The 70658-nt window shown below is 48.8% G+C and overlaps 3 protein-coding genes across 4 annotated transcripts; all 3 read left to right on the top strand.

Moving 5' to 3' along the window:
- The first annotated feature begins 11834 nt into the window (after positions 1-11834).
- Positions 11835-22493, top strand: GDF10 (growth differentiation factor 10). 2 transcript variants are annotated; one of them, XM_012812653.1, is made up of 3 exons: positions 11835-12431; positions 19607-20532; positions 22302-22493. In XM_012812653.1, the coding sequence occupies exons 1-3, from the start codon at positions 12122-12124 to the stop codon at positions 22491-22493; spliced, it is 1428 nt and encodes a 475-aa protein (XP_012668107.1). In that variant the 5' UTR covers positions 11835-12121. The 2 variants fall into 2 exon arrangements, with proteins under 2 accessions (XP_012668107.1, XP_012668108.1); XM_012812654.1 differs by having other exon boundaries at positions 12122-12431; positions 19604-20532.
- An 8781-nt stretch (positions 22494-31274) lies between these two features.
- GDF2 (growth differentiation factor 2) lies at positions 31275-37229 on the top strand. Its single transcript, XM_003801644.3, has 2 exons — positions 31275-31779; positions 34604-37229. Exons 1-2 carry the CDS (start codon positions 31434-31436, stop codon positions 35539-35541), a joined length of 1284 nt encoding a protein of 427 aa, XP_003801692.1. The 5' UTR covers positions 31275-31433; the 3' UTR covers positions 35542-37229.
- Positions 37230-50236: 13007 nt separating this feature from the next.
- On the top strand, positions 50237-59699 carry RBP3 (retinol binding protein 3). The gene is made up of 4 exons (XM_003801643.3): positions 50237-53386; positions 55265-55455; positions 57199-57341; positions 59207-59699. The coding sequence occupies exons 1-4, from the start codon at positions 50342-50344 to the stop codon at positions 59641-59643; spliced, it is 3816 nt and encodes a 1271-aa protein (XP_003801691.1). The 5' UTR covers positions 50237-50341; the 3' UTR covers positions 59644-59699.
- The last annotated feature ends 10959 nt before the right edge of the window (positions 59700-70658 follow it).

Genomic DNA, 70658 nt, shown 5'->3' with positions numbered 1-70658 from the left:
GCCCCTGAGCAGGACAATGAACCCCTAGTAGGCCCCTGAGTGTAACAGTTAGCAATACCACTGTGGCTTCTGCACCTTGGTCCCTGGACACATAGTTTCTACAACTTGGGACACAGCATGACACAGTGGTCACTGGTTTAGGGGGCAGGTGTTGTACAGGAGGACTCCCTATGTTCTCAGAGTATCTTCTCAAGAGAGTGCTTCGGTTGTGCTTTCCAATGCCTTCTCACTGGGATGTGACAGGACAAGTGGATCCCAGCAGTCCATGTCTACTGCAGCACCTTTGGTGTTGTATAGCGAGTACCCTCAAACAGTGGATTGTAACAAACACTCTGTAAGATAGTGGCACTGGCATCTGAAGGCTAGAACAGCACACCATACCAATGATACATGTAGACTCCAGTCAAGGCGAGTCTCTGCCCTTCTGTGGTAGAAAAACTCCAATTAATTCATCCTTTCACAAAGTAACTTGTGTCCAGCCAAGGAAGGGGCCATCCCAGAGACTCAGCATTGTTCTCCCCTGCTGGGAGCCTGGCTCTGTAGAAGTGGTAGGGTTGGATGTACCCTCGGCAGTTGGTGCTCGTGCCATTGGGCCAGGCTTGGCTTCCATCCCTGCTCTGGGTGCTCCCTCCATGCACCCAATCTAGCTCCTGATGGCAACTGACCAGGCTACTCTGTCTCCCACGTGGCTTAGTGACTCTTTCATGGTGGGTGAGCTCTGGCGATGGTGACATGCAATATGCAAATCTTCTCGCTTCTCACCCACTCCTGGACATCCACCCACATGCCTTGTCCCTCGCCTCTTTATCCCTGACATTTCAGTCTTTTTTCTCCCAGGCACTCTATCAACCAACCAAGCCATTTGCCACTGCACACAAATCTAACTCTATTCTTACCCCAGATCACATTTCTTTCCTCTCAAGATGGATACCCAGATGTATCCCCAAAAGCTCATCCAAGTGATGGTGCAGTGCAGCAGAAGTTCATACTCAGTCTGCAACCCCAAACCGAGCCTACCTGTCATGAGCCAAGCTCATCCAGTGTCCTTCTCTACAGCTGATTTTAAGAAACCCTCATGTGGCCACAGATGTGAACTAAATAAGAGCCATAGATATACAGTAGTGGATGGCACAAAGATCTGAGTCACCTGTTCATGCAGCTTCATTGCAAACCCTGGCACTGCTCATGCCTCTCCAGATGGATCACTTCCATCTGTGATGAATTGCTGCTGGGCCTGCCCAAGCCCATGCCATCGTGGGTCTATGAGAACACAGCTCATGACAGGCAGTTCCTCCTGCATGATCACCTGGTGACTCATGGGTGTGCTCTCTATCTCTAACAGTACCCAGTATCAGGAGCTGGTTTGCAAAGCACATGCAGTTCTCTGTTGCAAATGGCTGGGACTTGTTCCAGTTGGGCCTTGCTATAAATTTCAAATGGTGTCTTCCTTCCACAGATAGCTGATACCATGGAGTCTTGGTATCTGGCCAAAGCAGCAAGTATGCTTGCTCACAGTCTGGATAAGTCCCTTCCTGCTCTGGGTCCCTTCAAAGCTGGTGGTCTTCCATGTTCCTCTGAGTCAGAGTAGCATTCCCAGGGATGGATTCCCAGTGCCCCAAACATAAAACATTCTACCAGAAGTTATGTTTTCTTCTTAGAGATGGGAAGTACAAGACAATATGTCTCCTACTTGGACAGGATGTTCCAACATTTTCAGATCACTCTTCACCCAGTTGCCTTGTTGATATGGCAGAGCTGAAATCTGCACAGGGATCATCTCCCAGTTTCTGGAAAGCATGCATCAAACCAAGGTCCCCAAAGTGCTTGTCAACTTCTTATGGATTCAGTCTGGTTAACATGGTGTCACCAACAGAGAGAACCAATGTATCATCAACAGAGAGAACCAATGTGATGCTCAGTAGAATATCTAGATGGTCCAGGTCCATTTGGTCTATAATGACAGAGGTGGTAGAGTTAAGATGGCCGTAGGGAAAGAAATATATACACCAGTAGATGTATACTGTTACCTTACTCATGTGAATGAAAACTGATTCTAAAACCTTCTAGAATGGGATGAAAAAGAATACATGCACTTTGCTGGTGATACGATCTTATACTTAGAGAATCCCAAAGACTCAACCACAAGACTCCTGGAAGTCATCAAAAAATGCAGTAATGTCTCAGGATATAAAATTGATGTCCACATGTCAGTTGCCTTTGTATACGCCAATAACAGCCAAGATGAGAGGCTAATTAAGGACACAACTCCCTTCACCATAGCTTCAAAGAAATGAAATGCCTAGGAATATACCTAACAAAGGAAGTGAAGGAACTCTATAAAGAAAATTATGAAACCCTAAGAAAGGAAATAGCAGAGGATGTTAACAAATGGAAGAACATACTATGCTCATGGCTGAAAAGAATCAACATTGTTAAAATGTCTATACTTCCCAAAGCAATCTACCTATTCAATGCCATCCCTGTTAAAATAACAACATTGTACTTTCACGATTTGGAAAAAATGATTCTGCATTTTGTATGGAACCAAAAAAAAAAAAAACCGTATAGCTAAGGCAGTTCTTAGTAATAGAAACAAAGCCAGGGACATTAGCATACCAGATTTTAGGCTGTACTACAAAGACATAGTGGTCAAGACAGCATGGCACTGGCACAAAAATAGAGACATAGACATTTACAATCAAATAGAAAACCAGGCAATGAAACTAACATCTTATATTCACCTAATCTTCGATAAACCAAACAAGAACATACTTTGGGGGAAAGACTCCCTATTCAATACATGGTGCTGGGAGAACTGGATATCCACATGTAAAAGACTGAAACTGGACCCACATCTTTCCCCACTCACAAAAATTGATTCAAGATGGATAAAGGACTTAAATTTAAGGCATGAAACAATAAAAATCCCCAAAGAAAGTATAGCAAAAACTCTAGAAGATATTGGCCTGGGGAAAGACTTCATGAAGAAGACTGCCATGGTAATTGCAACAACAAAAATAAGCAAATGGGACTTAATTAAACTGAAAAGATTCTGTACAGCTAAGGAGACAACAACCAAAGCAAATAGACAACCTACACAATGGGAAAGGATATTTGCATATTTTGAATCAGACAAAATCTTGATAACTAGGATCTATAGAGAACTCAAATTAATCCACATGAAAAAAGCCAACAATCCCATATATCAAGAGGCAAGAGGCATGAATAGAATCTTCTCTAAAGAAGATGGACGAATGGCTAACAGACATATGAAAAAATGCTTATCATCCCTAATTATTAGAGAAATGCAAATCAAAACCACCCTGAGATACCATCTAACCCCAGCAAGAATGGCCCACATCACAAAATCTGAAAACTGCAGATGCTGGCGTGGATCTGGAGAAAAGGGAACACTTTAACACTGCTGATGGAACTGCAAACTAATACAACCTTTTTGAAAGGAAGTATGGAGAACCCTCAAAGAATTCAAGCTAGACCTCCCATTTGATCCTGCAATCCCATTACTGGGGATCTACCCAGAAGGAAAAAAATTCCTTTTATCACAAGGACACCTGAACTAGACTGTTTATTGCAGCTCAATTTACAATCGCCAAAATGTGGAAACAGCTTAAATGCCCACCAACCCAGGAATGGATTAACAAGCTGTGGTATATGTTTACCATGGAGTACTATTCAGCCATTAAAAAAATGTAGACTTTACAGCCCTTGTATTAACATGGATGGAAGTGGAACATATTATCCTTAGTAAAGCATCACAAGAATGGAGAAGCATGAATCCTATGTACTCAATTTTGATATGAAGACAATTAATGACACAGTGGGGGTAGGAGAAGGGGAGAGCACAGAGAGGAAGAAGGAGGGAGGGGTGGGGAAGAGAATAGCAGAGAGAGGGAAAGAGGGAGTGCAGTGGGGTCTTGACGTGTGCCACACATTTTGGGGGCAAGACACAATTGTAAGAGGGACTTTACCTAACAAATGCAATCAGTATAACCTGGTTTCTTGTACCCTCAACGAATCACCAACAATAAATTTAAAAAAAAAAAAAAAAGAATACATTCACCAAGTCAAAAGAGGTATACCAGGTACCCAAGGCCATGTCCATCTTCTCTAGCCAAGATCCCACACTGCACTTAGGACTAGTGGCACACCACTTGCTGAGTTTGCAGTCATCCACTGTTGTGTCTGGCATCTGTTCAGTCACTGTAGGGGCCAGACTGGTGAATTAAAAGAGGACAGCCTGGGTACCATCCCAACTGCATCCTTTACATTTTTAAGGGTGGGACTAATCTCTCCCATTCCCCTTGGGAAAAGACTCTTGATTTTGATTTATTAATCTAGACAGGGAAGGGAACGGTTTCAGATGTTTCCATCTGGACATGCTTACTTTGGTAACACTTACTCTGAAAGTTTCAACTTGTCTTCCCTACCACCCTAAATCTTCCCCTACAGGCCAATAAACAAATACAAAGTTCTGGAATCTTCCAAGGATATTTATTCCAATTACACATTTGAATTGTGTGGAAAAGTCTATGGATGAGTCCATGGGCCAGTAAGCTGGGCCTACACCAGGATCCATTTATCACCTTGTCCCCACAAAACTACATTCTAACATTAGAATTATAATGGCAATTTGGGACTTTGGTATCAATGTCAGCTTGGTCCCTGTGTCCATCTATCCTTGAAGCATCTGGATGTTCGCTTCTCCCCCAGGTTCAGTGGATACCTAAGAAAATGGTCATAGGTCCCTTGGGGAAGGATAGGGAATTATCTTTCTACCATCTTTCTGTGCTGTGGTGTTATAGTATCCTTTCTCCTGAGGATCCAGCCTCTCCTTCACTCAATATGTATGTTCAAAATCTAAACACTGGCTTAGGTCCAGAAATTGGGAGAGAGAGCATAATTTTTATTGGGCTGAGAGTGTGACTTTTATTGGGGTGGCTGCCCTCAGCCTTATTTATTCATCTTTGATTTATTTTACATTATACAAATCAAGCAATATTCTGTCGACTGCACATCAACATGTCTCCCAAGGACTTCATGTTTAATTAAGCACTTCCATAGTGCTATGCAAGTTAGGGACCCTGGCTACACACTGACTATGCCTCTCATTTTGATAAACATATCTAGTTTAAATTAGATAGTTAAATACTCCATTATTTGGGGATGCTTTCATCCCCATGTCTGCCAGGGAGCCCATTTCAGTAATAATATCCCATGCCCTGATCCCCAACCTACAGACAATAGCTATCACTAAGCCCTTTATGATCCTGGAGCCCCTCTCACCAGTGAATTCCTTATCACTTTGGTAAAGGCAGGGTCCTCTGAGCCATCCCAAAGAACATATAGGGTTGATGGCACCACTTCTAATCTAGCATGTTCACGTCTCTGAGCCTGAAGTCCATGACTCTATCATTGATGTGGCAATTTTGCCTAGGGTGACCAGACGTCCTGCTTTTGGCAGGACAGTCCTGCTTTTTAACAATTTGTCCCACATCCCGCAGCATTTTAAAAAAGCCTCAATTTTTGGAAAGAATGCATGACAAGCTCGAACAGGCGGGAGAACAGGAAGGGAATATACAGTTTTCGGCTGCCATGTGGCTATTTGGCCAGAATATGAGTTTTATATTATTTTTGTTAATTTTATAATGTTAAACTGTAATAATAACAAATAATTGTTGAGAAGTGATTATCAAGAACTGCTTATCAAAGTTTGCATTGTTGTCAGGCCCTGCACTGCCCTGTCCCCTGCCCGCCCCCCCCTTGCCCCCCCCCCAGCCATGTTGTCCCACTTTACAAATGTTAAAATCTGGTCACCCTAATTTTGGCATGACATTGCACATAGCACCAGCCATTGCTTTCATTGTTTTTTCCAAGCATATCATCTCCAGCGACTGAGGACCTTACCATGGTGTAAATCCTGAATCATGGACAAGTGTTTCCATATTGATAAACTCTCCCTTATTCATCTCTACACTCAGGTCCCCTTGATCCAGCCCATCAGGATCTGTCCCAAACCTATTTTCCCATGTCCTGCTGGCATGTGTTGACTGTAGGGATCTTCCAGTCTACTGTGATTGCCCTGGCTGGGTTAGTGGGTAACAGAGCTCCAGTTTCCACCTGCAGCCATGGTACAGGCATGGGAGATGGTGAAGGGGACTTCCTGCATCATCTTCAAGCAATAGGGTAGAGGCCATGTCCTCAGGCCCAGAGCATTCCGAGAAGTATAGAGTTTTAAGATTCTTGAGTGCATCAACTAAGGTGCCCCTATCCCAACTTTCAGATCCCCACTGCTTCCCAACCAGGCTCCTGACTTTGAAATAACAGACTTGCTGGGGTAAAGAATCCAACCATCTCTTATGTAGCTCTGCTACCTTCACATTTAATCCCCAGGCCTGAGCCTCATTGGACCAGCTAAAGAAATGAGTATTTCATTATATGCTGCCAAGCCCTGATTTTCACAGTTGGCCTTAAACTAGTGATTAATCCCTCTCAACCTTTCATCATCTTTCACCAGCACATCCATGACACTCAGTAAGAGCCCATGAATCTAGTTCAGAATTGTCCCTTTTTCTGCATATCTCTAATACCTGAGAAGCCTATGTCCCCTGCTCACCACCACAGCACACCATGGGCTGCCAGGACTCCAGCTACACTAACCATAACATCCTCATTGCCACTGGGCAACAGGGACTCAAGCCTTAGACCTCTTCTTAGAGCCACTTCCTCAGATCACTCCTGGCATGACTGTCTCAGGGGAAGTGTTGCAGAAAAGAGACTTTGCAACAGAATGTGAATACAGAGGTATCCAGGAGCGTGCTGGTGAGAGCACTCTTGTGCTCATACAAATGAGCAATTTACCAAAGAAATGTAATGGCCACTAAACATATAAAACAAAGTTCAATCTCAGTAATAATTAAAGACACATGATATAAGCTAAAAAGACATCAGGGAGTGAGGAGACAAGACTGCCCACTGGGAGAAGCTGACCATGACACAGCTGCATCAAGGGCTCAGCAGAGTCCCTGCAGAATCCTGCGCCAGACAGACCATCCAGGTTACTGTGCCGTAGTAAGTCATTGGATGTGACTATTCCAAGAACAAGTTAACTTTGCATGAGGCAGCTGCTGTCAGCCAGCCATCTGTGGTTCCTGGGGAAGACTTCTGCAGGCAGAGGCCTGGCAGTTGAGGCATGAGTATCTGGGTCCTGGTAGGGGAATCAGGTGGTATATCCATGATAGCATCTAAAGGCCATGGGGACCAAGGGAAAGTGGGCCATTCTGAATTCTGGGGCAGGAGGGGACTGGAAAGAAGACAGCCTAATGACAGACTCAACCAAGGCAGGTAAGCAGAATGGTTAGGGCTCGAATGCCAGGATAAAGATGTAAGGCTTTGTCCCTCCTGAAAGGAGAGCAAAAGTTCTGGGCAAGATAATCTGGGGCCTGTAAGGAGACTGCAGCCATGAAGGGGCCCTAATTTCCAAAGTGTCCCATTGGCTGCCTATCTCACAAACTCTTCTTAACTGCCTGGCTTTGGCCAACACACACACACACACACACACACACACCCCACTACCTCCCTCCCCCAAATCGGCTCCCTTCAAATTGTCACTCCCCACAGTGCTGCATTCATGCATCAGTTCTAAATAGTCCCACTGTTCAGCTTTAACGAGAAGTAATACCAATTCCCATGTTTGCTCAGAGAGCACCATATTTCATCAAACCAGAGCCCATGCCGGCTCAGATTACTGACCGAGACAATGTTCTGTAATCCTGGTTTATTCACATGTCACGGGTATTTTAGCAAAACAGAAATGAATGGCCTGCGCCACCCTAGGAAGTAACGGGAGAGTTGGGTTCCCGCCCAGGGGAAGTCATGCTTTCGCTTGCCACAGTTCTCAGAGGAGCTGACTTTGATGCTCTGAGTTTTTCCCAACTTTGAGAAAGAGAATATGGGCTGAGGAGGAGTCACAAAGTGGGTAGTTATTTCCCTATAAAATGTTAGCTCCACAGATGGATTTTGCCAGAGCAAAAATAAAATCTGTCATTGATTATAAAGTCCTTTGTGCTTGTTATTTCACAGATTTATTACACTCTGGCCCAGCGGCATGGGGAGGCCCTGAGATTCTTGTCTCTAGCGCCCCACCGTTCATGCCCCAAATGGGAACAGGCACTCACTTGCATTTCTTTTGTCTTTGAGGGCCAAGAGCTTTGAATATCTAGATGTGAATCATCCTCCCAATCTTTGGACAGGGACCCACAGACATGGACAATAGCCACTCCTCATCAAGGAAATGCCTGCCCCATGTCTTCCTTTTCTTTTCAGTTCTTGGCTCTGTGTGCTACGAAATGTATTTTCTGCACAGAGCAAGGGGCAGCCAGGCTTGAACCTCTCGCCAAATCTCCCCGAGTCTGAGTCCAGTTTAAATGTGCTACAAGCTCTTTCAAACACATGGTAAATAAAGAGCAGTTGTAAGGATCAGTGCAATTTAAAATCATCTCACGTTAAAACTTTATGATAACCTCCTAATAGCCTGCTCTTGTATCCATCCTAGAGTTGAAGAAACCAAGATCAGAGAAGGCAATAAGGTCACACTAGATAATAGTGAAAATAGGGAGAAAAACATACCCCATTCGATTCCTCAGAGCCATGTTTGCAAACCCTCTCACTTCCAAGAACTGGTTGACATGAGGCCACTGGCCCTGAAGGAGAGAATAGACGTTTCAACACAGGCTAGAGTCAACCTTCTCATTTAAACAAGAAGTTCCCAGGACTCCAGAGAGGCAATGGGGCTGCCTCAGGCTTACAGAGCTAGTTAGAGTCACAAACTGGCTCTGCCGCAAATTAACTGGATTATATCATGAAACAATTGGTTGGGAACGTTTCGTTTGGTATTTATTTGGGGAGAGGTTCTTGATGAAACCAAATGAGCTTGCTTTTCAGAACAACCCCGGGTTTGCTTCTCTTCCTTACTCTGGTGTAGAGCTTCATAACTTTTAAAGCATCTTCACCCCCTGCTTATTACTTCCTAAGCTAAAGGAAACCCTGGTACAGTGCAGGGCAGAGAGGCCTCAAAGACCAAGGGCCCCCCAAACCACCTCTCACCTCTCTGGAGATGCTCCCCACCCCAACCCGCAAGTTAAAGACTTCATACCCCTGGTAATTACAGTGCACTATTCTCGCAGGACTGTGATAATTGTGTAGGAAGCTGTCAGAAATCATAGATCTAGGGACTTATGGCCACAGTCTGCCATCTCAACTCTTATTTTGAGCTGTGGCCTGAGCTATTAAAAACAAAACATTCTCGTTGGCAGGCTCCACAATTAGCCTCATTTCCACGCTTGAAACACTGTTCTGCATGAGCTGAAATTGCACAGAGATTGTTTCTTGTCTTAGCGATGCTGTTTCGAGGGCTGTGCTGGGAGCCAGCGAGGATGTGACCCAGTGGTAATCTGAATTGCTTCACCAAACACATTTTTATCCCATCATCTCGGCTACATGAAAGGGGGCCACAGTGCTCGTGTTCAAGACTTTACAGTCCCGCTGTTCGGCAATAAAATGAGGCAAGAAATATTAGCCGTCCCTGGCTGATGCCTTAATTCTTTCCCAACAATGTCAGAGAATCTGTACCCTACAGGTTTTAGTGCCGGCTAAAGCCTGACCCTCAGGCTGGCTTGAATGGAGTGGGAATGAGTTAAGGAGAGCCAGAAGGCTTTAATGGACACGGATCCCGAATAGCCCAGCTTGTGTGGGCCTCCTGCGGACTCACCCTCCTTTTCACAGGCCTCGATTGTGTATGGCCCCAGCAGAGACAAAACTACCCATGAGCAGAGGTTACCCCCAGCCGGTGCAGGTCAGAGGCATTCTCGGGGAGAAGGGGAGAGGGGGGCAGAGGGGAAGTGAGGGGCACATGGAGAAGGAGGGAAGTGAAGGTGGGGGTGGGGGAGGGAACAGTAAAAGATGGTCTGGATCACATATAAGGAGAGACTCATCAAGTCCCAAGGCTGTGACTTGATCATCTCACCTTCAGGCAAACCAGTTCTGAAAACCAGTTCACAGAACAAATGGGATCTACACGAATGGGAAATTAAATGCAATGTGAGCTAATTTTCAAAAGAAATAAAATGCTTCTCTCTGGTTTTCCAAAAGCTACAGGCCTGAGGTTCAGAGACTTTTAAAGGATGGCCTCTAATTTGACACTGCAAGATTTTGAAAAATTACAAATGGGTTGTGTTTTACACACCAACAGAAGCTTTTTCCAGCAATTTTTCAATTATTGCATTGTGAGCCCTCCAAGAAAAGTAACTATTTTGGCTCACAGAGCCCCAAACTTACCAAGTAAAGAGAACAGAGTGTTCACAAGTCTGCAAATAGTCTTTTGAAATGTAGCATAGACAGTATTTGGGAGCTTTCTAGAAGAGCACTAGGTTGAATAGGTCCTTTCCTTCCCTTGCAAAAGTTCTTAAACTTTTGGGATTGGACCCCTTTTCAGTGTGGTTATGCCTGTAGATCCCTTGTCAAAAGAATGCTTTTAAATGTATAAAAGAAATGTGCAGGTTTACAAAATAAGCCAATTACATTAAAATATAGTTATTAAAATATTTTTTAAAACAACTTCACAACTCAGTAGCAAAATTTTTATTCATTCATTAACCAACTAGCAGCAGGCCTAACAATTACCATAATTTCAAATTAATGATGAGCAAAAATGATACTTTAAAAAATCTGCAGCAACTCTTGAGTGATACGAAAATATCTGTGGGTGGTGCCTACTGGTGACAAAGTCACTAACCCACTGTGGTTGGTTGCCTGAATGTATAATATCAAGAAATGCTAAGTTTCAGTTAGAATTACTGAAAACAAAGATGCAATTTTCCCCACGGAGTTCATAAAGCCCCTGAATTCTACCCATGAGGAAGAAGCTGTGTGCTAGAGTCAAGACAAAGTTCAGGACCTTCTGCCCCAGGGTTAAGCTGAGAGGCAGTAGCCAGGGACTCACTACACCCTCACGTCGCTGAGAACCCTTGGGAAAGCCACTGCTTTCTCTCCTCTTTCTCTGATGCTTTGGGAATGTTTTTAAAAGCAAATTGAAAGCATGTCATTTTTCTGCAATCCTGAAAGCTACAAGTCCAAAGACTAATAAGGACCTTTGATGTGTTTCTTCGACAACTGGAATCATTGTTGACAAATAAAGGGTCGGTTAATCAGCTAATTCTGAATTTAATCGGAATCTTGTTCCAGTTGCTTTGGGTTGCCTGAGCTTTGGGGTGAGAGCTTTTCTTTTCAGAGCCTGCTCAGGGAGGGTCCATGTTCCCCACACTCTTGTATTTTGGGCACACACTGGCTCAGAGGCAACGGGGCTCACACATATCCCCTCTCCAGTCCTCACCGGGGAGCTGTCATCTGGTAACCACATAGCCATCGCATACCATTGAAGGGGCAACACAGCAGGCAGGCCCCCCTCCAAAGGCCGCCCAGCCACCTCGCAGCCCAGGCCAGGCTACCGCGCCACACAGGAGCCGGCCACGGGGCTGGGGCTCCGACTCTCAGCAGGGGATCAGGGAGCGCGCTCGCCCACGCCCACGCCCCCCACACTCGCGGGCGCACACTCGGGCGCAATCCCCGGCGCGCGCACGCCGCCACACTCCGGCGCACGCACATCGCAGCCGGGCCGGGGACGGCCCTGTCGGCGGCAGCCCGGAGTGGTTGGTGTGCGCCGCGGGTACCTCCGAGGGCGCCGCCGGCCGCCCCGCCCCGCCCCGCCCCTCGAGCCCGCCGGCCCGGGCGCGCAGTGGGCTGCAAAGTTTCGCTGCGCGAGTCCGCCGAGGCAGCGCGCCGGCTCGGGCTCGGCTCGGCTCTGCGCGGCTCCGGACGGTCGTGACCGCTGGTCAGGGGCTCGGGCGGCCCCGACCGCCCGACTGACCGCGCGCCCAGCTGCCCGCCCTGCTCTGCCCCTGGCCCTGCGCGGATCCCGGTACCTAGCGCCCTCGGCTCCCTGAGCTCCCTGCGCGCCCTCCCGCCGCGGGGTCGAACCGCAGCCTCCGGTGCGCCCGCGCTCTCCCTTCTCCTCCTGGCTCCCGCCCTTCGCCGCCCTCTCCCCGCCATGGCTTGTGGCCCCGCTCGGACCAGCCCAGGGCCGGGGCTCCAGCTGCTCTTGCCGCTGCTTTTGCTGCTGCTCCGGGACGCTGACGGCAGCCACACAGCCCCTGCCTGGTCCGCACAGTCCGCAGCTGCCGACGGCCTCCTGAGGGACAAGCACTCCCAGCGGCCCTTGGGAGATGGGGCCGCCACGCTGGGCCCCGGCGCCCAGGACATGGTCGCTGTCCACATGATCAGGCTCTATGAGAAGTACAGCCGGCGGGGCGCGCGGCCGGGAGGGGGCAACACGGTCCGCAGCTTCCGGGCCAAGCTGGGTAAGTAGAGGTGCCCCAGGACCCCTTCTGCTTGTGCTCCCCCCTTCCTCACTTTCCCGACTTCCCCACCTCTGCACCTTTGCTTTCCTTCTTCCTCCTATTCGCCCCATCGTTCATTTTTTTCACTAACAATTCCCTGAGCTCTCTGTGCCAGGCCTTGAACCTCCGGTGAGGACAGCAAAGTAGCCCAGCCTGGCACAGAGTTCCTGTCCCTGGAGTGCTCCCACACTGGCTGAACTCAGACCACCCACATCCCATACAGAAGACTTTAAGCACAGAGACATGGGCTGGGGGAATACCTGTGTCATAGCGTCAGTTGTAATGGCACTTTGCAAATGAGGGCGGTATGGTGAGGGGGGTATAAGGCAGCCCTGATCGAAGTATGAGGCACTGAGCTCAGACAGGAAGCATGAACCTCTAGTGAGGAGCAGTTAGTGGTTTCCATGGCAGGAGAAACAATGGACTGAGAAGGCTCTTGGATGCCTGGGACTGAGGACTTACTTTCAGGTAGGGGCAACAAAGTGTTCAGGCTATAGGGCTTTGAGGCGGTGTCCAGAAGCTGGGCTGTGAGAGCACTCTGCCTCTCTCCTTGTCCTTGCCCCACCTTTCCACTTTCCTGGAAAGTGGCTGGAGCTCAGCAGAGGCCACTTGCAGAGGCCCTCCCTGCCCTTCCCGGAGAAGCTTCCAGGGTCTACCCTCAGTAGCCTGTCTGTCTTTGCAGCCTGTGCAGGTCCTGGGAAGGCAGATAGGAAGTGCAGCCTAGGCTGCAGGGATGATCGAAGACCCTGGTTGTCATAGTGACTACTCTTGGTGGCAGAACGCTGTTCCAGAAAATGTGGGTGGGGATCCCCTACAGCCCTGTGTCAGATGAGGCCATTCATTGGGGAAAAAAACCCTCTGCAGGCTTCCCTCCTGAGGAGGGGAACAAACCCAACTTTGGGTCCAGACAGCCTGGGGTCAGATTTATCACTTGCTGCTCACTATGTGACTTGGGGTAACATCTGTGTTCTCAAAACCAAGTATGAGTAGCTCAGCCTCCCTTAACTGTGGACGGGGGAGCACCTGCTATAAAAAAGCTTGTCCCTTATCCTGCACTGAGCAGACTCACTAGGTCAGTGTCCCTGGGCTCCAGGCCAATTGGGTATAACTCTTTTCTCCCTGGTATGTTTTATTCACCACCTGGGATTCATTTCTGGAACAACGTTATTAAATTAAGCCACTTAAGAATCCTCTGGCATTAGCATATCCCAGCGTAAATCACTAAAGCTATGTGGGCTTGAGCACATTCATCTATGAAATGGACAAGCCATGCCAGTACCTCTCCTGCAGGACAGCAGGAAAGGTGAAATGAGGTGGTATGTATAAGCTTGGAACCCAGCTCTGGCCAAATTAGGTAGGTGCTGGTGCATGTTATTCTCCTGGAAGTGCAGGCCGTTCCCAAGTTATGAATGAGATAGGTTCTGCAGGTTTGTTCTTAAGTTGTATCTGTATGTAAGTTGGAACAGGTACATTTACCTATTACCTGTAGTAGCCTTAGTTTGTAATTTCCAGTTGTACGTAAGTCGGATGTTTATAACTTGTGGCTGCCTATACAAAGCATTGTGCTAAGTACGCTGTGCTCTCATATGGGTTTAAACTTGACCTTGCTTATCCAATAACTCAACCTTGAATCCTTATAGTTAAGGAAGCAAGGCCAGCAAGGTCACTCCTCAAGCAAGGGGTGAGCATGCCCTTTGAGCCTGCCTACTTGCCACAGCTGGGCATAAAGGTGCATTTTCACAGAATGGGCAGTGCAAGTAATAATAGAGCATGGAATATTAACCTTTAAAAGGACCTGAAGACAGGACCTCAATCCAGCACTCCTAATTTTACAGATAAGGAAACTGAGGTAGACGGCAGCTTAAAATTAAGCTCAGTTCATTCAGTGTCGAGGGAATTTACCCTTAGGGCAGACTCAGAGATACTCTGCATTGATGCAGGCTTAATAGGGAACTTAGGGCATTTCAGGGGGCAATGAGGGGAGGGAGGAAAGGGGTGGCTGGTATAATAATAGTAAGAGTGAATAAATTGTTGACACTTATATGTGCCGGGAAAGGTTTAAGCACTTGACATATCTCAGTTCCCATTTTTAAAAATCCATAAGGAAGGGAGCATTAATAACCCCATTTTAGAAATAAAAAAAAAATTGAGTCACGGACGAGTTTAGTCCCTTGCCCAGATCACAGAATTGGGATTTGGAACTCACTGCAACTCAGAGCCATGCTTGGCAGCTGAGCTACACTACTTGGTGGCAGGCGAGTAACATAGTTGCTGTGCCCAGAGTGGCAGCCATGCATGCATGGGTTGCTTGGGATGAGGTGCTACTTCAGCAAGGCGGCGGAGGCCCACCACTGTGGAGCAGGCTGCTGCTGGAATGTTTCAGGACCAGTGCTGAAGCCTCCCACCTTGGTGCTTCAGCATGAGATGAGGGTCCTTGTCCAAACTCACACCTCCTCACAGACAGGCCACTTAATCAGGAAGCAGAGACATCTAAGGGCTAGCAAGGGGCTGGCTATGAAACAGCTTAAGTGAATCAAGCGAGGGGATGAAAAACTAACGTGCCTGGGCCTGTACTCTGTGCCAGGCCCAAACCTACCTTATTGCATTAATCTTCACCTTCTCAATGTACACACAAGGAAACTGATGTTTAGAGAGGTAAAGTATCTATATCACAGCACCCAGCCAGGAGCTAGTGATGCTGGGATTCATGCCCAAGTTTGCCTCAGGGTTCCAAAAGAGAGGGATTTGTCAGACAGCTCCAGACTGTACTAGAATTATGACTTTCTAGATTTGTCTGTTCCACCTTATCCCTCCCAGACCCTGGGCTTAGTTCTGATGGAGAGGTGAAGGGGGAGGATAGCAATGGCCCAGCAGACAGGAGGTGCTCACCACCTGTGGCAGGTGGTGCGTAGCCATGTGTAGAAGTGAAGCAGTTGCACTATGTTGTGCTGAAAGGCAAGAAGTAGAGATGGACAAGTAGCTGGGAGGCAGCCAGGCCATCAGGAGCCGGCCATGAGAATTGTGAGTCTGCCTGTAGATAATGGGGCAATATACAGCATGCATGCATGAGAGAGAGATAGGATAGGATAGGGATAAAAAGAGGAAAGGGAGACTGGGAGATATGTATATTTCCAGTGTTCTTACTCTCATAGGATCAAATTTTTAACGTGTGGGTGTTCCCATTTAAGATTACTGTTTACATTACTTGTCCTGAACTGTTAAGCCTCTTAAGCCATTTGCAGTTTGCCTGTGGAAACTGCTTCCTCATTATTGAGGCCCTTGTCTTTTCCCTCCTGATCTGCAGAGGTTCTTCACATAGTAAAGGTGAAGGTCAAAACCCCTGCTTCTAATAGATGATCTGCACATGTGTGTGGTAAAGGTGGCAGAATTCTGGGACCACTGCTGTGGTTGAGCCTAGGCCCTGAACGCAGAGATAGGGTCAGGTGGGGACATCATGTTCAGGGTGGTTGTGTAGACACAGGACACAGAGCCAATAAGGACTAGAGACTGGTTAGATTTATAAGGAGAGGAAGGTGAGGGAGAGCAAAGGATTCTCAGACTTCTGCTGGAGGGGCAGCAAAGCCTCTGACTGGGTAAGAGTCAGGGGACAGGTGTGGTGCCTTGAGGGTAGCTATGGCTCCTGAGGCCACATGCACATGGCCAGCTGCTCTAAGCTCCTGCTGGCTGCCAGTCACCTTGCTGTGAGTGAGCTCTGCAGAACTGACCTCACAACAACTTTAGAAGTATATACTCTGCCCAATTTATAGATGAGGAAATAGGCACCAGGCAATTTCATGACTTGCCTGTTAACTAGTAAGCAGGGCAAATAGGAGTTAAACCCTGTCCTTGAAGCCTGCATGAAAATGGATGTTCAATGCATGTTAGTTCCCTGGTGTTTTCTGCAGCATCACTGGCTGGCCCACCTCTTCCTTCCTCCAGCTTCTGCTGGTGCTTCCATCTTCAGCCCAGTGCTCTCTCTCCTATCAACTTGATGGCTGTTTCAGGGACAATGGATGAAGGGACATGTCTCCAAATGGCTTGGAATCTCCTTGTATAGGGCCCAGCAACTTTCTTTGGCTGTTTTGGCCTGAGATTTTGCCAGCAGGGAGCCTGGAGGGACCACTCTGCCAGGTGGCCCCTCCCTAGAAAGGAGGCTGAGTGCTCAGCAAAGTGGACCTGCTCTTGGTTGAGAATTTCCAAGATCCATAGAGAGATCAACTTGTCTAAATGAAGTCAGTCTTTTCCTTCTTAAGTGAGTCAGAATAGGGCAGCACCTGTGGCTCAAAAGAGTAGGGCACCGGCCCCATATACTGGAGGTGGTGGATTCAAACCCAGCCCCAGCCAAAAACTGCAAAAAAAAAAAAAAAGAGAGAGAGAGAGTCAGAACATCCAAATAATGAATCCTGTTTGAAATGTATGTTGCAGTGCATAGCACATGATCTTTGTCCTTTTGCTCTTAGGCAAATTGTGTCTATATCCTAGCATGTGGGCTAGAGCCGGACACACCGACTCTGCCCCCTGGCTCCACCCCTTGCCAGCTGTGTGACTTGAGACAAGTTATATACCCTGTCTGGAGCTTCAGCTCTTCATCCACAGAAAAAAATGCTCAAAGAACATCAGCACTGGTCCAGGCACATATGCTACAGAATACTGCAATTAGTTCTGTTCTGAGGAACAATATTATTCCTATTTAAATATGAAAAACCAAGTTTCCAGGGGAAGTCACTGGCTAAAGATCCTGCTGCCCAGTGTCCTCAGTTGGATTTGAGTCACCAGCTGTTTCTTTCTGAAGAATAAGGCTTTCTGGACTTTTGAAGGATGTGGTTATTGCCCTGTAGGGCAGCAGGCCAGGAACATCCCCCACCTCAATGTGGTAACCAAAGCAACAGACCCCATCCTTCCATTATCCCCGCTTGCTCAGGGTTTACAACAAGAACCCCAACATTAAGCATGTATCTTTGAGCACCAGTTGTCACCCAGACCTTCTGCTTCGGTCTAAGAATGCATCAGTGAACAAAACTGGGACACCCCTGTCCTCTTGGAGTTTATGCTCTGGGGGAAGATGAGCAATAAACAAGTAAATCTACGTCAGGATTCAAGAGGTGCCATGAAGGCAAATGAAGCAGGGGGTGAGAGGTGGGGCTGCTCTCCAGCCGCAAGAGCCAAGCAACCATTGATGGACATCCTTGTGCAGAAGCACGGAAGGCCGAGTGGTACCAGAGGGGGAGCCCTGTGAAGGCAGACTGAACAGTGAGACAAAGCCCTGGAACAGAAGCCACATAGCAGGAGGACATGAAGGCTGGTGTGACAAGACAGAGGCACGGAGGCTGGTTTTATTTGGGGACTGTGGAAGACTCTTAAGTTGGGTGAACCATGGTTGAATGCACCCCCCCATGGAGGTCCTCACTTGGACAGTGCTTTGTAAGACTGTGTCATGAGGGGATACCACACCAGTGCCAGGCTGCCTCCCCACTAGGCAAAGCTCCCCCGGCACACCTACTACCCCCTTGCCATGATCCTGGTGAGCCCAACCATTAGCCCAGAGTAGGAGTTTTGCAAATATGTTTTGGGAAAAGGGAGAAAGGGAAGGAAGGAAGAAGGGAAAAGAGGGCAAATTAAAAGAAAAAAAGGGGAAAGAAAGGAAGAAAAGAGAGAAGGAAGGGAGGGAGTAGAGGAGAGAAACCTTCCCCATGAGATAGAAGCCATCTGGCACCAGCACAATGCCACTACATGGGAAACAGGGACTTCTCTCTGAGGCTTCTCTTTTGTTGTGGCCTGGGCTCTTCTAAACCAAGAGACTTCAGGTTGACGCCCTGAAATGTCCAAAGAGGGCTAACACTGTCTCCTCATGCATTGGGGTTGGGGATGACCCATGTGGACCCTACATGGTCTTCCAGGGGGAGGTCCTTCCAGTGCAGGGCACCTAAGAAGGGATTCCCTGGCCAGAGGTGTCCAAGCCAGAGCAAGGTAGACCTCCTTTTGCATGACCTTAGGGTTCAGAATCTGTTAGCAGAACAAATGTGGAGTCAAAACTGGAACCAGATAAAAGAAAAATGAATCTGCCATGTAAGCTGGGTTACAGCTCAGATATTTGGATGGGTGAGTGAGTGGAAGGCACCCAAGTTGGTACAGGAAGAGCTTTCTCTGCCAGCCAAAGTTCTTCAGGTACAAGAGGCAAGGAAGCACACCTGGGGGCACCTCCTTTGTGCCTGGCACTTTATGTATGCAACCCTTCAAGCAGCTGCACCAGCACCTTCAAGCAATCATGTGAGATAGAGTCTGTTGTCCCTGTGAAGCAGATAAGGAAAGCAAGGCTCAGAGCATGGTGCAATCCCACTGGGACCCGGGAGCTTGGTTCCTAAGGTGTCTTCTAGATCTGGGGGTGAGGGCTGCACTGTCAATGAACTTTCATTCTACCCACAGGTCAACCCGGATGCTGCAGATACACAGCCACAGCCACCGGAGTGAGCTGTCAGCTGCCAGGGCTTCCCAAACTTCCCTGATGGCTAGAATCCCTGGGGTTCTGGTTAAAATATGGGGTCCAACAAGCCTGAGTGCCCACCCTGCTGCTGCTTTTCTTTTTTTCTTTTTATTTATTTTTTTATTCTTTGAGACAGAGTGTCACTTTACCGCCCTGGGTAGAGTGCTGTGATGTCACAGCTCACAGCAACCTCCAGCTCTTGAGTTTAGGTGATTCTCTTACCTCAGTCTACCGAGTAGCTGGGACTACAGGCCCCGACCACAACACCCGGCTATGTTGCTGTTTGGCCCAGGCCGGGTTTGAACCGACACCCTCGGCATGTGAGGCCAGTGCCCTACTCACTGAGTCACAGGCACTGTCCCTCCCCGCCCCCTGCTTTTCCTTTACTTCTCCCCATCTCCCTCCTCTTCCTCCTCCATTTTTGCCATTGAGAAATTGGCAGTCCCCAACCTCTCTGACCTCACTCAGTTCCTCATCAGTTCATCCAGGATTGCAAAGGGCGCCCTCGTCAGCTTTATGTGAGGATTGCAGGGGTTGACGAGAAAAAAGGCAGGAGGTGCTCCTGGAAGGCTTTGAGTCAGTGGGAGGCCCCGCACGAGCACGGGCCCCCTGGGCGAGAACCTAACCCATTGTGATCTTCCTTTCTACACAGAAGTGGTCAACCAGAAGGCTGTGTATTTCTTCAACCTGACTTCTATGCAGGACTCGGAAATGATTCTTACAGCAACCTTCCACTTCTACTCGGAGCCACTAAGGTGGCCCAGAGCACGTGAAATGCTGTGCAAGCCACGAGCCAAGAATGCCTCGTGCCGCCTGCTGTCCCCGGGCCCACCCGTGCGCCAGCACCTGCTGTTCCGCAGCTTGTCACAGAACACCGCCACACAAGGGCTGCTCCGCGGGGCCATGGCCGTGGCGCCACCACCGCGCGCCCTGTGGCAGGCCAAGGACATCTCCCACATCGTCAAGGCAGCCCGCAGGGATGGGGAGCTGCTCCTCTCTGCCCAGCTGGATTCTGAGGAGAGGGACCCGGGGGTGCCCAGTTCCAGCCCCCATGCGCCCTACATCCTCATCTACGCCAACGATCTGGCCATCTCAGAGCCCAACAGCGTGGCGGTGACACTGCAGAGATACGACCCCTTCCCGGCTGGAGACCCCGAGCCCCGCGCAGCCCCCAACATCTCGGCAGACCCCCGTGTGCGCCGGGCAGCACAGGCCACTGGCCCCCTCCAGGACAACGAGCTGCCGGGGCTGGACGAGAGGCCAGCGCATGCCCCCCATGTACAGCACTACCACAAACACGAGCTGTGGCCCAGCCCCTTCCGGGCGCTGAAGCCCCGGCCTGGCCGCAAAGACCGCAGAAGGAAGGACCAGGACATGTTCATGGCCTCCTCGCAGGTGCTGGACTTCGACGAGAAGACGATGCAGAAAGCCCGGAGGAAGCAGTGGGATGAGCCCAGGGTGTGCTCCCGGAGGTACCTGAAGGTGGACTTCGCGGACATCGGCTGGAACGAGTGGATCATCTCACCCAAATCCTTTGATGCCTACTACTGCGCTGGTGCCTGCGAGTTCCCCATGCCCAAGGTAGGGTGTGCGTGGGTGTGTATGAGAGGCACCTCTGTGCCCTATCTGTGTTCTAACTCCCAGGTCCTCTGCTATTGGCAGGTCCCTCTGCCGGTGAGACCTGTTTCCTTGTCTGCAAAATGAGAATAACAACACTGCCCTTCCATCCCAGGCAGAGAACAAAAACCAAGTGGCTGCCCGTTGGGTAGATAAAGCCCAAAGATATGTTGGGTTTGGCTGTGCTTTAGGCCTCCACCTTTTTAGGGGAGCTATCCTACATAGCTTAGCAACTCAACAGAGGTTGGATAGAAGCTGCCCCCTGTAGATGAGGCAAGTCCTAGAAGCTCCATCCTGACCGAAACTGTCTTGACTCTTCCTGGTGTGGAGAGCCTCAGTGGCTCTCTGGCTATGGGCTTCCTCCTCCCTGCAGCTCAGGGCAGGAACCCACAGAGCAACCAGCTGTCTCTCACTATGTACAGCTGCCTGCAGGGGGCACAGCAGTGAACTGTTTTTTCCATCACGCTGGTCCCGGCTTTCAGATTCTCACCCTTGGGGGGGTGGGGGCATGCCATATCCATCCATCTCCCTGGGGTGACTTGGCACTGAGGTGAGGTGGCACCCCCAGATGTCAGTCCTCAGTACTCAGTGCACGGTTTGCCTCCTGCTTAGTTAATTCCACTGAACCCAGGTCATGCCTTCCCCTCCAAGAAAGGAAGTCAGTGCATAAACCTTATCTGAACATATATAAATCAGCCATCTGGGAAAGTCCAGGCCTAGACATGGAGCTGCATTAACCTGTTTGGGAATTAAGAGGCTTCTTCTCAAATCTGTGCATGTGCAAGAGAGGAGAAGGGAGGTGCCTGACAGAGATTCAGGGTCTGCTGGAAGGGCCTCCCCCTGGCCTGGGCCGATGCAATACCGGAACTGTAGGCTTGCAGCTGGCTGACCCAGCACTTACCTTATCAGCACGTCTGGCTGCCTCCCCACCTTCTAGGACACCAGCCAGAACAAGTGCAAATGTCCCCTCCCTTCTCTCCTTCCCAACACATGAGGGCTTTCCCATCAAATGTACTACATGGAACACTGTGGCTGGTGATGAGCTGAAGTGTGGTTCACCTTGTCAGAGGTGGGCATGGTTTCCAAGCCAGGCCACTTTCTAACCTGAGGGGTCTTGATCAAGTTGCTTAGTCATTTTAAGCTTCAGTGTCTTCACCAGTAAAACACAGGTAATACCCACCTCATAAAACTGATAAGACGACAGAGTGAGCTGATCCACGTAAAGCAGCACACAGGGTGTGTCAGTTCCCAGCCCAGCACACTGGCGTGCACACACCAGGCTTCCCCTTCAGTGACAGGAGCATGATCACATAGGAAGAATTCCTAGACTCCTCAAACTGTGAGATCTGGGCCACCCTGTGGCCTTAGGCAGCACTGGCTGGGCACCTCCCCCACTTGTCTTCCAGCTCTTTCCCAGTTTCTGCCCAGTTCCTGCTGGTCCTTAGGGATGTGTGACACTCAAGCGCCCCCAAGTGGTCATTGCTATGTAGGGGATGTGACATCCCTCAGGGAGGCCAGACCTGCAGGAGGCCTTTGGTGACTTTTGGTGGGGGGCTGGGTCTTGTAGACCGCAGAGGAAATGTGTGCCCAGCCCTAGAATTTTACCCTTTATTCTAGGTTGGTGCCTTTTCTGTAGTCTCAGCCAAGGAGCAGCGGCAGTGCTGCATGGTCTGCAGCGGTGGGTGGATGAGGGCAAAACACTGAGATGACCCTGTTCCTTTCCTGCCTTGCAGATCGTTCGCCCATCCAACCACGCCACTATCCAGAGTATTGTCAGGGCCGTGGGCATTGTCCCTGGGATCCCAGAGCCCTGCTGTGTCCCTGACAAGATGAACTCCCTTGGGGTCCTTTTCCTGGATGAGAACCGGAATGTGGTTCTGAAGGTATACCCCAACATGTCTGTGGAAACCTGTGCCTGCCGGTAGGACAGCTCCAGGGTAGAAAGAAGCTTCTTCCCCACCCCAGCAGATTTTCATTCTCCGAGCCTTCTGGGGCCAGGACTTGACCAGGGGTGCAGCTGCAGACACAGGGCCCTAGAGATTACAGGCAATGCTGCTGGGGCCCAGGAAGATCTGTCCACCAGAATTTCATTCTGGGATCTTTCAGGAATCTGGGAATTAGCCCTGGCCTGAAGGTTGCCTTTCATTTATACCCACAATACCCACTGTTCTCAAGACCTGAAAGCAGAACGTGTCCACAGGGTTGGCTTGATGTGATATCATCTCATAACCAAGGAAGAAGACTATGCAAATGTTAAGGCATGCATTCCTTCACATGGAAAGGACCTCTGTTTAAATGTTCAGTTTAAAACACTTTGGGCCACATAGTTATCCTTGAAAACTGGATTATAATGGTATTAATGGGTGTTTTCTCTCAAACTCCACTGAAAAAGCTTTTATACATACAGTATGCACATATAACCAGTGTTGGTTTCTTTTTCTTAATATATATTTTATTTTAAAACAACAAAAAAGGAGGGATTTGACAACATTCCTCCCAGAGATAATCATGCTGAGTAAATGTGGGTTGTTGAAACGTACGTATTGAAATAACACTTGCAGTAATATGTTGGAATACTAAAAAATAACCAAGATTTTATATTTTTGTAAATTATACTTTCTATATTGTAGATTGTGTATGTTATGTGTTTTTATGGAAAGCTAATAAATTAAAGGTACAGTGGTATCTTGAAAAACTGACTGTTGCCCATTCCAAAACAATTCTCCCCATCTGTAGGTATAACACCTGGGTGTGGGGCACACCTTAGGACCCCTCCCTGCCACACCATCTCATTATTCTCTCTGTCTGTCCCAAGCTCCAGAAACCTAGTGCCTTCCAGGGTCCTGTCCCACCCACTCGGTCCTGCAAATCCCCAACCTGACCAGGTGTCTAATAAGAGTAGACAGGGCCCCAGGCAGGCACAGTGGCCTCTTATGGTACCCTCACATCCCTGGCAGTGTCTGAGATATTTAATGGACCATCTGTGGCTGTTCAGAGGTCTTTTACTTGGGGTAATTCAAGCAGGAGCAGATTCAGTTTGAGCAGTCAGGGACCTCTCCAGAGGTTCAGGGACTCCTGAGGGCCACATGGTCTCCTGTGTCTGCTTGTCTTGTGCATCTGTATAGAAAGGTTCCCAAATTGCTGCTCCTCAGTGGCTTCATTATTCCATACAGTTAAATGCCTGAAGCTGATTGACATTTCTTAAAGAGAATCAGGGTCCAATGAGAGGCAAGTGTATCACAGTCGCATCAGTGGGACCTAAGGATGACATGACCCAAGTTTTACCCAGAGGAGACTGAAGCCACAAGTGGTTCTCTAACAAGGTGTCCAAGGAGGGGAGCAGCCAAGGTGTCTGTCTGAGGTGTCAGGGGATACTGGAAGACCAGGGATCCTGTGCAAGGGATGTGTGAGGAAGTGTTCCCAGGGGACACTGGCAAAGAGGCCAGTCTCATCGGGATCCTGCAGGGAGAACTGGAGCTTAAAGTACCTTTCAGAGGGAGTATGGGCTCCAGGTAAGTGAGCAGGGTGTTCAGGACTCTTGGCTTCCAGCTGCTTCTGCATGGGGAGATGTAAACTCCCAGAGCCCTGGCCCCTTCGTGAGTAGCCATGGTAGCTCTGAAAACCTGGGAAGCCTCTGAAGAAGGCTGCAGTGGCAGTGGCTGGAGACCAAGGCACTGAAACTGGATAAGCTGCTCTCAGAGCCATAGGTAAGAGGGAGCCCAAGGCACCTGTGTGGAGCCTGTCAGCATCTACTCAGCAACTCGGAGGTGCTCCAAGCGGTTCTGTGATGTATGAACGGCTGCCCTGGGGATCCTGGCCTGCTGGGGACAGGGCCCTGTCTGCTGACAGAGACTGGGTGAGGGGTGGGATGTCCTCAGCACATGCTGCCTTACTCTTACTCCTGCAGGAATCGGACCTGGGACCACATGGTCTTGTTAGCTGCTGTAGATTACTCAGCTGGCCTAGACTGGCCTGCACATTTAGTGCTCAGCTTTCTATGTCTAATTCTTCTTGAAACAGTATATAAATTGGAGGCAAAATTGGTAAGATTATTGGGGCTTGAGAAAATTCCAGATCTCTTTCTTACCAATATTCGACCCCTCATTCCTTCCATCAAACTGCTCCCTTTCCATTTTCAGCCAAGATAGGAAGTTTTATGTAATACTTCCTGGAATTTGCCATTTCTGGGAGACCTTCTGGATCTTCATTCCTCACTTATTGGAGGTTGGGGAGCAGGCTGGAGCCTGTGTGCTGGGGCCAGCCACAAGCAGAGGGTCCCATGCCTGCACTGAGATAAAGGGCACTCAGTGGTTGCCATCTTTCCTGAGTGTGCCCTGATGACTCAAGGTGTGGAATAAGACACATGGATGACACATGTCCCCACTCAGTGGTGAGGCTAGTGTCATCAGTGACCCCTCCAATTAATAGAATGAGTTAAAGTATCTCATTTAGGCTTGCTCCAGCCTTGCAACTTACAGCCCAATTGGTACTGCAGAAAAATGGGCTCAGGAAGGCTAAGTAGCATGCCCACTACTAATGTGTCCATTAATGTCTTTCTAAGACCAGAAGCAACATCAGGTTTTATGCCTGAGGCTTTCTGATTTAAGGCCTATGTGGACCACACTACCCCTGAACTTGCCAGTCAGTGGCCCCACTACCCTTTGGGCTTGTCTCATTGGCACTGATTGCCTACACAGTAAAGTGAAGCTTATAAAGAAATGCATGCATGAAATAAAATCCAAAATATTGACATTACATTGTCACATGAGACAGAAGTTTCTAGCACATAGTTTAGATGTGCATGAGTTGCTGAAGTCAACTCACCTGCATCTGGGTCAGTCTGGAGGGAGCAGGGTGGTGGGTGCAGGGTAGCTGGACTCATCCCTGAAATTACATATCTTCTAGAAGGACAGGGCCTGTAATAGGTTAGTTCATGTGCCAAATGCAAACAGTACAGCTGAGGGCTAAAAACTTCAAGACTAGAATAAAAGTTTAGGAAGCTTCTGATTCAACCTTTCTACTTGAGAAGTGGGGAATCTGATTCCTGGTACTACCAATTGTCCTTCCTGAGGTGTCTCAGTAGATGTGTCTAAGTTGCTGTGTCTAAGTCACTCATAAATTGTGATCAGAGCTGTAGCCTATCATGAATCCTTCTTCTGTGGCTAGGACAGCAACAGAGCTGTGTCAGAGGAACTTATAGATGTCTGTAGTGAGAGTGGGGCTCAGGAAGGGGCTTCAGAAGAGGAGGAATGGACAAGACCAGACAGAGGTTGACTTTAAGGCCAGCCAGGGAGGAAGGGCTTGCTGGTGGAATAAGAATATTGTAAGGAGAGTTTGGTGACATCACATACCAAGGAGGACACTGGGAGGGCAGCCCAGCTTACCAACTCCAGCGATGGTTTGTGCATCAAAGCATTGATGTTAGAGTTCAAGACTATTTCCCTTTACCAAAACATGGGAGTGTAAGATCCTTCACAGATAAACTGATGCCCCTGAGATTTCCTTTCCTCTGCTCCCTTCTACTCCCCATGTTCATGCACGCTTAGGTCCTCTACCGGCCACTAGTCCTAAGTCCTGCTCCTTTATTGTCTCCAGGAGTCTTGTTTGTATGAGTCAGAAGTAGGTGGGTGAGCAGGAGAATGAACATGTTTGTCTATTCAGATAATTGGCATTTCCTATGTGCAAATTCCATGCTAGGCAGTAGATTCATAGTTCATCCCTTGAAAGGCACAGACTTCCATTTTTTGTCAGAACCAGTGTGCAAACTTGAATGTGCATCAGAATCACCCAGAGACTTGGCCCAGGTTGGGCCCCACCCCAGTGTTGTGTCTGAGTCCAGCTGAGATTTTGTATTTCTAACCAGCTCCCAAGTGCCTTTCCTGCTGCTGCCTCAGGGACCAAATTTTGAGAATAAGTGTCCTCATAGTGATATCTTCTATGACAGAAGGGCCGTTAGCCCCCAGGACGCAGCTGTGTCACAGAAACAGGTGGATCCTTTCTCGATTCCAAGAAGGAAAGCTGACGCGAATGTCACTTCTTCAAAGGGATGAGCTCAAGATCCTCGAAATAAATGAATCAGCCAAATCTGCCTTTCTTGTTCATTAAATTGCACTTCTCCCATTGCAAATTGTGTGTGATGACACGATTATAACTCACAAGTCCTGGGAGCAATGACACCATAGAGGCTCTGGTTAAAAATCACCACAGCACAGTAATGTCAAACCATCCAGGCATTGAGAAAAGGCAGGGACAAGGCTAGGCTGGCAGCCACCAGGGCAGTGGCACACCCCACAGAGCATTCCTGAATGTTCAAGAATGTAGGCAGAGCTGAGCATGGAGGACTGCCCTGAAGGAACCTCAGCCTGCTGTGAAGGCAGGACATACTCACTGCATGTGTCAAATTACCAAAGGGAGCAACATGAGCCAACATCAGTGGAGCAGTCCTGAGGCCCTTTGAGCAGTTGTCAGAGGAATCCATCCAAACCCAGAGGCTGAATGGGGAAGGGCAATCAGGACTGGCCCAGGTGGAGGACAGCAGGAAGGAGCATAAAATATTCCTGATGGCAAGCAGAGTCCACGCAGGGGCTCAGCTGCAGGGAAGAACAGAAATGTCCCAGGGAGCCAGGCAAAGGGAATCAGGGCAGAAAGACCAGGCATTGTACTGACAGTTGCAGTAGTAATGATTATATACTGGGGAGCTACCCTGCAGTGTGCTCCTGTGGAACACCCACACACCTGTGGAGCCCTCTGGCCCTCTCCCTAGACTCACAGCTCAGTAACAAATGTGATTCCTGGGCTTGGGCCCAGAGCAGTACAGGTGGGATCAGGCCACTGCTGTATCTCCTCAGAGGCTGAAATCCAGCTCCTGTGGTGTGGCTCATCAAAACATGGAGAGGAACACGATCCAGCTCAACTAGCCATGAAAACTAGCAATTTGTTGTTGTTGTTCATTAGTTTGCCAAAGATTAGAAAGAACTAGTGGTGAGGGGATAATAAGACATGTGTCCTTAGGCTCAGCTAATAGGTGTGAATATTAAAAGAGCATTTCTGGAAAGCGGCTTAGCAATGCTTAGCAAGAGCTTTGTAAACATTTACCTATACTTTGACCTAGATATTCCACTTCTGATGACCTAAGAATACAATATACAACAGACTATAATAACTTGCAAAAATGTGCCTTGCAACATTATCTTAATAGTCTAATTGTCCTACAGTTGGAGAATGCTTGGATAAATGAAGATATGCCAACATGACTGGATAGTGTTCAGTCATTAACAATGAAGTTTATGAAAAGTTTATAGAGATTTGGGAAAATATTGACACAATCCTCTAGGGGCATCTCCTTCTAGTGCCCACACGTGGACCCCTCTGCACACCATCCCAACCTGATTCTCCCTGCTCTGCCAATGACATTATTCCAATGCCAAGGGCCTAAGCCAATCAGGGTACTTGCATTCTCCAAGCCACAGTGATTGGCTGGGGTGTGAGCAGAAGATCCAATCAGGGCCAGTAGGCATCAATAGACTCTCTGAGACTTCCTGGAAAACAGGCTTTTGCTTTTCCCAGACCCACATAAACTGCTGCAGCCACCTTGTCCAGACACAGAGAGGTGGAGCCTCAAGCCAACACAGCAGAGGGCAGGACTGAGCCAGGAGAAGCCATCACTAGACAACATCCTCTAGATCAAACCTTGCTAAAGGCAAACTTGCTGAACTTTTCAGCTGTCATTGTCCAATTTGCTTAAGTCTGTTTGCATTCTGCTTTTCTGCAACTATAGACTAAATGACACAATTTTAAAGAAGAAAAGCAATCCTGTAGGTACAAAAAAGGAAAACAAACCTGTATCTGCCAAAGCTTGTGTTGTACACCAAACCTTGTATGCCAACTGACTTCAAAAGTAAATCTTAGAGAGTACAGATAATTTAATTTAGATTATCGTAAATTTGGGGCCAGCCTTGGCTTTGTCTAGGCATAGACACACAAAACCACCATAAGACCTTCAGTCTTTGATTATGTGAATGAACTTCCCTGGAGAAGATAAGTGAAGAATTAGAAAGTACACAGTTCTTATGAGGAGAAGATAAATAAGATCTTCAGTGGCTCAAATCAAGGAAGCTCCTTCCTGAGGCCCCAGAAATGCAAGGAGGCCATTTTGCATGATGGAACATTGAGAGTCCTTTTCTTCCTGAGAAAGACAGAACAAGACCCAAACCTTGTTCCCTAAGACCTAAGTTAGGGAACTGGTTCATAGGGACTAAAGCTCATTTGTAGGAAAAGGTAACAATGACCCTGAAATCACCACCTGACAAAAGTGGAAGTATCAGCTGGCAACCCAAGCTCCTGTAAGCACCTAAAGATTTGCGAGAAAGGACAGGTTGGAATTGGAGTGTGACAACGGCTGGCCTCTTTTCTCAAACCATCCATCTGCCACAGAGGGATACCGACTCTAACCCCATTGGACACTTGGAAAATTCATGAAAGTAGAACTAGACCTCCTGATAATATGCATCAGCAATCCTCAAGCAATTAATTAAAAATAAGGCAAGAGATGTAAACATATTGATACCCTGAGTTTGTATGGCAGATAATTCCAGAAATATATAGGTAGGTTGCTTAGCTCCAAAGGAGCCACTGGCATCACAGTCTACATGACAGCCACCTCCAGGCAATGTGCATATGGAGACCCCACAGCCACTGTGGCGACCCTGTATATAAACACATCCACACTCCTTTATTTGGGATCCCTAAATCCAAAGCCATCTGAAAACCTAAAGTTTCTCTTAACTTTTTTTATGCCAAAACTTGACCTGAATACATATTTGTATCTTTATTTGTTTTGCTGCAGAAATATTAGTGTGTGTCATTATACAGTGTTGTCTCCAACCCTTTGGAGGATATTATAGTATATGCACCTTACTAAATTTCCCAAATCCTGAATTTTCTGAATCCCAAAACACTGCTGGTCACAGGATTTTTAGATAGAGGATTTTGGAAGCTGTGTGTGTCTCAAAATGTTAACACTGGGCATTGCTGGATGATGAGCTTGTAGGCTATTTTTATTTTTGTCTTCATGTTTTGCATTTCCCATATTTTCTACATTATATACTGTCATAACTGGGAAAAGGTCATGTTATTAAAATAACATCTTATGGTCACTCTCTGTACCTCCCTGGGTACATCCAGACCGCCGTGCCTTCCCTCTGTTCAGCTTCTTGAGTGTGAACGGGTCCTGGACCAGAGCACATTGGATGTGCCTGACTTGTTCTCAGCTCCTCCAGGGCCACACCCCACTCTGCAGTTGCAGCTCCATCTCCTGGGCTTGTCACCCATGTGTTCATCTATTCCCTGCTTGATGGAATTCTTGCACAGGGCTGGATCAAAGCCCAGTATGCTTCCTGCCTCACCCCCAGCCGTTCCCCCCCAACCCCTGCAGCATTTCTGAAGCAGCGCCCTTCCCATCCTCCATCGGCTGTGTCTCCAAAGGATGCAGACAGTAAGTTCTGTCCCTACCACGGCCAGTTTGAGGCTCCTGGATTCACCTTTACCCTTCTGTAGCTCCCTGAACCTGCTCAGACTCTGCCACATCCTCGGATCCCTGCCAGTGTGAAGCAGTGTCACATTCACATTCAGATATCCCCCAGAGTAAACTACCAAGTACACCCCCTACTATCTTTTACTGTGGGGGTTCTTTGCTTTGGTCAAAGCTGCATGTCTAAGAAAGACTGCAGAGTCTAAGTGTGGGCACTTGGCTTCTTAAAATAGCACAGTCCCTGGGGTCTCACACCCTGCTATCTGAGCCACAGCTTTTCAGCCTCCACTGGCCAGGGAGACATCTCCTGGGTTTACACCAGTCCTGGACCTTCCCATCTACTCCTCTGTCTACCCAAATTGCATGGTTCTCCTGGCTGGCCAGTATGGCCTAGGCAGCTGCTTGGCAGATATGAGCCATGACCTCCCCCAGAACAGCAACCAAACTGGGATTCAAGGGCCCCTCAGGGTGGTGCTCCTGCAGAGAAGCCCAGAGGAGCCCAGGGCTTCCTCCCCCAGCCCCAGCCCCCTTAGACCCAGGACAGAGAAGGGGTGGCCCAAATGCAACCTCCCAACTGGTTAGAGCACTTTCATGACATTTCATTCCAGCACATCATTCTCTTAATTCTTTATGCCTAATCTTCTGAATGGGAGGCTCAAAGAGCCACAGTGACTTGCTCCAGATCACATGTACAGGGAGTCAGTGAGGGTGATGATTCTGCACCCTTGCACAGAGCCAGTGAGACACACTAGCATGTTCCCATTCCACAAGGAGCAGGCTTCTTATGAACCCCAACGTGGAATCCACCCCACATCCATCCCACAGCCCCATGGCTTGCCATCGCCTTCTGGGTGTTTTGTATTGTCATTTCTATATTTGGAAGACTTCTGGTCTGATTTCCTGGATTCTTTGTTCCCGTGGCCCAGGAGATGGAGCCTCTGTCAGCCACCCTGGAGATTTTTCTGAACAACACTGGCAAGGAAATGAGAAAGTATCCTAATTAGGGGGCAATAACCCCAGAACGCGGATTCTTTACAGTAGGCCGTGTCCTTCCCATAAGCCCTGCGTGTTTGTCAGATGTTTATAGAGCCTTCATTAACGGAGAGTTTCCTCCGATAAGAGGTCAGAGCGCTGCATTGAAGGCCAGATAAGAACAAGTGGAGAACAGTCCAGTCCGGGACACGAGCGAGAGCACACTGGCCAGAGCGCTTCCTGCAGAGCCGCTGGCGGGGGCAATGTGGGCCCACTCCTCCCAGGCTCCTCCCAGTGCCCGCTAACACATCCAGGCCGCCTGCAGTCTCTTCTCCCCTCTGTGGGGTGAGAGCGACAGCCCAAGATGTGCCCCAGGGTGCTGTGGGCGGCCCTGCCCGTGCTGTCCCTGATGGCCTGCTCCCTGCAGGGGAAGCCGCTGCAGAGTTGGGGGCGGGCGTCTGCAGGGAGCACCAGCCTCAGCCTGCTGGGGGGACCTGGAGGGGAGCCGCCCGAGCACACCTTCGACCTGAAGATGTTTCTGGAGAACATGAAGGTGGATTTCTTGCGCAGTCTCAACCTGAGTGGGGTCCCCTCCCAGGACAAAACCAGAGTGGAGCCGCCACAGTACATGATCGACCTGTACAACAGGTATACCACTGACCAGTCGTCCACCCCAGCGTCCAACATCGTGCGGAGCTTCAGTGTGGAAGGTAGAGTCCATTTGCGCTGGGGGTCTGGGGGTGGGACTCATAGTCTGCAGCCCCACTGTCCGGTTTGGCAGCCACATAGGAGGCTCTTCAAGTTTCCACTTAAGTTAATTACAGGGAAATAGAATTAAAATGTAGTTCTTTAGTTCCACCTACTTAGTTTCGCACAACAATTGTGTGTGGCTAATGGCGGCCCTGTAGAGCAGTGCTGGTTATAGAACATTCCATTATCATTGACAGTTCGTTCCACTCCGCAGCCTGCTCCTGCCCTGGGCCACAGGTAACACAGGAGGCCACAGGGAGACAGCTCCCTTTCTTCCTTCCCTTCCCCTCTCTCCCCTCCTCTCCACTCCTCTGTCCTTGCCTCCTTCCCCCGACCCTTCCAACCCCTTCCTACTTAGACAACTTATTAAGTTCCCAACTGGTATATTTTTAAACTTTGAAAGAATGTCTATTTCTCTCTTATAAAAAGATTTTTTAAAATGAGATAAAATATTTGGATAGAGAAGCATTGCAGGAGAACTTAAATATTTTTTTAAGAAAAATTTCCCTGATTTAGGAGGACTAGAAGAGCACAGGACCGAAATCCATTAACTCATTCCATGTCACTCGATGCAGATGAAATGAGTCTCTGAACGGTGATGTCCAGGCTCACAGCCTTGGAGGGCAGTGGCCCAGCTCCCTTATTCAATATTAAGTGACTGGATTCCAACCCAGGCCCGCCTGCCTGTCTGCATGGCACCAGCTTTTCCTGCTACAGTCTCCCCCTGAACAGTCAGGAGCACAGGGCCTCGCTTCTCCCAGGTCCCAGCTCAGTGTCACAGCCAGGTCAGACCCGCCCAGCCTGCAGAGCTTGTGTCCCCTCCAAAGCAGTGATTTTCATCCAGTGTGCTGAGAAGCACAGCAGTGTGCTGTGAGAGGATCTTAGACTTGCCACACAAATTTTAAAGATCATTAATTAAATTATTTTCAAAAGAAGTTCAAAGTACAGTCAATCTATTCTCTCTCTCTCTCTTTTTTTTTTTTTTGATCAACATAATTCAAGTGTGCTGTGGAAGTTTAACTCTAAGTTCAAGTGTGCCATGAGATCAAGAAAAAAAGGCTGAGAAACACTGTTCTAAAGGATGCTTCCGCCACAATACACGCCCAATAATGCTGAATTTTCTACTAGTCCAAAGAAGAAAAATCTAGATTTATGTAAATTTACCTCATTTTAAAAACTCATTGGCATCATTGTCTTAAAAAAAATGAAATCTGCATGTCACCAGACTCATGGGGCACATCTGTGACCTCCACCTTAGGGGAAGCCTGGGTTTCTTTAGCCAGAGCCTAAATTACCAAATCTCGCAGGCCTGGGAATGCAGAATGTAGAGCCCTTATGAATTACCCGCCACCACCGCCCCCCCACCACCACCACCACACACACACATGCCCAGAGCACTGTGCACATCCTGGGAAACCCTGATCCTACCCTGGCATTCCTGTGGCTGCTGTTCTTTCCAGATGGCCCAAAGGTGGCTCAGGGAGGGAGGAGGCTGGTGCTTGTTTTCTAGATGTCTGAATGTGGCCCCATGGCCATTTTTAAAGCATGCTGCAGTGAGAGCACATCAGGTCATGGATGCATGGTGCATCCTGCTCAGACATGCCACAGCACTTCAAGAAGTGTGTCTGTGCTGGATGAGGGGGACACAGAGGGCCTGAGCAGCCACATGCTGTGTTACACACAGGGGGTGTGCAAGGCTCTGGAGGAGCGAGGGATGGAATATAGAAATATTGAGTATCTCTGAGCCAGAGACTGTACCTGGCTAGTTCCCTGTGCTACCCTGTCCACACCTCCCCCCAGCTCTAAAAATCAGGTAGGGTGCGCCCCATTTTGTAGATGAGGAAACTGAGGTGCAGTGACACTTGGGACTTGTCAAGGTAACAAGCCTAGTGAGGGGCAGAGTCAGGATTGGCACTTCATTCTACCAGCTCTAGAGAATATTACTTTTCAGTCTCTCAAACATCAAAGCCTGTGCCTGTGTTTCAGGTCAGCACAGGGTTCCCATTGTTCCATTCAGGTAGGCACATAGTAGGTGCTCAAAAAGTACAAGTCATGCTATAGTATAAACATGCTAATGAGCAAGTGGCAGGCTGGGATAAATGAAAAACTGAGACAACTGGCGGCTAAAAGGCAAGCCATATTTTTCCTTGACATGACAGAGCAATTGAGGCTAATATATTTTTTTCCTTGAACATCAAAAAAAAGAAAAATCATACTTTCACTTGGCTTGAAGTTACAATTGTAAATGTAACTTGAAGTTACGATTGTAAATGATTTCAGTCCTGTTTAAATGCTGCAATTTTTAACATTGTCTTTATCTCGCCTTTAAATTCAGACACTCAGGATCTTCACTCTAAGGCTGGCAGTGCATTTGTTGCTTTCTGTATGTGAGGGTACGTAGGAGCTCTGTGCACTTTGGCAGTTAAATGCCCTGAATCCCAGTTTCCACATCTGTAAGAGTGACATCATAATTGGACTCTCCTGGGATAAGTGTGAGGACCTCAGTGAAATACGTTCTGCAAAGCTCCTGGTATGATGCCTGGAGTATAGTAAATGCTCAATAAACAGTAGGAACCGTTGACCCCAATTAGAGGCATCTCCTGCCTCTGCTTCTCTTTGGAAAATCCTAGATGTACCATTCAAAGTGCTTAAAGGCTTAAGTGGAACAAAATACAGATAATAGGGATAAAAAGGTCATCCTGGATGCCCTCTCTTGCAAACCATGAGCTTTGGTGTCATAAAACCCGCCCTCCAGCAGATGCCCACTGTGTGTTTACTTTCCAGATGCCGTCTCCACAGCCGCCACAGGAGACTTCCCCTTCCGGAAGTACATCTTGCTCTTCAACATCTCCATTCCCAGGCATGAGCAAATCACCAGGGCCGAGCTCCGACTCTACGTCTCCTGTCAAAATCACGTGGACGCTTCTCATGGGCTGAAAGGAAACATGGTCGTTTATGATGTCCTGGATGGAGCAGATGCCTGGGATAGTGCTGTGGGGACCAAGACCCTTCTGGTGTCCCAGAACATTCGGGACCAGGGCTGGGAGACCTTAGAAGTGTCCAGCGCTGTAAAGAGGTGGGTTCGGGCTGACTCCAGCAAGAGCAAAAACAGACTGGAGGTGACAGTGGAGAGCCACAGGAAGGGCTGTGACAAGCTGGACATCAGTGTCCCCCCAGGTTCCAAAAACCTGCCCTTCTTTGTCGTCTTCTCCAATGACCGCAGCAACGGGACCAAGGAGACTAGACGGGAGCTCAGGGAAATGATCAGCCACGAGCAAGACAGTGTGCTCAAGAAGCTGTCCAAAGATGGCCCCACAGAGGCCAGTGAGAGCAGGGAGGATGTGGACAGCAACACGGCCACAGGGTCATCTTTAGCCAGACGGAAGAGGAGTACCGGGGCTGGCAGCCACTGTCAGAAGACCTCCCTGCGAGTGAACTTTGAGGACATTGGCTGGGACAGCTGGATCATCGCGCCCAAGGAGTATGACGCCTATGAGTGTAAAGGTGGCTGCTTCTTCCCGCTGGCTGATGACGTGACACCAACGAAACATGCCATCGTGCAGACCTTGGTGCATCTCAAGTTCCCCACAAAGGTGGGCAAGGCCTGCTGCGTGCCCACCAAACTGAGCCCCATCTCCATCCTCTACAAAGATGACATGGGGGTGCCCACCCTTAAGTACCACTATGAGGGCATGAGCGTGGCAGAGTGTGGGTGCAGGTAGTACCTGCCCACAGGGCAGGGGAGGCAGGTGGGAAGGGATCCTGAGAGGTCCTTCATCCCCCTGGGCACCACAAGGACTAAGTCAATCTGCTTTCCAGCCCAGGGGAGGAAAGGAGCTTGTTGTCCCTCCCATGCCCAGCCCAAAGCACGCACCACTGGGGCTCGACTGCTGGGGAAGGCACTGACTGGGAGGGAGGGGTGTGGGGGTGTCCAGGAAAGCCTGGAAGCTTTGTGGGGGTAGATAGGGAGGTGAAGGGAAAGGGTCAAGGGGAAAAATAATCCAGAGTCCACAGAAAACTGAGCAGAAATGAAACAGAGGAGTGCGGGTGAGGGGAGATTTAGAGGAGCTAACGAGTCGTGGAAGATGGGCTGATTCCAGGAACCTCAGAGAGTGAGGAGAGAGGAGCAGGCCACACACTCTGTGGCCATCATTTCACACTACTGGCCTGACCCAAAAAGCCTCCAAGTTAGCAGATGCAGAAACTGAAACGCAGACATGCTGAGCAGTACCAGCCAATGGCATGATGGATTCCAACCCATGTCTGCGGGAGGCTAAAGCTCAGGATGTTCCCAAGTGCCCCACTGCAGTTTAGCAGGTACCCCCCAGCCAAAGAGCAATGAGGCATTGGGAGCCCAGGAGCCCTGGGGCCAGGCTGTGCTGAACCCTGGTCAGACCACACCAGTGTGACTGGGCTGCTTGTCACATTCAGAGCATGGTCTGACCACAGGGGACCTGTGCTCGTTCAGTGGCCAAATTCTTTTTCATGTCACCCCTGAGTCACTGAAAAACCACCCCTAAACCAACTGCAGGGTGGAGAGAGGGAGTGGTACAAGACAACTGGCCACATTCTGCACTGTGGCCAGAGCTGCTGTCACCCACTCTGATGGCCAGCAGTCCTCACAGGGCCGCTTGCTGTCTGTGGACACAGTTTGCCCTGCGGGAGGGGCAGCCCATGGCCAGCCCCTCTGCAGTGACTTACTCAGCACAACCAGCTCAGCAGCTCAAGGTTCCCATGGGTGTCCCCCCACAAGAGATATAGAGACAGGGCCTGGATTTGAATTTGTTGGAATTAAATGTGTTCTTGCTTTGGTATTTGAAATGTACCTATCTTTACTCTTGGGTGACACGTGATCAAATGATAAGATGTCAAGCCTTCCTGGGTGAGGCTCCCCAGTCTCTGAAGAACTCCTTATGGCAGCCACCAGCCCTGCCTGCACCTGTGGGTTCATCGGGGCAGCGGGACCAGACTCAGCCCCCACTGACCCCAAGGGAGGAGTTTCCATTTCCTCTGATCTTCATCCTCTCCTCTGACTCCTGGCCACACATGGGGGTAGTGTGAGGAAAAGTCTGAAAGGAGCAAAGAGTCTCCCGTTGGCCTTCCAACTCTGGTCTCTGAGGAAACTGACAGGGACCACGCCATTGCCACTGGCTGGAGCTCCCATATTATTTAAAGAAAAAAAGTTTGTGTTAAATGTTTACATAAAACCAATGAACAACTTTAACACAAAAATACACTGAAACATTGTTGTTTAATTACTGGAATGATAGAAAATATGGATCCCTGGTACTTGCCAGGCAGTATGGTGAAACAGTGCTGTTCATAGTTGGATGACAGACACTTTCAGTCCTGGTGGTGTATTTCTGTGCCTGCATGAAAGTTTTGCTCAGAAATAAAGCCACGTGTCTAATTTGCAGCTTTTCCTAAATATAAGACCCACACCTGAGAGCTCTCCAAGTCCATCCCCTATCCACCCTACCCCAATCCAGGACACACTGGGATGGGCTGTGCCCTTCCCTAAGGAGGTGGGGGAGGACCTGCAGCTGTACCCAGGATAGGTGGACACACGCAGGTGGAGTCTGCACATTGTGACGAGTGGACAGAGTCCTATATGGGCTTCTGTGGAGTGGGGGCAGCTATGTGTGTAAAGGTTTGCAAGTCACAATGCAGATACTGCCCTGCCTCCCTCTACGCTGTCCCGTGATGGGAGGGAGGCCCCCACTCTCCAAGACAAATACCAATAGCCTAATGCCCCCTCCATCCATGTCCCAAGGCTGGACCACTCTTCAGGAGCAGTCCCCCTGCACTCCTACTCTGACCCCAGCTCCAGCCAAACACCACCAGAAAGGTCATGCTGTTCTCACCCCTCAGGGGACACCCTCCCTGACTGCCCTCTGTGGATTCTGGCCTCCCTGGACTTTGCCCTGCCTGGCCATTACTTCCTCTGTAGTCCACATTCCCTGGCCCTGACTTTCTTACCCTGCTCATCAAGATTCTCTGGTCATCCAGGTACCTGCTGGGCCCTTCTCACTCAAGAACAAGGGAATGTTCTGGTAACAGGGTCAGTAAGCATTGCTGCTGGACTTCTCTGCTGGAATGGATGACAGGAGGAATTCCTGGTCAATACTTACAGCATTCTCTTTTCAAGCCTGGCATAATTCCCATGGGAGCCAGGCCAACACAGGTTGGAGTGGGTTCCCAGCCCACCTGACTGGGAAGCTCTCTTTCCCTGTGCAGTCACTGAGGCTTAGCTTCTGTATCCAGCTTTTCTGACCAGCTCTCTCTGGACATCAGCATCTCTGCAGAATTCCCCTGGGACTTTAGCTCTGCCTGCTCATGGGAACTCTGCCTCTGAGCCCCTGAGATGAGCCCATTTGGACTCAGACAGCTCCCACACTATCCTCTCATGGGGTCCTCACAGTGGCCTCCAGGGAAGTGGTGTTTGCTCCTTTATAGGGGAAGATGCAGGGCTGAGTCGGGTTGAGGGCTTGCTGCAGGGAGCCTGGGGCCAGGCCATGTCTGTGGGTGTGTCCCTGCCTGATGCAGGCCGGGACTTTACTTGTGACAATGCAAGGAGACTCGAGGAGAGGCCAGAAAGGCTGTGACGGCCTGTTGCCTCCATTCAATCTCAGGTGTGCAGTCTGGGAGCCACAGAGGCCCTGGGCCTGGTTTAATGCTCTGCTGTCACTGTCTTGAATGTACAATAATTTTTGAACCAAGGAGTCAGATCTTCATTCTGCTCTCAGCTCCACCAGTGACACGGCTGATTCTAAATGGACGTGTGTGGCCAGGATCTTAGTTTCCTATGCCCCAGAGACATTCTTCAGGCTGTTTCAAGCCTAAAGGTTAACTTGGTCCTGGGGAAACAAGAGTCTGAGCTCGGCTGCTGGGAGCTGGCCCCAGGGTCTGCCAGCCCTGTCCTCCTCTCTGGTGCGCACTGCAAAAGCCCAGAGGCTTCTCCACTTTGTGAGCCAAAGGCAACAAAACTGCTCATCTCTGAAAGGCCAGCCTGTTACAGCTGTGTGGCAGCTCCTTGGGGAGGGATCAGAGCTGCTGCCACTCTCTCCAGCCTTCTCCCAGCCTTGTCTCCCATGAGGGTACCGGAGAGAGTGGAGCCAAAGCAGGCCCCACCTTAAGCCAGCAGCAGACACAGAAAGCTGAGACTGCATCAGACAGTACAGACCTTCCTGAACTTCTTTTTAGTCCCAAATCACAGAATCTGAGTTTTGGCAAACAGCACCTGCTCTGAGCAAGGCTCTGCACAGTGCCAGCCTCAGCTTCCCTTAAGCACTTCTTCCTCACATAGTCTCCCCCCCCCCCCGACCCAGGGAAACTCGTTCCATTACTGAACAAATGTGTTCGTCAAGAAGGTTCTCTCAAGCATGGGACAAAGCCAGAATCTGTCTCTCCACAGCATCCTCTTGTGAGCTTCTGGTTCCTATACAGGCCATCTCCACAGAGGGCATAGAGGGCCCTTGGCTATGGCAGACATAGCCAGGGTCTGGGTCACTTCTGGGTCAGGATAAAAGTAAAAGCAATGAAATATTGTTCATAAAAGCCAAGACCAGTTTTGAGGGTGTTCAAATATCTCTCCCTTTCTGTGAAATAACAGAGAGGCAGGTAATAGGTTTGTGGGGTTTTTATGTCTATAATTGGCAAAATAAAAGCCTGACAATGCTGCATTGGTCCTCAAAACAATTTTTGAACCATTATAGGTTATGAAATCACAGAGGCCTGTCTCCTCCTAGCTTTGCTCCCTACTCTTAATTCCTGGGTCTCTCCACAGGAGCCCCAGGGCTGAGTGTGGCATTGGTGCCACCACATCCAGAAGAGAACAGCCTCACCCAGCATCTACTGGGTCCATCAGCTGCTGGTCCAAATTGAATCCCCTGGCATCCAGTATCTGGTCTGGCCAAACTGCGCCTCTTTCTTGGTCCTCCTCCTCCCCACTTAGCAAACTCTTAGCTGGCTACACCATTACCACCTCCTACCACAGATGTCCATTTGCCCAATCCCCTCTGACCTTGGCCCTCCCTTTCCAATACAAATTCAGGAAATGTCCTATATCTCACCACATAGCCAGGGATGCTGTGCCTCCTGGGCCAGCACTGCCAGATGCAGACGGGAGCTGCTGTGTCCAGAATGCCAGGGCAAGCATCCAGGGCCGGCCCCAGAAATCACATGCAAGTTAGGGAGAAACACAGGCCTGGAACTGCCAAGTTGTCACCCCCAAAATGGCTTGGGAAAGGGTCATGCTCATGGGCCCCCAACCTAGTGTCTCTGAAGCTCAGCTCTGTATTAGTCAACTACAGTGTCAGAATGATCAAAACTCACATGTCCACTACTTTCCTTCTTCTCGGCTTTCATAGGGAGGAAGAGCCTCTGAGACCTTCCTGGCTGCTGTGCAGCAATGTGGATAATGAGAGAGCTAAGAAATTAGGAGGATCTGAGAAGGCTGGTTGATTTGCACCACACGGGGCAAGAGTTTCATCCAAGAACAAGTGGGATGGAGACAGCAGGGAGGGCCAGGAGGGGAAATGAAAGAGCAGAGGAACGAATACCAGAACCTCACCGTGGATGGATGATCCGGCCCCCCTCCAGTCTCCGCCCTCTGCTCTCTACCCCACCGCCCTGTCTTGAAGCCAGTCCTCACATTGTCGAACCACATCCCAGTGAGTGGTCCCAGCTTCTCTCCCTGCACCTGAGCTATCCTCACACCCCAGGTCCTCCAGTGTCTCCCATGTCCTGGTGTCCAGGCCTCTCAGGTGGCCCCTGCTTCTCAAATCCCCCCCAAGCTGCCTCAGGTGGCCACACTGTATTCCATTATCCTCTCCCAGCCCCTCGTGTCCTCTCACCAGATCCCCTGGACTCCTGGCAGGGTTTGGGGTGCTCTACCTGTTGGGTACAGGCTTCACCCCTGCATCTGTCAGTGCCAGATCCTCCATCCCCTCCAGATGATGTGCCCTGCAGTTCTCAGAGACAAGGCATCTTTGCAGCAGTAAGGGGCCTAGTCCTCAGGGAGCCCCTCTCCCCACCCCCACCTCCTGCCACAGCCTGAACCTGGGGTATGACAGGGACAGGAGCCAAAGCCCAGAGGAGTGTGCGGGGTCTCCTCAGAGGGCGGCAATCCCAACTCCAGCCTTTCAGCTGGTCTCTGGTCCCTCAGCTCTGTGACCTTGAGCACATTCTGAGATCTCCCTGAGCTTCAGCTTCCTTCTCCACAAAACAGGAAGAAGGTGGTTTCAGAGAAATGCCCTCGGGTAAAGAAGCCCGGTGAATGCAGACAGCGCAGCAGGAAGCCAACTTTCACCCTCATTACTGGTCTTACAGTTCACTTTCCTGGTAAGTCGATTAGTTAGACATGAATTTTCTCCAAATTCAAACTTTCTTTTCATTTCTTTGTAATTATGATGTGTCCCCAGAGCCTCCTGAGTCTCACAGTCTTATGGTCAGGCTCTAGGATGGCTCTGGCCATTATTTTCTCTAATTGTCTGTAAACTTGAATTTCTGTCCTCACTGCGCAGGGGAGGGACAGAACAACCTTGTGCTTCAGGGAGGCTTCCATCCTGCAGAAACATGTGTGGGAGACGTCCTCAATTTTCATGAAACTTTCGTTACTATTCTGAACGCTGACACACCTCCCGGTTCAAAGGATCCCGGTTCAAAGGCCCTGGCCCCTCCAGGCTCATTACCTGGCACACAGCGCCCCCTGGGGACAGAAGTGAGCAAGGCGCCCTCAGTCGTTCTAGTTCCTTCTGTCCTTATAGGCAAATGACGTCACCTTCGGAGCTCTGACAACTTCCTAATATGGATGATTAACAGCTGGAATAACCTATGTTCTGGTTCAGTTATTGTTTTCCTTTGATGTCATAAAACTTCAAACATCCTCAGTTTAGAAGTAGGAAGAAGGAACAAGCATAACCATCCCTCCTTTTGTGCCAGAACAATATTTCTCAGGTCCTCAAATAATTAAAATAATGTCCATTTTATACAAACTTCTCCATCAAATAGAAAGAGGAAGGAATAGGGAGAGGAAAAGAATACTTTATAATTTATTTTATGAGGTTTATGTTACCTTAATACCAAAACAAACAAACAAACAAACAAAAAAAACTACAGAGGATTATTCCTCATAAGCATTCAAAAGTCCTCAACAAAACACAAGTAAATTAAATTCAGGAACATATAAAAATGATAACACATCATGAACAAGTGATATCTACTCTAAAAATGCAAGGCTTGTTCAAAATTATAAAACCTATCAATGTAATTAACCATATTAACAAACTAAAGAAAAAAATCTTATGATCATCTCAATAAATGCATATGACAATATTCAACATCCATTCATGATTTTTTTAAAGTTCTCCTTCTAGGAATAGAAGGAAATTTCATTAAGCTGATAAAGAGACTCTACAAAAAATCCACAGCTATTATATTTAGATTGACTGTTTTCCCCCTATGATCATGAATAAGACACCAGAGATCTTAGCAAGTGCAATAAAGCAAGAGTAAGAAATAAAATCTATGGATTTCAAATAGAGAAATGCAACATGAATAGTCCCTTAAAAAATTCCAAGGATTCTGAAAAAAAATTACTAAGGTTACTAGAATGAAAAAAATGAGTTTAACAAGGTTTGAGGATACAAAAATCAATACACAATGAGTAACTGGAAATTGAAGTTTAAAGGCAAAAAGTACCATTTACAATAGCACACACACCAAAAAAAGCCCCCCAAAACAAGAAATATTTGGTATGAATATAGTAAAATATTTGCATCATCTATGTAATGAAATCACTCAACACTGATAAATAAATCTAAGAAGACCTATGTAAATAAGGAAATATAACATAGTCATAGATTGGAAGATTCAGTATTGTTAAGATTCTCAATGGAAAGGAACCTAAATTCTGTAAAATAATTAAAAGATGTTTTTCCTGAGCCAAATATGTGCAACTGTGACCCAGAAAGCCACACCCAAGACGACTTGAGCAAGTGGTCTCCCCATGGCTGGTTATAGTCTGGTTTATATATTTTCAAGAGGCAGGAATTACATATAAAGTCATAAATGACTTTCAATACATGAAAGGTATACCTTGGTTTAAATAAGGCAAGACATCTCCAAGCAGGAGAATACAGGTTATATATGGGTTTAAAGATTCTTTGATTTTTAATTGGTTGAAGAAATGTCTAAAGATTTGAATGTTGTAAGTTAAGATAAGCAAGTCTGTTAATCGGAGACAAGCCACCAGACATATACCCAGATTCAAGGGCTCTGTGAAGTAAATTGATGACCTGCAGGTGTGGTTTAACCTTTGTCTTACGTAGCCTTAGGCTTATTAATTATTTTGTATGTTACTGTTACAAAAAATATCTAGACATGTCTGAGTTTTCTTCAACTCATGGCCAGCAACTCAGTTTTATTTTTTTTTCCTTGGGGAGGAGCTCATTCAGTTAGCTTGGGGGGCTTGAGATTGTATTCTAATTCATGAGATGTACATTATCCCCCCAAGTTGATCTATAGCAGCAGTTCTATGGGTCACAACCCCTTTTTAGCAATGAAAATACATTGCGGCATTAGGAAGGTTGAGAACCACTAATCTACAGATTCAACTCAGTCTCCATCAGTTATCTGATGTAAAACAATTATCTGAATCTAAAATTTAAATAATTTTGATAAAAGAATAACAAAGTTGGAAGGTTATACTGCATGATGTCAAGAATTTTTATAAACTATAATAAGCAAGACAGTGTGAGATTGGTGAAAAGACAGATAAATAGATGAATGTGATAAAACAGAGTACAAAAATAGACCCACACACATGATCAATCACTTTTTGATCAAAATGCCAAGGCAATTCAATGGAACAAGGAAAGTCTTTTCAACAACTAATCCTGGACCAACTAGATACCCACATGGAGAAAAGAAACTTTAACCTGACCTCACCATCCACAAAAATTCATTCAAAGCTGATCATAAACCATAGAAATGTAAGACCTAATATAGAAATTATAGAACAAAACATTAAAGAAAAGCTTTGTGACCTTGGGATAGGCAAAGATTTCGTGGCTCTGACACCAAAAGCACGAATCATAAAGGAAAAAATATAGATGAATTGGAATTCATCAAAATGAAAAAACTTAACTCTTCAAAAGACACTGTTAAGAGTATGTTAAAAAGACAAGCCACAGACTGGGAAAAAAATATTTGCCACACATATATCAGGCAAAAGACTCATATCCAGAAGATAAAAATAACTTTTACTTTATCAATAGTAAGACAAATAACTGTTTCCCTCCCTTGACAAGTGGAGGGAAAAAGATTTGAACAGACATTTTACCACAGAAGAGATACAAATGGCCAATAGGTACATAAAAAGATTGCCAACGTTATTAGTCCTCAAAGAAATGAAAATTAAAATCACAATGAGCTACCACAACACACCCAAAAGAATGGCTAAAATTTTAAAATCTGCCCATATAATGGCAACCATGTAGAAGAATTGGAAGTCTCATGCTGCCGTTAGAAATTTAATTTTGGAAAACAGTTAAATCGTTTCTTAAAATATTAAACATCCATTCCTATTTTAGGTATTACTCCAGTGAAAATAAAAACATGCACCCAAAGACTTATACTCAAATATTCATATCAGCTTTATTTGTGATAGTCATACACCAGATGCAACCTGGTCTATGAGAGGGTGAGTACAACAAATTGTGTTATATCTTTGCAATGAAATTCTACTTAACAATAAAATGAAAAAACTAATGGTACACTCAACGACCTGTGGGAATCTCAAAATCATTATTCCAGGTAAAAGACAACAAATGATAAATAGTACACATGGTATAATTCCTTTATTTATGTATGTAATTATTTATTTATTTATTAGAGACAGAGTCTCACTTTGTCCTTTCCTGCCATCACTATGGCAGCCTTGATAGAGTGCAATCACAGCAATCTCAAACTCTTGGGTTCAAGTGATCCTCTTGCCTCAGCCTCCCAGGTAGCTGGGACTACAGGCACTTGCCACAGTGCCTGGCTATTTTTAGAGATAGGGGTCTCACTCTTGCTCAGGCTGGTCTCAAACTCCTGAGTTCAAGCAATCCACCTGCCGCAGCCTCCCAGAGTGCTAGGATTACAGGCATGAGCCACTGCACCCAGCCCCTGTATAATTCCATTTATATAAAAATTTTAAAGCTGCAAACTAATCCATAGTGATAGCAGGAAGCAGACAAGAGTTTGCCTGGATAGGGAAATTCAAGGGGAAATAGATAATAAAGGGGCAGAAGGAAAATTTGGGAGCAATGTCAATAGGCATTACCTAGATAGTGCTAGTGGCATCGCTGGTGTATAGACATGTCAAAACTCACTAAATGGTGCACTTCAGACAGGAGCAGCTAATTGTATGCAAATTAACATGTTAGCAAAATAGCATGTATCATAATTTAAAAGTTACTGGGAAAAACACAATAAAGAAAACAAACAAGCACACATACCCTTTGGTAGAGTGAGCCCTCATTTGAGAATTTATACGACACAGAAACAAAAACACCAGCCCTGAAGAACACAGGTTCGAGAACATTTTTTTTTTATTGTTGGGGATTCATTAAGGGTACAAAAAACCAGGTTACACTGATTGCATTTGTCGGGCAAAGTCCCTCTTATAATCGTGTTTTGCCCCCCCCAAAGGTGTGTCACACACCGAGACCCCCTACCCCGTTTTCTCCTTCCCTCTCTCTGCTCTTCCTTCTCCCACCCCCTCCCTCCTTCCTTCTCTCTGCTCTTCCTTTCTCTCACCCCCCTCCCGCCTTCTCTGGGTTCAAGAACATTTATCACAATATTGCTGAAATATAATATCAAAGCAAAAACAGAGACAACTTAAAGTATGCCTCAGTAGTAAATCAATAGATCAGTTAATCATCAAAAATTATTAACAGGCTCACTTATCTGAAAACTTTGGGACCAGAAGTGCTTCAGATTTCAGATTTTTTCAAATTTTGGAATATTTTCACTTACATAAGGAGATACCTTGGGGACAAGATCCACATCTAAATATGTAAACAAAGAATTTATTTATGATTAATTTACACTTTATACACATAGTGGAGGTATTTTATACAATATTTTAAAATTTTGTGCATGAAACAAAGTTTGTTTTAGGCACTTATATGTAGAAGTTTCTACCACATCAGTACTCAAAAAGGTTGGATTTGGCAGGTTGCAGATTTCAGATTTTTCTGTTAGCGTTGCTAAGCCTGTATGTAATCATTAAAAGGATCAGTTGAATGAATATACTTCAGCTGGGAAGGATGTTTATGCTGTATGTTTAAGTGAATAAAACAAAATGCAAATTATTGTACTATTATGGGATGACACTAGGTAATGGACAGTTGGTGAGCTCCTGATGTGTGCACGATCTCTTCTAGTTTGCTTCTGGGAATGAACACAGACAACGGTGAGGATAGCTAGGCATTCAGTGGTGATTACTGGTGACTAAAGACATCTGGATTTGAAAAGCTTTGGGATTATTCACAGATGCTTGTAAAAATAAGTATATTTTACTCTTCTGATTTTAAAAAAATTGAAAAGAAAAAGCATTAAAATGAAATAAAGACAAAGTTCAACTTGCTTGGAAATAAGTCCAAAAACTACATTGTTGTGCAGGTTAGAGGGGGCTGGAGAGACAGAGGTGAGATGAGAAAGGGGCAGGTAAGTAGCATCAAAGTAATTAAAGAGGAGGTCATTAAACTGAGATGGCTCTACTGCCTGGGTTCCAACATGAGCAAATGGAAACCTAGCTGAAACTCGTTTCTCATAATTCTCAGCTAATTTAAAAGAAACCAAATCTTAAGTTTAGCCACTCACAAGCAGTCAATGGTGCATCAGTTATATTGCCTTCACGTTTCCACTGGGGCGGTTCAAATAAGGCAATGGTTCAATTTTAACCAATCAAATCATCCCACATCACATCAAGGGTAGAGGGTGGGAAGATACTAGGATTCATAAATTGCCATCTGCTCAAAACCTAGGGGTATCCCTTTCTTTTTCTCTGCCATACATTGGAAAAGTAAGAGTTGTCTTGGACCATACATTAAATACACAAACACCAAGAAAAGCTAATTAGCAAACAAACAAACAAACAAGATCCATGCATACTTTTCATTATCTGACACCACAGATAAGCAAAAAGTCCTCACAAACTCAGCATGTGGCTTTCGGGCTGCAGGTTGGACACCCCTGCTTAAAATTTTGATATGCCAAAAGTTTAACTTTAAGCAACAGCATAATGGATATTTACTGTATCACTTGAACATTTTCATAATGAAACAGTGAGGAAAAAACATAAAGACAGACAAGGACTTGGCCACTGCAAATACTACATCTGTGCAAGAGGCTCTGTCCTGCACCGCCCAGGCTCAGCACACTCCTCAGTGTGCCATTTCCAATAGCACACCTGACCTGCCATCGTCCCCCTTTCAACCTGAAGCTAGGACTCTATACAGGTGTGCTCTGGAGTCTGGGTCTGGATATGTCTCTCTAGCTATATAGAAGTCCAGGAAGCACTGGGTACCCCAAGCTCCCAGGGCAGCCTCTGTCTCCTGGAGCATCTTTCCTCACTACTACAGGGACATTCTAATCACAGACAGGACCAAGCTGTCACTCACCAACTCCTCCATCCTCAGCTTCTTTTCATATCCTCTAACATTGCTACACCTAATCCTCCAACAATACTCCTATCCCCAGCCATGTACACCTAAGGTGGCAGGTTCGAATCCCCAGCCCGGACCCGCCAAAACAACAATGACGGCTGCAACCAAAAAATAGCTGGGCGTTGTGGCGAGCGCCTGTGGTCCCAGCTACTTGGGAGGCAAAGGCAGGAGACTCGCTTGAGCCCAGGAGTTGGAGGTTGCTGTGAGCTGTAAAGCCACGGCACTCTACCCAGGGGGACAGCTTGAGGCTCTGTCTCAAAAAAAAAAAAAAAAAAAATATATATATATATTCCTATCCCGTTGTCCCTTTTTAAGGAAGCCAAGGTTCAGAACAGCTATGTCACCTAATCAAGGTCTCATGCCACTTAACCAAAGTCTCATGTCACTTACCCTAGAAAGCAGTAGGGTTTCAGGGTAGTAGCTCCACCCACAGGGCCATTTTTTTTTTTTTGTCTTGTTTTGTTTTGTTGAGACAGAATCTCACTTTGTGACCCTTGGTAAAGTGCTGTGGCATCACAACTCACAGCAACCTCAAACTCTTGGGCTTAAGCGATTCTCTTGCCTCAGCCTCCCTAATAGCTGGGACTACAAGGCCATTGGTAAGTGATGAGATGCAGGGTCTCCCAGCCCCCAAATTCAGCCCCCTCTGATCACAACAGACTCTCTGTTGGCCACTTTTCTGGGCCTACAGCTAGCAAGGCCTGGATAGGAAGATGTGGAGCTCCAGTTCCCACTCTGGGGACATGCCCAGAAAATACTTCCCAAGATGGGCTAAGGAGGCCAGCTGCTGTCTGCTTACATATCCCCTTCATCAAACCCTGACTCTTGGAAAGTGCAGAGAACTCTGGGGACAGATCAGACCCTCCCACCTGCCTTGAGCTGTGCCCCTAGGAGGAGTGTTGCCTTTCCTTCCAGATCCTGGCCAACTTGGACACCCCAGGGACTTTCTCATGTCCTCTACACAAATCAAGGCCAAGCACCAGCACCAGAAGTCCTATCCCCAAAATACATCTGCCAAAGAAAAATGTACTCCTGGTAGTCTTCACTCCCAGCCCTTCCTTCACCAGGAGCTTTGCCTGGGCTCAAGCAATGGCAGAGATGTGCCCTCCAAGGATCACTTGACTGCACGCTCAGAGTTGGGATTCCACAAGCAGAAACAAAGAAGAAGGCCCCTTCCGTGGGGCCCAAACAAATGCAACGAACGCTTTCATAAGCAGGTGTCTGCGGCATCCCACCCCCGCCTTATTCTTATAGTAAACCAAGCTCACTTCCATTGGCTGCAAACGGTGGAGTGATGTGACCATATGTCACTTGGGCATTACACAAATCCTAATGAGCTAAAAGTATGTTTGTTTTAGCTAATTGACCTCTTTGGCCTTTATAAACCACTTGGTAAACATCTTCAGATAATTATTTCCAGAGAGGGGATTGTGGCTCTCACTCATGCAGAGAAAGCCCCCCATCCCCAAGACCACCTTCCCTGGCCAGCTGTTGAGGGGCATAAGGAATCTTGCCTCCTGTCCACTCAGCCCAGGAAGTGTTGCTCCCCTGAGCTCTCCCAGTGCCCTGGCCTGGCTTTGTGCCCAGACAGATTCACAGACAAAGCCGAAGTCCTGGGTTCTGACTGCACAGCAAATATCCTTGGATACCTACAGCAAGTCAGTTGCAAGCAGCCCCCATCACTTCTGTGAGAAGTGATCAGCAGTCCACCTTGCGCTGGTCTGTGTGCACCATGCCTGTAGGGGAATGACTTGTATTCCGTGTGGGTCCCAGGACCACAGAGACTCCAGTCCTTTTACAACTTGGTTCTCCTTGCAAGTGGCTGAGCCTCCAACTAGAAGGGTCTCCTTTAGCCAGGAGAATGCTATGCACTACCTCTCAGAGCTAACCTGTGGGAGCTGGAATCACTGGCCCCATAAGGTTCTGGGGCACTTCACACCCCACATGGAGGTCCAGACATATCATTCCTGGCACTGGAACACTGTAGGGGAACCACCCTGTCCCCTGGAGCACTAGCAGGGCACAGGAAGAAGCATCAAGCCCTAAGGCTGATGGCAGCTACAGACCCAACCTTTGCACTATCTGAGCTGACTGTCGCCCACAGACCCCTCCTTACCACCTCCTACCTGCACTTGTCTAAAATGGTGGCCTTCAGCTGGCTGCTGGTCTCGCCAGCCTGCTTTGTTAGCTGTGAAACAGAGTAAAACTGAGCTCAAAGAACTTACCAGTAACAGAGTGCTTCCTATTTGCCGACCACTGGGAAGCGCTTAACACATTTTCTCATTTAAACTATGCAATAAGCAAGATCCTTCCCCATGGCCACTGAATAGAGGCAGAAATAGGTCTCCAAGAGGTTTACCAAATTCCAGATTCAGTGATCACCCAGTGCAGTGAGGAAATGCTGTTTACTCACAAGTTAATATCTCTGCTTTGCAAGGCTCTGGTGAGAGCTTCAGCTCGTACTGTAGGAAGCACAGTGCCTGGCATGTGGCAGGAACGCAGAATAAATGGCTGTTATTCATGTTGTGACATGCCGAATGGCATGGCAAGATGAGACCCAACATACCTTCTAGGTCAAACCACCCAGGCCACGTCTCCCCAGTCCCGGAGGCTGATGTGCTTGAATTAGACAGGATTAAAGGCTTATTAGGGCTGCAAGCCTTGCCCCAACTCCGGAGTTTAGCCCCAGACCTTCTGTCTGCCAGCTGAGAAGGGTGAGGCAGAAGGCAGCTGCACAGCACAGGGCCGCAGCCTGCTCACAACAAGTGACTTCTGTTCAGAAGCCCAGCCTCCCCCAGCCCCCACGATGAGAGAATGGGTCCTGCTCCTGACCACGCTGCTCTGTGGCCTGGCTGGCCCCACACACCTGTTCCAGCCCAGCCTGGTGCTGGACATGGCCAAGGTGCTCCTGGATAACTACTGCTTCCCTGAGAACCTGGTGGGGATGCAGGAAGCCATCGAGCAGGCCATCAAGAGCCGTGAGATTCTGGGCATCTCGGACCCTCAGACACTGGCCCAGGTGCTGACAGCTGGAGTGCAGAGCTCCCTAAATGACCCTCGGCTGGTCATCTCCTATGAGCCCAGCACCCTCGAGGCTCCCCGGCAGGCCCCAACACTCACCAACCTCACACAGGAGGAACTGCTTGCCTGGCTGCAGAGGGGCCTCCGCTATGAGGTTCTGGAGGGCAATGTGGGCTACTTGCGGGTAGACGACATCCCAGGCCAAGAGGTGCTGAGCAAGCTGGGGGCTTTCCTGGTGGCCCACGTCTGGGGGAAGCTCATGGGCACCTCCGCCCTGGTGCTGGATCTGCGGCACTGTACCGGGGGCCAGGTATCCGGCATTCCCTACGTCATCTCCTACCTGCATCCGGGGAACACGATCCTACACGTGGACACCATCTATGACCGCCCCTCCAACAAGACCACGGAGATCTGGACCTTGCCTCAGGTCCTGGGAGAGAGGTATGGTGCCGACAAGGACGTAGTGGTCCTGACCAGTGGCCGCACTGGGGGCGTGGCCGAGGACATCGCCTACATCCTTAAGCAGATGCGCAGGGCCATCGTGGTGGGTGAGCGGACCGTGGGGGGTGCCCTGGACCTCCAGAAGCTGAGGATAGGCCAATCCAACTTCTTCCTCACCGTGCCCGTATCCAGGTCCCTGGGGCCCCTGGGTGGAGGCAGCCAGACGTGGGAGGGCAGCGGGGTGCTGCCCTGTGTGGGGACCCCGGCGGAGCAGGCCCTGGAGAAAGCTCTGTCCATTCTCACTCTGCGCCGCGCCCTGCCCGGGGTTGTGCGCTGCCTGCAGGAGGCGCTGCAGGACTACTACACGCTGGTGGACCGCGTGCCGGCCCTGCTGCACCACCTGGCCAGCATGGACTTCTCCACAGTGGTCTCGGAGGAGGATCTGGTCACCAAGCTCAATGCGGGCCTACAGTCTGTGTCCGAAGACCCCAGACTTCTAGTGCGGGCTGTTAGACCCAGAGAAATCCTTCCTGGGCCGGAGGCTGGAACTGAAGAGGTCTCGGTGGTGACCCCAGAGGTGCCTGAGGACGAGGCTGTCCGGCAAGCCCTGGTGGACTCCGTGTTCCAAGTGTCAGTGCTGCCGGGCAACGTGGGCTACCTGCGCTTTGACAGCTTTGCCGATGCCTCGGTGCTGAGGGGGCTGGGCCCTTACATCCTGCGCCAGGTGTGGGAACCTCTGCAGGACACAGAGCACCTCATCATGGACCTGCGCCACAACCCCGGGGGACCGTCCTCGGCCCTACCCCTGCTACTCTCCTACTTCCAGGGCCCTGAGCTCGGCCCTGTGCGCCTTTTCACCACCTACGACCGCCGCACCAACGTCACCCAGGAGCACTTCAGCCACACCGAGCTGCTGGGCCCGCGCTACGGCACCCACCGTGGGGTCTACCTGCTCACCAGCCACCGCACTGCCACCGCAGCGGAGGAGTTCGCCTTCCTCATGCAGTCACTGGGCTGGGCCACCCTGGTGGGTGAGATCACTGCGGGCAGCCTGCTGCACACCCGCACAGTGCCGCTACTGGACATGCCCGAGGGCGGCCTGGCGCTCACGGTGCCGGTGCTCACTTTCTTCGACAACCATGGTGAGGCCTGGCTAGGTGGTGGTGTGGTGCCCGATGCCATTGTGCTGGCCGAGGAGGCCCTGGACAAAGCCCAGGAGGTGTTGGAGTTCCACCGCAGCCTGGGGGCCTTGGTGGAGGGCACAGGGCGTCTGCTGGAGGCCCACTATGCACGACTGGAAGTCGCCGGGCAGATGAGCGCCTTGCTGCGAGCCAAGCTGGCCCAGGGTGCATACCGCACGGCAGTGGACTTGGAGTCTCTGGCCTCCCAGCTCACAGCCGACCTGCAGGAGGTGTCTGGGGACCACCGCCTGCTGGTGTTCCACAGCCCTGGTGAGCTGGTGGTGGAGGAGGCACCCCCGCCACCCCCTGCCATCCCCTCTCCAGAGGAGCTCTCTTACCTCATCGAGGCCCTGTTCAAGACAGACGTGCTGCCTGGCAATCTGGGCTATCTACGTTTTGATGCCATGGCTGAGCTGGAGACAGTGAAGGCCCTCGGACCTCAGCTGGTGAGGCTGGTGTGGCAGAAGTTGGTGGACACGGCCGCACTGGTGGTCGACCTTCGCTATAACCCTGGCAGCTACACCGCAGCTGTGCCGCTGCTCTGCTCCTACTTCTTTGAGGCAGAGCCCCTCTGGCACCTCTACTCTGTCTATGACCGGGCCTCTTCGAAAGTCACGGAGGTGTGGACCCTGCCCCAGGTCACTGGCCAGCGCTATGGCTCCCACAAGGACCTCTATATCCTGATGAGCCACACTAGTGGCTCTGCTGCCGAAGCTTTTGCTCACACCATGCAGGACCTACAGCGGGCCACAGTCATCGGGGAGCCCACGGCTGGAGGGGCTCTCTCTGTAGGCATCTACCAGGTGGGCAGCAGCCCACTATATGCCTCCATGCCCACCCAGATGGCCCTGAGTGTCACTACAGGCCAGGCCTGGGACTTGGCTGGGGTGGAGCCAGACATCACTGTGCCCATGAGTGAAGCCCTTTCTACGGCCCAGGACATAGTGTCCCTGCGTGCCAAGGTGCCCACAGTGCTACAAACGGCCGGGAAGCTGGTAGCAGATAACTATGCTTCCCCTGAGCTGGGGGCCAAGATGGCTGCAGAGCTGAGTGGTCTTCAGAGCCACTACTCGAGGGTGACATCGGAAGCTTCCCTGGCAGAGATGCTGGGGGCTGACCTGCAGATGTTGTCAGGGGACCCACACCTGAAGACGGCCCATATCCCTGAAGATTCCAAGGACCGCATCCCTGGAATTGTGCCCATGCAGGTAAGATGCAAGGGAGACTTGGTCACATGTGTAAGCTACATGCAAGTGCTAGATCACAGCTTCCAGTGTAAATGTCTCCAGTCAAGTCTTTGCCACTTTCTCTTTGATTTTCCTATCCAATCTCCATCCCTAGGGGTCCCAGTTTGAAAACCCCTTAGATAGAAGGCATTTCAGTCTTGGCTGGGAGGAAGGTGAGTATTGGTGGGGGTGCTCATTGTCATGTTGGGGGGAAAGGCCAAGAAGTCACCTGGGGCTTCCCAGTTGTGACGTCGTCCTCTGGAAACGTGCAGTTTGAGATTCCCACTTCACAGCTGCCTTGGAGCCAAAAGCTGGACCTTGGACACAAGCCCAAGAGTTGTCAGGTGTGCTGGGAACTACCAGAGCCCTTCCTTGACCTGGCACCACCTGCCTTTCCTTTCCTTTCCCACAGTGCAAAGTGCAGCACCCCAAAGGGGCTGCACTCTGTGGGCGTGTAGCCTTGCCTAAGGGCTAGCTGGATAAGAAGTTCAGGGGGAGACCACTGTGGTCAAAATCTCTGGAAGCCAGCACTGAAGCTTTGGGGAGCACTGAACAGGTGGACTCAGGCCAAGGCTTCACCAAGGCCCTCTTCCCGCCAGCTAAGAGCTTCACCAAAGCAGCCCTCACAGCACTTCTGCACATGGCTCTCTCACCAGTGGTTCTGCTGCATAGTCACCAGTGGGCAGGGTGGTGCTGGCCTTGGAGGGCCTGAGACAAGGGCTTGGTGCAGGCAGTACGTTTGGAGGGAGACTGAGGTGGGCACTGAGGGCCAGCTGATGGATTCAGGGCCCTGGCAAGGGTGAGTACCTCCTGGAGCAACTCTCTGCAAAGCAGGTGGGACCCAGCAACTCCTGCCCCTCACTGGCACTCTGGACAGAGCAGGTCATCAACTTGGAGGCGGCCTGAGCAGAGAGTGGAAAGTCAGGGTGCTGAGTGGGGGCAGGCACAGCTGAAATCAGGGGGACTAAAGGCCCCAAACCCTCTGCCACAGGACTGTCACCCCCATTTTATAAAAGGGAAACTGAGGACTAGAGGGGCACAGAATGGAGTGGCCTGTGGGCAAAGTGCTGTGACCAAGGGCAGAACAGGGCTGGGAGGCTGGTGTCCTTGTCAGTGCTGGCCCCTTGCCCTCAGACCAGCTCACTGAGCCTTCCTGAAGCCTCGGAGAGAGGAAAGGAAGTGTAGCCATGCTGGGGTAGCCTATGCTGGGCTCATAGAGCCCTCAATTTCCAAATCAATGGCTCATTACTTTCCAGCACAGCCAGGGTTCATGGTCTGTAGTCAGATGTGGATTCAGTTTCAAGTTCTACCACTTACTGGCTGTGTGGTCTTGGGCAAGTTACTTAACCTCTCTGTGCTTCCAGTTCCTGGTGGAAAATATGGTGATAATGATGTCCCCAGTACAGGGCAGTTGTGAGGGAAATAATAAGGGCTGCAAAGTTCTTAGCACATGGTCAGATCCTTGGTAAAAGTGACTGACCTCTCCCCTCTGCACTCCAGTGGAGGGAAGGAAGGCAAGCTCAGGGACAGTGGCAAGTACCTGGTGAGATTAGAGAGGAGACCATGCCTGGGACTTTCAACTCTAGACACTGGGGTGTGAGGTTGGCAGATAAGAGCACCCTCTGCAAGGAGGCTGACAATCCATCATTCATGGGGTCACATTCAGGCCCACCACCCATGTAACCTCCCAGACGTGCCATTGGGAAAGCCCCTGGCACCTACAAACTCCTACAAATATGTAAGTTCCCATCCCATCCCCCTAAAATTCCCCATGATGTAAAGGAGACCCATGGCATCCACTTTCCTGGGCCCTGAGGTTGCTGCTCTCCTGACACTGAGCAGGATTCCAACTCTTAACAGATCCCATCTCCTGAAGCCTTTGAGGACCTGATCAAGTTTTCCTTCCACACTAACGTGTTTGAGGACAACATTGGCTACTTGAGGTTTGACATGTTTGGGGACTGTGAGCTGCTCACCCAGGTCTCCGAGTTGCTGGTGGAGCACATTTGGAAGAAGATCGTGCACACGGATGCCATGATAATCGACATGAGGTCAGTGTGCCAGGGGCCAGTGTTTCCTGGCCAGGCTGCAGCATTTGCCAGGAGACAGTCAGAGCTGTGAGATGTAGTGGAGAAGAAAAAGATCCTGTGACCAGAGGAGGACCTGAGAGAGACCAGATCATCTTTCTAGCCTAAGGGCTCTGATTTAATTGGTCAGTAGGGGTGCCCAGAACCGGCAGTGTGTTTAAGCTCCTCTGATGATTCCAATTGCATTTAAGGTTGAGAATTACACCATACTTCCCTGGTCATAGGCTTCAGTGGGGTTCCATTGAAAACACTGATTTCTGGCCCCTGCATGTACTATGTCAGAAGTTCTAGGAGGAAGGCCTAATAATCTGTGTATTTGACCTGGCCTCCCAGGCAATTCTGGTGAGCATTTGTGCTTGGGACAGAAGGCCCTCTACCTGTGGTCATGCCTCGCATCATACAAAATTAACCCTGAATGGCCCTGGTCATGAAAGTTGTTAAAGGCAGAGTCCTAGGGAAAATTGGAAATTAATGACTACAATTGGCAAAAGAATTATTTACATCATAGAATGATTGTTGGGTGTCTTCAGCTAGCCAGGCCCCCTATGCTTCCATAAAAGTGGGCCTCATAGCAGTGAGTTTCTGTGATAGACAGGAAGTCAGTGGAAAAGCACCCCTGGGCAGTGTCAGTCCAGGATCCATCAATGGACATGTCCTGGCACCTACGATAGGCATGGGAAGGGTAGGCTATCCTCTCGGATGGGACACAACCCACTCTCCCCTGCTGTCTGAAAGAGGCTCCAGGGATTGGCAGAGGAGAAGCATCCAGTTCCATTCCGGTTCACTGACCTACGACACTCACAGGGTTCTCAGATGTCACTAGGTGGCTCAAGATCCTAGTTCTCCTCCCTGGAAGATGAAGCACTGGCCACAGATTCAGTGCTCTGTGTAAGCTCAGAACCTGAGCTAGGGGCCCCTATGGGTGGTCCCCCTGACATTCTTCTGATGTGCTATTGAACATCGGAACAATCCTCATGTTAAGTCCTCTCTGCTGAACTATGCCATCCACATTGTTAAAAGAGGAGATGGCCCAGCCTACATGTGCACAAACTCTGAGGTTTGTTTGGAGTTTCAGACACAGAGGAGACAGCCCTTCTAGGCCATCAACTGAAAGAGGTTCCTATCATATCATCAGCCCTAGATGGGGAGACAGGAGCCCTGGCAGGTCACACAGCGGGTCAAATAGGCCTGGGACAGACACAGTCTCCTTGATTCTCACTGTAGTCCCACAACCCTGAGTACTGACCACATTAAGTGCCCTGTCAGGACACCTGAACACCTGGCTGAGACACCTGGTGGGCTTTGTGACATTGTCACAGGATGCAACTGGAGAAAACAGGGTTTCCCTAAATGTGCTCCATTCACAGGCAGGATGGGTACAAAAGAGCAGCTTATCTTCAATAAATGGGGGGAATTTACGGACAGTTCTACCTGCAGGACTTGTCAGGGCCTCTCATATATTCATATGTGATCAGAGGAAGAAGGTATTCAGCTGTTGCTAAATGTATTTGACCACAGAGACTAGTTACTCTGGGAAATACTCTGGAAAAAGCCAACCCATGGAATTCCAAAGGAGGAGGACGGGGCACTAGACCGAAGCTGCCTAGAATTAGAACCCTCCACAAGGCAAAGATCCTGCCTCCCAGAGGGGCAAGAGGGCCTGCCTGTGGGCTCAGCCCCTCACCAGGCTCCACTTCCCTTCCTCAGGTTCAACATCGGTGGCCCCACATCCTCCATCTCTGCCTTGTGCTCCTACTTCTTTGATGAGGGCCCTCCCATTCTGTTGGACAAGATTTATAGCCGGCCCAATGACTCCGTTAGTGAACTCTGGACACACACCCAGCTTGCAGGTACGTAGAGAGCCTACCCCTTCCTGTTCTCATTCTAGAAGCTTCTGGGAAATCAGGGAAAGGTGTGGATTTCGGCAGAAGTCACAGTGACTGGAATGTAAGGCCCCTCTCCTCGCCTACTCACTAAAAGCATATGTTCTGGAATCTCAGTGGAGCGTGCTCCACTATGCCCATTTTATACAGGGAAAAAAATGGGGGTTGGTTAGCTCAAATATCTTGGCTAGGGTCACTCGGCTTATATGTGAAAGAGCCAAGGTGTAAATCTTAGTTTGTGTGATACCAAAATGTCCCCAATCCCACTATTATGACCATCAGCCTGCAGGAAAAACACAGAACCAGAAGACACCCCTGCCCATCACCAAACCCAACAGGCATTTCCTGCCTTCATCTCACATGAACTCTCAGCAGCAGTTCCTCACACTCTCCCGAAGAAAGTTCATGATGCTGTAGGGGCTTTTGTTACCTGCCCTGGGCCCAGAGCAGTGTCAGAGGCAGGCCCTGTTCGTCACAGACCCACAGCTCTCTAAACTCCCTTCCTGGGGGATGGCCACACCTTAGCTCCCCTGCCAGCTTGCAGAACCAAGGCCCTGTGCTCCTATCTGACAAGAAGGGGTTGGAGAAACCAATGGGGGTGTGCCTCTGACCAGGAAAACACCCACCACCTTTATTTCTATGCTTCCTAAATATGCAGGGATTTTTCTGTAGTCTCCAGGACACACATTCAATAATGTTACAGAACGTAAATAAAACTCAGAATCAGGTGAATTCTAAATTCCAATAGCCATCCAAGACCAGGAGTTAAAAATGGACTTGGATCTGCAGATTGTAAGGTGCCCAGGGCTACAAGGTCCCAAATGGGAGCCACAAGCCACCTGTGGCCAAAGAACACCTGGAATGTGGTTTTTCCAGAATGAGATACATTGTCAAGGTAAAGTGCACACCAGATTTTGAAGACTTGTTAATGGGAAAAAAGGAAAAGGAATACCTCAGTAATTTTATTCGATTACATTTTGAAATGAACATACTTTGGATATATTGGGTTAAATAAAATATGTTTAAAATTACAGCAGTCCCTGGGTTACAAATAAGATAGTTTCTGTAAGTTTGTTCTTAAGTTGAATTTGTATGTAAGTTGGAAGAGGTACATTTACCTATTACCCGTAACAGCCTCCTCTGTTTGTAAGTTGAGTCATAGATCAGTCAGAAGTTTGTAACTAGGGACCTCGTATAATTTTATCTGTCACTACTTGTTTAATGTGGCTACTAGAAAACTTAAAATGACATCTGTGGCTGGCATTCCTGCTCACATTACATTTCTGTTAGACAGCACTGTCCTGAAAGTCCTTGTTAAGTCACAAATGTGGGTCTTCTGAGGGTCCAAAGTGAAAAGAAAGTCAGGTCAGATTAGGCATTCTCGTTTCACATGAAGAAAGAGCATGTTCCTTCCTCAAGAAAGTCGAGCCTTTCATATCACTTGACAATAAAAAAAAGTTAATTTTTTAGATTTAAAGAAACACGTAAGCCACAGATGCAAGGCACACACATCACTAAATTTCCTAGGAGCCACATTTTTAAAAAGCCTAAAGAAACAGGTGAAATGGATTTCAATAGTACACGCCAAAAGCACAAGAATAGGTGAGGGAGTTCTCAAGCACTTCAAAATACTCATGGGAGGGCAAACATTTTTGTCCCCGTTCTACAGATGCAGACACTGAGGCTCAGAGAAGCCGAGTGACTTGCATATGGACACAGGGATGCAGAACTAAAGCCCAGGCCCTCTGCACTGCGGTCCAAACAGTGTAGAAGAGGCAGGTAACCTGAGGTCTTGACTTGATCCCTGTCCTAAAGGGCCTTCTGTCTTCCAGGTGAACGTTATGGCTCCAAGAAGAGCATGGTCATTCTGACCAGCAGTGTGACAGCCGGTGCTGCAGAGGAGTTCACCTACATTATGAAGAGGCTGGGCCGGGCCCTGGTGATTGGGGAGGTGACCAGCGGTGGCTGCCAGCCACCACAGACCTACCACGTGGATGACACCCACCTCTACCTCACTATCCCCACAGCCCGCTCAGTGGGGGCTGCAGATGGCAGCTCCTGGGAAGGGGTGGGGGTGACACCCCATGTGGCTGTCCCTGCAGAAGTAGCTCTCAGCAGAGCCAAGGAGATGCTTCAGCACACCCTGTTGAGGTCAAGGCGGAGTGCAAGTCTGCAGGGCCACCAAGAGGGCCCCCATGGGCAGAGCCCCAGGGTTGGCAGGACCTCTGGGCCACACACCAAGTGTGCTCCTGCACAGGGGCCTGCCTGAGGCTAGCAGGGTCTGCAAGGGGGCTGCTGAGCTCCCTTTAGGCTTAGACATGGAGGCCCCCTTCAAGTTCGTCCATCCAGCCTCCTCACCACTACATGAGTCCTGTTTGGACCCCCAGAGACAGGGAGCTCCACTCCTTCAAAGGTAACCCCCCATGGTGAATGAGTCCAGATCTGTCCCCCAAATCATGCTTTCTAACCACCAGCCCCCTCCCTCCCGCCAGCCTCCCACTGTCACCTTGAGAGGTCCGCCCAATAGAATCTTGTGAGCCATAGACGCAAGGCACACACGTCACTTTAAATTTTCTAGAAGCCACATTTTTAAAAAGCATAAGGAAACATGTGAAATATATTACAGTAGTATCTTCTAATAGCATAATTTACCCCACTCCTACCTACTTTTTGCAAAGTCTTTGAAATCTGGTAGGTAGTTTGTACTTACAGCACATTTCCACATCTCTAGGGCTCAGTGGCCACCTATGGCTCATAGTTGCCAAGTAGAGCAAAGGCCCCACTGCCCCAGCACACTGTCCTGTGAGAACACCTCTCCCACACTGACTGCCCTGGGACCATTTCTCTCCAGGCATGGTCTGCAGCTCTCAGGGGCAGGAACTTCCCTATTCATCCTATTCTCCTTCCTGCCTGACACCCACCAGGGCACCTGGCTCAGGTGGCTGACACATAGTAAACAGGAAATGTCAAGATACACAGGAAGTAAATCTGCGATGCCCTCCAAGGGCAGCTCTCAGACACTTGAACTGAATGAGCCCAGGGCAAAGCCCAGGGGGCCGAGGGTGGAGCTCAGGGCATGGGGCCCCTGGCTGGTGCCCTGGGAGCCATAGGACCCTGTTCTGCTGGAGTGACCAGGGACTGAAAAGTGAGAAAGCTCGAAGGTCCCGCCCAGAATCCTGGTGGGGGTTATGCCAGGAGTGGGGAGCCCTAGTCAGTGTCGGTGGAGCCAGAGCTACAGCCTGCCGTGGACAAAGTGCTGGATTGTCTGGCCTGGCAAATGGTGAGCTCAGGCTGTAGCTGCCCTGCTCTTCAGGGGGCTAAACGAGCTTAGCCTCCTGAAGGCGGCTCCCCCCAGCCTCCTCCCCAAGCCCGGATTGCTGTGGAATCTGGGCAAACCACAGAGCTACCTACCAACACCTTGGAGATTTCTATGAGGATAACCTTTGAACCAACCTTGTCTAAACCCTGCCAGATTGAAGGCAAGATTTCACTCCGTTTCTTTTTCTTCTGCTACATTCAGATAAGTGAAATAAATGAATTTTGGTAGCAGCATATATAATGTGAGCTCATCTTTTTTAACTCTACAATGCTTATAGTCCTCTCTTTCCTTTTTCTCTCTTTCTCTCCTCCTTCCTCAATATTTTTCATATCTCTCTCTCTCTCTTTCTCTCTCTCTCTATGTATATACACATAGAGAGACAGAGAGAGAGCACTATCCGATGATCACCTAAATTTTAACGATGATTCCTTCTAGCTGGTAAAATTCGGAGTGATATTTTTATTCTTCTTCTTTACACTTTGCTCTTTCTCCTGAATTCTCCTAGGAACCATATATCATTTTCGAATGCAGCAGTCACATTCCACAATATAAAATAAATTAGATAAAATGAATTATATAATTCAGTCACAAACCATAACTTGGTAATCACCAGTGATTGTTAGATCTGTTTTCTGGAGCTTTTCCTTCCTTATCATTTTCATTTCCCTGATCTGTGCCCCTGACATGTATCAACAGCTGATCTAATTTAAGGTATGATGCCAGGAGCAGGTGGCAAAAATCCTGTGGATCTCACAGAGGGGACGGGTCAGAGCAGCTGTGGTGCTGAGTGCTGTCCACAGTTCTCTGTCCTGACTCCATGACAGCCTTGGTCATCCACAACACAGGACCAGCTGAGCTTCAAACAAACTCAGTAACCCAACCCAGGTGGCACATCCAGCACAGGAGACATTTGTCCTCCTTTAGGTCACGTAACATGTGTACTTCTTTGGATATTCTGAGAATCACTCCCCATGTAAACCTGTAGGAAACAGGAAGATAGCCTGCCTGGGTAGGAAGACCAGCCCAGCCACTTCCCCGGCTGGGTGACTCTAGGCAATTTACTTCACCTCTCTGGGCTCAGTTTTCTTACCTATTCAATGGAACAGATAATACCACATATGGGGCTGTGAAGATTAAATGAGTTAATCCAGTTCCTAGGCAATGCTAACTGTAATCATTTCCCCACTAGGAAACCGGATGCCCAGAAGTCTACTTTCCCAGCTCCCCGGCAGGGGCATGGGGATGTGGTCCTGCCTTGGTCAATCAGAAGCTCCCATGCTAGATGTTTAATCTGAATCAAGTGAGTAGGGAGCCTGGGCAGCAGCCATCTGCCAGGTACCCAGTGTGCCAGGGCAGTGTGGGCAAGCCCCGTATGTACAGGAACAACAGCAGCAGTGACAAGCAGCTCCTGGGTGTGACTTTAGCTATGGTCCTGGCTGAGTAGCCAATTTTCCCTGCCCACTGTCCAGCCAGGTTTCTCAGCCTTCCTGTCCAAGACGGGCTGCCATCCATCAAGAAATCCCTGTGTGCTGCTATCAGCCAAAGGCTCTCCTGCAAGGAACAGCAGTCTTGATCGCGGGTTAAAGGATAGTGGGATCTGAGCCTTCATCTGTCTGGCTCTCCTCGATCCACCATTTCCACCACAGTCTGAATAGACCCTAGGCCTGATCTGCCCCGGGGGAGTGAAGCAGGGAGAAGCTAAAGTACTATATGTAGCGAAGTAAAAAGGGCCAGCCTTCCTAATGTAAGGCTTCTGATATCGTTATCTGCCTGCAGACAGAAGTCAGAAGAAAAAGGAAAAGGAAAACTAAATCCCACCAGACCTCTCTTCTTCTGGCAGACCCAGATGGCCAACAGCGGCCTGGCAACCTCTGCTCACATGTCCTCGGGCCCCTTAAATTCTCTATGTCCTGGTCTAACCTCGGAGCCTGCATCCTGCCCCACCCTGCATGCCCCTGGCTCACTCCTGCCTCCAGCTCACTGTCTTCCACACAGCCACTCCTCCCTCCAGACACTCCAGCTCCCTCCTCTCTGCCCTAGGAGGTTTCCACCAGTAACCAGGACCCAAGGTGAGTTAATGTCTGAGTTAACATCACTCCTCTCTGGGCCTAGCCTCCCATCCCCTGTGCCTTGTCTTGGGGTCCCAACTTTGTGCCTAAATCCCCAGCACAACCTCCCACTCCTCTCTGTGCCCCGTGCTGCAGCTAGGGGCTTAACACCACTGGAAGGACATTATTATGTGATGCAGAAACCTCTGGGAGGTCACATCTATCTGTCCGCCCTGCAGACATGGTGGACAGGTAGGTCACATAGGACCAACCAGGGTAGGCTAAAAATGGCTCTTTCGACCTGGCACGCAGTGGTAGGTGCCCCAAAAAGTCCAGCTTGGCCCTGTTATGACTATGTACATGACATGTGGATTATAAAGGCCATGGAGGGGACTCAAATTTGGCTCTAAGGGGCAGGAGAGGCCTAGGGATTTCCCTAGTTCTCCATCAAAGTCCAGACCATGCTCTCGGCATCCAAACTAGATCATTGGGTGAAGAAAGCAACACAGGCTGTGTGGGGTGCATCTTGCCCTGCTTTTCTATGCCCTCTGTGAGGACAGATCCTGAGGATGTCAAAACAGCTACTTCCCAGGGCAAGTGGCAGAAGCAGAGCAAGTTGCTCCAGAGAGGACCAGATCTGAGCAGTGGGAGTAGAGAGTAGGCACAGCCCACTCAGGGCACATCTGCTCCCTGATGAGCGACTGATGGCACAGACAGATGAATAGTGGTGGCTGTGGGTGGGGGGGTCCCACATCCAGGGTGCTCTTGAACAGTGACAAGCCAGGCCTCTGCCAGACTCAGTAAGAAGAGAAAGGAAAAGGTGACCTTCCCCTTCAAGTCCTTGATGGAGACACGATCCATCCTCCCCAGGGAAGAGGGGCTAGGGAGTGCTGCAGCGATGTGCTCCTTCCAAAAGGCATGTGAAGGGGGCACCTGGGAGACCACCTCCCCCAGTAGGCCCCTGCTTTCAGGCAGGCTGGAGCACTGAAGGGAAGGAGCCTGGCTCTTCCTCTTGCTCAAATACCTCTTTCTGTGTCCCTGCATCTACCTCATGGAGCCCAACACACAGTGGAGGGCCACAGTGGAGGGCCACAGCAGCCTGTCAGGGAGGGCCCTATCTATGCCTAGAACTGTGATGCAATGAGAGGTTGGGACTCAGAAAGAAAAGCAATGCAGCCCCATCACACTCCTGGACCAGGAACATCCCCACCACCAACATGAGGGTGCCCATCCTCCAACTCCTGTTGCCTTAGCTGCCACCTGGCCTAGGGACCTCCCCTTTGCTTTGCTGATCACCATGTCCAGAACTAAAAATAGCCTCCTAATCCAAGCAGCTTAGAATAGCAAGGGGATCAGACTACAGGGGCTCCCTGCCTCCTGCCCCAGGAAAACACAAGACAAGATGGAGAGGAAGAAAATGTTACATTTAAAGAACCCCTCTCCACCTCCCAGCCGCAAGCACCTCCCCAACTTCCATTCAAAATGGGTTTCTAAAAAGTTTTCTCTCTCAGGAAGTGTCACAACCCCAAATACGTTGCAGAATGACTTATTTTTTCAATACTACATTAATTCTTTAAGGTTATTAGCTGGCTGTGAAATCGTTAGACTTACTACATGATTTCTTCTTTTAAAAAAAACAAATTATGCAAATACAAAGATGTGTAAAACCATGAGAGGTGGCCTGCAGTGGAGGACTACTGCCTCCAGATGGCACCACTTTCCAAGGGAATGCAGGCAGCACGGCTGGCTGTGGGGTTCTGTCAGACTTTCACACCCAGCAAGGACTTTCACCCTCACCTCTCTTTCAGTGCTTGCAGGAATAAGGTGTGTGTGAGGGTCAATTGCTAAGCCCAGCACCAGTTTGTCTAAAGGCTTGTGTCACAACAGAGTTAAGAGTCACCATCTAACCATCACCACCACCACAGACATGCTTGTTAAATCCATGCCATTTTGGCCATCTACTTGTGTTTTTAAAACAATCAAGTCCATTGACAACCCATTTCACACAAGGAATTGATTTCTGGTCTCACTTAAGGCCTGTCTTCGGCCTGGCTCTGAAGACCCTTCACCCAGGACATATGAGCTCCAGGTACCAAGACCCTCTCCACCCTCACCCCTCCCACTCCCAGGCCCAGGCAGCCTCATTCACCTCCATTGGCTTAATTATGTAGTCATCAGGATCCTTGACCTAAAGATTCAGGAACTGTCTGTTGAGAAGTTGAAATCTGTAAGCCGCGCTTGTGATTTTTTTTTTTTACTTCGCTCTCAGGTAAAAACAGAAAGAAGACTGAATCTTAGTTAAAATTGAGAATTACAATGGATCTGAATGCAGAATGCCTTATCTTTTGAGGACTTTTAAAAAATCTTAATTGAATGGCTTCCACTGGGATATAATTAAGATGTAATTTGCCATGTTTCCAGCTACTATAGATATTTTCTCTCTTCTCTTCCAGGAAGTTAGCCAAGGTTTTCTGCTCATCAACTCCATGGCTTCTGTGTTACATACCCAGCAACAGCTCTCCCAGAAGGTTCTAGATTCTTAGAGAGTGGAGGAAAGAAGGCAGAGCACCTCAGCGGACAGAGGCAAAGACAGCCAAGACAACATAGGGACACTTCCAGATGCCAAGAAGCAGGGTACATTCATAAGGTGGAGATGTCAGGGAGCTTTTCATGAGCTTGAGTGATGCATAATATTCGATGATGACAGGGTATGTATCCCACCAGGACCACGGGATGGAGTGGGGTGCCAAGCCAATTCAATTAGATACAGCATTTAAGAAATGTGATATATATAGTTACCATTCAATAAAAATAATAATAAAAAATAAAAAGACTGCTGCATAATATTCCAAAAAAAAAAGAAATGTGATAATTCTTACCCCAGAATTATAGAATAAAATCCATACTTGCTGACATGATGTACTGTGGTAACATCACATGCCAACCCTTAACAGAAGGTGGCTACCTAGTTTGTTCAGGCCGCTATAAACTGGGGGCTTATAAACAACAGAAATTTACTGTTCACCATTCTGGAGGCTGGGAAGTCCCAGATCAGGGTGCCAGCAGATTCAGTGTCTGGTGAGGGCTCACTTCCTGGTTCATAGATAGCAGCTTCCACCTGTGTCCTCACATGGTGGACATGGTGAGCCAGTTCTCTAAGGTCTCTTTCATAAAGTCACTGATTTCAGCCTTCCAAAGGCCTCCCCTCCTAATATCATCACCTTTGGGATTAGGATTGTAACATATGAATCCCAACAGTGACACAAACATTCAGAGCATAGTGGTGACAGAAGGCACTTGGGCAAAGTTATGATTTAAAGTGTCTATTCCTCAGTAGATAAAGGCAAGAAGAAGGAAGGAAGAGAGGATTTGACTCCCAAAAGGACTCTGGCAACACAGCCTGGGGATAATTAGGGACTGCTAGTTAATAAACTATAAGTCATCACCTCCATAAATCATCTCTGAGTTTGTCAGTTTAAATGGCTGTCTGGTAACTTGCATCTACATCAATTTTTAGCAAAATTAACTCCATCCTAAAAGACAATTTTTACCAAAATTAACTCCATCTAAAGAGTTGGGGAAAATGTTTTGTTGTGTTTTTCCATCATTTCAAACCATCCCAAATGACCATCCTGCTTGTGGATGAAGTAACTGGTCAAGGTTAATAAAAGTTACATTAGGAGGATTCTATCCAAATGTAATGTAATCTCCTGCCTGGTCTAGCCAAGGTTCCTTGTGGGTCGTGGATGGGGAATAGAAAGCTCGTAGGTCTGGATATCTCAGTATTTCCAACCTTGGCTGCACCATCACTAGCCCTGCAAAGCTGAGCATAGCAACTCATGGCCATGGACCTCAAAATCCACTGGTATAAAGTGAAAGGTAGACTAGAAATCTAAAGCCCCTTTCATTTCCAAGTTTTTATTGCATCCTGGTATAGTACATTTTTGTCTTTCAAAGAGATTTCCCAGAAATTATGGACCAGACCCTTAAGCCAGAATACAACTGTGCATATTGTTTGACATATGCTAAAACACACCTGAGAAGATGATTCTAGATTTGGCAGGAGCTAGGCCAGGACCAAGCATTTCATTCATTCACTCACTCATTCAACAAATGTCTGTTGAACACCTAATAAGTGCCTACATTGTTCTAGACTCCAGAGATACAGTGTGATAAGAGACACAATAAACAAGGTAAATCAGTAAAAGACTTGGCATGTGAGATGGTGAGTGAACTAAAGAGAAAGGCAATAGGAAAGTGTGTCTGTGTCTGTGTCTGTGTGTGTGTGTGTGTGTGTGTGTAACAAGGTGAGTTGAAATGTGAGACAGGGAGCCAATGCCTGCTCTTAAGTCTGGGTTCTTAAACCATGTGCAATGCCACATGACCATGCTGGGTGGGCAGACACATAGCAGGCTGGAAAGAACATAAGCTCAGAGTTGGGGGTCCTGGAGTCTTATTCTTGCACTGCTGCTCCTGAACCCATGGTCTCAAGAAAGTCCTCAACCTCTTTGAGCTGTCAGCTGCAATAAAATGGAAATTAAATATCTACCTCCTGGGCTGTTGTGGGGATTAAATGATGGCATTGTGCAAATACATATTGTGGGACCATGGCCTGAGCCCCTGAGTGGCTGCAGAGAGGGAGGCTCCACAGCTTCATACACTTCGTGTTCAGCCTGTCTGCATCTAAAGGGGCCAGTAGGACTAAATGTCTCCTCTCCCCTCAGTGATCAAGCAGCTACCCAGAGTCCCTGTGGAAACAGAGGGACTTCAGTGGTGCCTGCAGGAAGCACCCTGCCCTCTTCCAGATATGGACAATGATGAATGAGACCAGATGTGGACGATGATGAATGAGATCAGTGGGTCCCATCTCCTTCCTCTAGCCCATCCTTCCCACTGCAACTAGAGACCATCCTCCTTCCATGCCTCTCTGAGCCAAGCCTCAGTCCAAATCTCTCTTCTGCAGGGCCATTCTTGAGGGCCATCTATCCAGCTCCATCCTCCTCACACGGACTTGCAGCACACGGGAACATTTGGAGGCTCTGGACTGACCTTTCTATCCAGCTACTGCCCTCTCTGTCTGAATCACCAGCACTACTGTGTTTCCCTGAAAATAAGACCTACCCCAAAAATAAGCCCTAGCAGGATTTCTATGCATGTTAAATATAAGCCCTACCCCAATAATAAGACCTAGCAATGGGTGTGGCTATGCAGCAGCTCTGCATAGCCACGCCATGCCTTTCAGCGAGGAGCAGTAAGGAAGACTGGAATACCTTTTTTCTGCCACAGCTCTTTTCTTCGAGCCATTCACATTTGCATGGGTGCCCGTGTGGTAACCGTAGTCGCAGGCATCCTATTGTGCATGCGAACAGCTAGGGGAAAGGAGTTCACACATCACTAGACCAGCCCCACCAACAAGGTTGGCTCCCTGTGTCGGGTTCCAGAAGATGACTTAACTATATTTGAATAAATGTAGATTGTTGTATTATAATTAATAAAAATAAGACATCCCCTGAAAATAAGCCCTAGTGTGTCTTCTTGAGAAAAAATAAATGTAAGACTGTGTCTTATTTTTGGGGAAACATAGTAACTTTGAGTCTTTCTTTGAAGTTCAGCTCAAGGTGCCCAGGAATGCTGGATAAATGAATGAAAATGGACCTGTTAGTTTCCAGCAAGGGAGACAAGGTGGGTGAGGGAAGCTCAGTGCACATAGAGCCCTCCAGCTGCAGGGTGGCCTCAGAGAGACCCTCTAGGACCAAGGGAAGATGATGCTCATTTTCAGGTCCAGCTTCTCACACAGAAACTAATTCCGCAATATTTATTATGCACCAATAATTACCAGGCACTGGAAATACACAGTATAACTCGGGCAAGTCTCTACTCCCAAAGAGCTGATGGTCTGTGGACAGAGCAAATAAACAATAGGACAAATAGAGAAGGCTTCAGATGGTGAGATGTGCCCTGAAGGAAACAATGGGGCCACGTGGCTGAGAGAAGCGCAGGCTGCAGGGCTGCTTTAGAGGGGGACTGGGCAGGCCTAAGGAGCTGACTTGTAAGAGGCCAATGGGACCACAGCGGGAGCAGCATCACAAGGTGTGGGGACAGCAAATGCTAAAGCCCAGACTTGGGAATGATCAGAGGTATGGTCAGAGCTGGAGCAGAGCCGTGGCCAGGAGTCTCAATGGGGTTCCCTCTGCCCACTGCTACCCACAGGCCTCATGAAGGCAAATGCGGTTCACACCAGCAGCAGGTAGAACCAAGTGTCAGGGATAGTTGGGGTGCTGCAGCATTGTTCACAATCACGATTCATTGTAAAATGGAAAGGACACTGCACTTACCTCCCAGGGCTCTGGCAGGACACATATGATATCTGTATCCTTTCAGCGCCCACGCTATTGCCTGGCACATGGCAGGAATAAAGTGGGTCTTGCAATTGCTAGCATTAGGCAGGGCCTCATTCTTGAAGCATCCAAGGCCCTGATGGGGTGAGGGCTGTGGTGTGAGGGCAGCTGTGGGGACTGGAGACGTCACCTAATTCAGACTTTCAAAAGGTGATCTGGCTGCAAGTGAAGAATGGGTGGGTGCCCAGGTGCCAGAGGGACAGCCAGGTGGGAAATGCCAGAGTGGGCACAGAAGAGAGTGAAGGAAGAGGTGTCATATGAGGGTACAGGGCTGGCAGCTGGCTGAAACCCCCACCAGCTTACCTTGGCTCCTTTCCAGCTATAAGCTTAAGCTCTGTGCTGGAGACCCCCCTGAAGGACTGGATACAAACAAGTCCAGAAAAGTGAGGCAGAAACCAGTGGAACGAACTGCACTGGCTTGGAAGCTCTAGAGAAGGGCCTTCAGGCAGACTGGCCTATGTTATGTCAGAGGGCGTGGCCTGTGCTTTGCTCTATCAGGGTCAGAAACTCAGTAGAGAGTAAGTGGTACCCAGAATTCTCCTGATGCTGATGGTGTTGGAAGCCTGGAGTTTCTGCACACGCCCCATTCTCGGGAGCTATTGGGTTTGTGTGCAGGAAGGAGTGTGTTCTGCCTCCCCCTTTTCACCTATGCACAACACGAAGAACCAGAGACCAGGTAGTAGGCTGAATTCCCAGTCCCATCTCCTCATACTCCTGAAGACGAATGCGTGCCTCCTTCCTCGCCGTGACCTCACAGAGGGCAGCCGGTGCCTTCTCACTCCCCAACCTTGGGCCTGGCCCTACATCTGGCATCTACCAAGATGTTAGCACCATGACTCAACCAGAGGCTTGAGATGTGCTTATGTTTGAGGGCTCATCCTCTGTGCTCTTGGCACAGCTGTAAGAGAAGAGTGCTCTGGGTAGCCCATAACCCCTAAAGAAATAGCCTCCTGACCTGGAGCCCAGCCCAGCTCAACCCCGGCCAACCCACAGACCCATGACTGAGACACAGATGCTATTGCTTCTCTGCCAGTGAGAGCTTGTTAATAATGACAGCCGACAGCACAGACAGTTGTCAAAAACCTCATTTATGCAGCACCCGTGGTTTGCCACCCAGCCTGCTGACCACATCCCACACACCTTCATGTGACTCGTACACCAACCAAGACACAGGCATCACCAGCTCTAGTTAACAGATAAGAAAACTAGAGCCCAGCAGGTTAAAGACCTATATTCAAAGCCCTGGCCAACATGTGCAAGAATCTTTGTCTGCCTCCAAAGCCCACACTGTGCACCAGGAGCAGGTCTCATTCTCTGTGACTGTCAGCCCCCCACCCTGGATTAGCAAAGCCCATCCTTTTATTTCAAGACTTCTGTTTTCTTCAGCACACATTGCATAGGATTGTTCTTCTTTTCCAAATTATAACTGAGCTGTTCATCTATGGATGCCAAAGAAGTCCTGCAGACAACTGAGAAGCAAGTCCAGGGTTCACTGCCAATACCGGAGGCTGCATCCAGT

Source organism: Otolemur garnettii, unplaced genomic scaffold (assembly GCF_000181295.1).
Source record: "Otolemur garnettii isolate 467f Iridium unplaced genomic scaffold, OtoGar3 scaffold00217, whole genome shotgun sequence".
In the NCBI taxonomy this organism is placed as follows: Eukaryota; Metazoa; Chordata; class Mammalia; order Primates; family Galagidae; genus Otolemur; species Otolemur garnettii.
The sequence above is the reverse complement of the archived record's forward strand: the minus strand, read 5'-3'. Positions and strand labels throughout refer to the sequence as shown.

Coding starts and splice junctions, on each gene's coding strand:
- GDF2 (XM_003801644.3), top strand. CDS start 31,434: ATGTGCCCCAGGGTGCTGTGGGCGGCCCTGCCCGTGCTGTCCCTGATG. Junction 31,780..34,603: donor GCGGAGCTTCAGTGTGGAAG/GTAGAGTCCATT, acceptor TTTACTTTCCAG/ATGCCGTCTCCACAGCCGCC.
- RBP3 (XM_003801643.3), top strand. CDS start 50,342: ATGAGAGAATGGGTCCTGCTCCTGACCACGCTGCTCTGTGGCCTGGCT. Junction 53,387..55,264: donor CTGGAATTGTGCCCATGCAG/GTAAGATGCAAG, acceptor AACTCTTAACAG/ATCCCATCTCCTGAAGCCTT. Junction 57,342..59,206: donor GACACACACCCAGCTTGCAG/GTACGTAGAGAG, acceptor TCTGTCTTCCAG/GTGAACGTTATGGCTCCAAG.
- GDF10 (XM_012812654.1), top strand. CDS start 12,122: ATGGCTTGTGGCCCCGCTCGGACCAGCCCAGGGCCGGGGCTCCAGCTG. Junction 12,432..19,603: donor CAGCTTCCGGGCCAAGCTGG/GTAAGTAGAGGT, acceptor CTTTCTACACAG/AAGTGGTCAACCAGAAGGCT. Junction 20,533..22,301: donor GCGAGTTCCCCATGCCCAAG/GTAGGGTGTGCG, acceptor CCTGCCTTGCAG/ATCGTTCGCCCATCCAACCA.